Raw genomic sequence first — 72,089 nt, 5'->3', positions numbered from 1 at the left:
CTCTCACTCTCTCATTTGAAACCGTTCTCCGTACCATAACAACCCAGAGCGCCTCTCGTGTCATACGCTGTGTTCACTTTATTATAGCAATTACAGTCTGCGTGACAGACGTGTTTGTTTTCTGTCATTTATTCCATCTTAAAGTCATATTCTAATTCGTTTAAAGATGCCAATTCGTATCAGCACTGGTCACCCACTGGTTTCTCCCCCAAATTAGCAGAAAAACACAGACAACGAATTGACCATGTTCCCTTCCCTATAAAGCTAATTTACACGTAGAGCAAAACAGACATAAACCCCACAAAAATATAAGTGTATGATCTTGGAGACATAGTTCAATTGGAAAATGTGCAGCCAATGTGGTGCTGTTTATAGTCAGTCCAGTTTGACCTCCGTATTTTAATCCATAAACTGAACTATTGCAGCTTGTAGGCCTACTTACCATTTGTTTGATCAAAAGGCTAAATGGATGTTTGCGCCTGTAATGTTTGCGCCATTAAAACTCGCAAAGGGCGCGCGCGGCTCGCCTTCCCGCGCTCTGTCTGGAGGTTCGAGGCGTTTGTCCGCAGATGAAAGTAGAAGTTAAACCCACTGGTGACTCACCCGCCTGGAGATCAAACTCGATAATTATTGTCACAAGATAAGGGATTAACATATTTCTGAAATAGCTGCCTGTTTACCCGGCATAAACCCACCATAACAAAAACTTTCTAATTGAATCCTAATCACTGTTATATAGGCACCACCCAGACGGCAGGCATTCATAATTCTTAAACGTTGGACCCGAAATCTTTACCAAAAGGACGCATGCAGTGTATGATTACTCTGCAATTATTAGTCCGTTTAGTCACGAGATTTACAACCACAAATAAACTTTCACATATAAAGTAGACGTACGCTTATTGTCACCATATACAAGGATAGGGCAATACAATTATGTTAATTATAAAGTAAATATCTAAGCATAATTTGCTCAATAATGGGAATGTTGTATCAAAACGAATAACCTGCTACAGTGTTATGGACGATCAAGTCTGTGGTTATACAGTACCAGAATTATAATTCGTTTGGAAATTTCACCCTTAGCCCTTAGGCAACTGCTCACATTCTAGATGATAATGCGTTTTTTTTTTTGTATCTCAGTTTGCTGAGAGCTGTATTTAGAGACTGACGATTGATATGATGATGGAGGTTGATATGGTGGTTGGGGCTTTTCAACTCCAATAGGCTATTTCAGATGTTTGTAATTAAGTTTTATCTATAGACCTACACTTATATGAATAGATGTACCTATCGGTCAAGTTCACCTTTGAATCGAACGTGAACAGGTGTAGGCCCTACAGCCAATTTTTGGGGAAACATTGCAGAAGAGCGCACTATTCAAATCAAATCAAATTGTATTGGTCACATACACATGGTTAGCATATGTTATTGGGAGTGTAACGAAAAGGGTCATCCACGCGTCACCAAGGCAGCTGATGATACTAGATACATATTACTTTGCTAACTAACTTTGCTCAATCACATTATGTTTTTGTGTGACTTGTTATTAACATGGCTTTTCATTTGTGGTAAAATTAGCGAATGTGGAAATTTTGATTGGAAGTTCTCTGAGGCATCACGTGGTTTTGCAGAAGAGCATACTGAGCCGGGTGCGCACGTGGGTGACGCTAGGGCCAGCCCTCTCCGGGGTCCCTTTTGTTTAACTATCAAACATAAGCACCTTCCGAGATCCCGAGGGCTTCAGATGACAAAACGGCCAACATCTTGTGCAAGGATCAATACTGACCGCGTATCGTTCTGCAGCCATGTCTAGGTCATTTTATGTCGACTCTTTGATTATCAAGGACACGGTGCGACCCATACCTCTTAACGAGCATCCACGGCAAGACTTTCTCTTCCCCATCAGTATGCACTCGCCCACCATGATGACGGTCACCGCGCCAGTGTGCCCGTCCAGGAAAAGCGGCACTTTCTGCGTCTGCCCGCTTTGCGTCACGTCCCACCTCCACTCTCCCCGCAGCGGCATTTCGATGCTGAAGAGTCAGTTCCCGAGAGCGGAGCCCCAATATTGTCAGAGGATATCACACCACCAACAGTCTCCGCCACTTGCGCACCCTTCTGCACGCCCAGTCTGCACGCCTGTCTACAAGCCCATGTACAGCGTCACAGACCCCATGAGTTACCACTGTCTCTCCATAGGTAAGACTATGTGCTCTCTGACCACCTGTATCTGCAATATAACAACCAACCTTTGAAATTATAGCGACACATTTGAATTGAACCACTACATCATGTCTGTTAGTTATTTAGTATATCCAATTACGCACAGTAAAACCAATGCAATGTATTGCATAAGACATGTACTGCAGTGTTAGAAATTTGGAATAGAACTATAATGGTTGGCTAAATTGTTGTCCTCTCTCCATCAGGCGCCTCTGAGAGCAGTCACATCCAGAATGGCAAGAGAATGCGCACGGCTTTCACCAGCACACAACTATTGGAACTGGAGAGGGAGTTCTCCTCCAACATGTATCTTTCCAGGCTCAGAAGAATTGAAATAGCAACTTATCTGAACCTCTCGGAGAAACAGGTGAAAATCTGGTTCCAGAACCGGAGGGTGAAACACAAGAAGGAGGGCAAGGGCACACAGAGGAGCGCGCACAACGGTTGTAAGTGCGCAAGCGGTCACATGGATTACCCAAGGTCTGAGGACGAGGAATCTTTATCGCCTGCATCAGCGTCAGAGGAGAAACATATCTCCCCAATCTGAGGGCATCTCAGACTGTCACTGCACAGACTTCCATTACACTACTGGCACTTAGTCTACCATGGTTCATCACGAATTCTGCAACACCAGACGACCTCCGGGCCATGAGATGCTACTTTCAGTCTGAGAAGAAGTACTGGAAATATCCTTGGTTTCCCCTGGTTAAATTATGTAGGCCTATTCGTACGTTCATTTTATGTTAACTGTGAATACATGTTTTATTTGTTGAAATATTTTTTTTTTAAACAGTGACGCTAAATCCTTCAGGGTTCAACCCAACGTCAAAGTTGTACCTCCTCAGTGGTTGTCATACGATGCTTGATATCATTCTTATCACTGTAAATATGATGGCCGTTGATCCATTCTGTTTCAGTTCTTATTTTTCCACGTGAAATTGTATGTACATAGTAGACTAGTATGTGTATATAATATGTATATTTGTATTTATTCTAATAAAACATTGGTGAGTTGTATCTCAGACAAAACATTTTTATTTTAAGGGTTGGCATGGTGGATCTTTGATGCAATCCTTACAGGCTATCGTCATAGCATATTAGTAGAGCTTTTCTGTTTGATATATTTGTCAAGAAATGTATGTTTAGTCTGTATTTTGACTAAAATTTTAATGTAATATAATAATTACACACATTTTATCATGAGACCATTTCCAAAGAGCATATTGGACGTCATCACAGGCAGGTGACCAGAGACGCTAAGATAAACAGTATCAGATTTCCATCCACGTTAACCTTAACTTACATCCTGAGGAAGATACTCTAGTACAGGGATCATCAACTATTCAGTCGCGGGCTGATTTGTTTTCTTGTGTGGATGGTCGTGGTAACATAATTACAAATGCGTAGATTGCAAATTGACCGCAAGAAACGCAAACAGAATGTTTGATTAAAACATAACCATTGCTTACATTTGTATGTGATCACGTCTGTCTATTAAGCGTGGGAATACTTGGGAACAGATTCCCCAAATTAAAATCGATTGGAGCTGAATTTTAATCTTTATGTTCTATTTCTTTGCTCAGAAAACTTGTGAAGCCAAATGAAACTACCCACGGGCTGCCAGTTGGGAAACCCTCCTCCATTATGTACACTGAGTTTACAAAACATTATGAACACCTGCTCTTTCCATCTCATAGACTGACCAGGTGAATCCAGGTGAAAGCTATGATCCCTTATTGATGTCACTTTTTAAATCCACTTTAATCAGTGTAGGTGAAAGGGAGGAGCCAGGTTAAATACGGATTTTTAAGCCTTGAACAGGTATGGTTGTAGGTGCCAGGTGCACCGGCTTGTGTCAAGAACTGTTTTGTACATCATGCTTAGGGTCATGTATAAAAATGCTGAGCAGGCCATTATTTTGGCTACCATGGCAATATGCCCCTATCGGATGACAATGCCCCCATCCACGGGGCATGAGTGGTCACTGATTGGTTTGATGAGAATGAAAATCATATGCCATGGCTGTCTCAGTCATCAGCTCTCAACCCAATTGAACACTTTTCGGAGATTTTGGAGCGCGCTTGAGACAGATTTTTCCACCATCATCAACAAAACCTACCAGCTCTCACAGTCTCACGTCAGAATTAGACGTTCATCCATGTTTCTGAAACATCAATATTCAAAGTGTTTAACTTTAAGGTTAGTAATCTATACTCATGTTAATAAGATCAAGAATCGATGGTTTAAAATTCTTAAAATGTCAGTATGTTCCTTGGACTAGGGTATGCAGTGTCCAACCCACAGGGGGGTGCTCCTACTCGGGTTAACCACGTTGTTGTGTCCCTCTCTGAGGAGGTTGATAAAGAGTTAATTCACTGTTCATGAACTATACTGGCACTTAATGGGAGTTCACTTGTTTTCTATACTTAACAACTCTCACTCACTCACTCACTCACTCACTCACTCACTCACACACATTCTCATCAACCCCTTCCCATTATAAAAATATAAGACACATTTTAAAAATGTAAAATGATGATATAAAGCATTAGAGAAAACTAACATGTAACCTAAACTGACCTATTTCAACTCAGACTCAAATGCATAGGCAGGCCTAAGCCTAATATAATTTAAAATTGGTCATCTGAAATTGAACAAAAGTCTAAATAAATATGTTTGTTATATTTCCATTTAAGTAGACCTACATTCGTTATTAATTATTTTTAAATTATTATTATTATTAACACCACCATTATTATTACGTTATTATTGAACATTATAACATTATTTGAACAGTAGCTACATAAAGTACTAGGCCTATAATTGATCCTGCCCACAACGCCATGTCCTGCTAATCCCCGGGATAATAGACATTTCCATTTTTGTCATTTAAGAGACACTCTTATCCAGAGCGATGTAGAGTTAGTGCATTCATTTTAAACTAGCTAGGCCTCTATCGTCCATGTTATGTTGCTTGACCAAACGGAGTTTAATTGCTGTTTCAGTCCCACGTTGGCTGATTGTGCTGCAATTCCTTCGAAACCGCAGAACAAGGATACATAGAACTGGGCAAAGGCTTTGACAGGTTAGATTGTTCTGCCTTGGGACTCGCATTTAGCAGTGGACCCCCGACGGCTGCAGACTCTGGGGGCTTTGAAGAGACAGCTACAGGGTTCCTCGGAGGGAGAGAGAACGATTTGGTCACTGTTTCATTAAGCACTATTTGAACCTTTCAGTTTATGGTAAATTGAAGGGGCACGCTGTAAATGGAAGGATTACGTAGGAAAGGCGATAGGAAATTATCTAACGGTTAATTTAACTCGTTTGAGTCGACGTTTGGGATACATTCCTAATTGAGAAGGGAAGCAGGTGAAGTTTTGGTCCCACGCAGGTCCATTCAGACCAGGAATAAATGGTCTCTTTTCACATCCCGCTGGTGATCATATATTATCGAGGGAAAGCCACCTAATGAATATATATTGAAGTTCATATTAATCGAATTAGAGTTCACCCCTTGCAGGTGTGAGACTGAAAGACCACCGGCCCATTAAAACTGGTTAACAAAGGAACTGCAGTTTTGGGAAAGTCTCCCCCTTTTCAGACTCACGGCCCTGACCTCGAACTGTCAGTCCACTATAATAGCCTGAAGCTCATGTTTATTATACCTTCAGGCCATGGCAAGACTATCTGGGGAGACAAACGAAACTCTCAAAAACACCATCACAGTCGTGTAAGCCAGTCAAGTTATTGACTACAGTCAAAGAAAAGGAATAGTATGAAGCAATTGTGTAAATTCCTGTGGCATGACTTTAAACAAATCATAAACCGTGATAAACCGTTTTCTCTTTGCCCGTGGAAACCTCTGCAAGTAAACTTTGAATTAATTTGGATTTTTGATTTGAAGTACAATTCTGGAACTCGATAAATGTGACAACCTTCTCTTCTGAGTCCAAGGCCTTCGAGTGACTAGCCGTTTCACATCCGTTACACTCACCCCCGTTACACTCACCCCCCTTTTGACCTCCTCCTTTTCCGCAGCAACCAGTGATCCGGGTCAACAGCATCAACGTAACAGTATAACCGTCGCCTCGCCCATACCCGGGCTCGAACCAAAGACCCTCTGCACACATCAACAACAGTCACCCACGAAGCATCGTTTACCTATCGCTCCACAAAAGCCGCGGCCCCTGCAGAGCAAGGGGAACCACTACTTCAAGGTCTCAATCGGTGACGTCACCGACTGAAACGCTATTTAGCGTGCACCGCTAACTAAGCTAGCCGTTTCACATCCGTTACACCTGCGTAGCCTATAGGGGCCAGGAGTGTCCGGTGAGGAGCTTGCTTGTTTCAAGTGGTGATGAAACTGTGAATTCTGGACACGTGTCCCATCAATGCTGTCATTGATGACTTAGTCCAGTGGTATCCTGGTCACCACACAATATGTGCCAGTAACTTTAGCCATGCTCTTCATAATGTGCCTTTTCTAAAGTGTCCATTCATTTGTTGGATTAGAGTTGCTTCTTATCATTTAGTGGCTGAATAAATTAATATAGCTCTACAAAACAGAGGACAATGAACTGAATATGATGATATCGATTAAATACATTTCAGAAAGACCAAATTGCAGACCACTGCAACATAATAATGATAACACCTTATTTTGATGCAGAGTGATGTACTTTAGCTCAAGTGACTTATGAATAACTTTACCACCAGAATAGAGATGTTATAGGCCAATTGTTATATTCAGTTGTATAATGGCACATTTCTTTGTGTGTGTGTGTGTGTATGACATTATTACTAATCACTACCCTACACGGACAAAAGTAAAAGTTCTTCAATTGTTTTTCCTTGACTGATAAAGAACCTTTGAGTTAAGTGTGGGGTTCTTGACATGGCATCTGAGGTTCTTATGAATTCTAAAAGGTTCTTGAAATGTATGGACGCCTGCAGATGTGTCCCTTTCATAGCACACAGCAAATTGGCCAGTGTTAACTTGATTTTTCAGTTGAACATTTCTAGTGATGAATCAGTAGTTACATTAACACTGTAAAGAGTTCAATTAACACACAGTGGTGTAAAATAACCCCAGTGTTGGTGTTAATAACCAGAGTTGAACCAAAATCGCATCCATCATTACCATACAGGTAACTGCCAAAATAATGGAATCACTTGAAAATAACGGATACAAAGTATAATAAAAGCAGGTGCTTCCAAGTTAATGAAACAATTAATATCCCATCATGCTTAGGGTCATGTATAAAAATGCTGAGCAGGCCATTATTTTGGCTACCATGGCTATGCCCCTATCGGATGACAATGCCCCCATCCACAGGGCATGAGTGGTCACTGATTGGTTTAATGAGAATGAAAACGATGTAAATCATATGCCATGGCTGTCATAGTCATCAGCTCTCAACCCAATTCAACACTTATAAGAGATTTTGGAGTGCGCTTGAGACAGATTTTCCCACCATCATCAACAAAACCTACCAGCTCTCACAGTCTCACGTCAGAATTAGACGTTCATCCATGTTTCTCAAACATCAATATTCAAAGTGTTTAAGGTTAGGCATTAACTCTGAATGGTTAAGGTAAGGGTTAAGGTTTGGGATAGACTTAAAAACATATAGAAAAAACACGTTTCTATCGCTGGACTCAAACTTTGGAATGCTTATTGTTATCTGCCATCCCTGTCAACTCCCTAGCAAAACCAAAACTTACTTGAAGTTAACAGCGCTCACTGTTGCCCCTAGTGGCCAGTTTCCACGCCCTCTCCCGACATTCTCCGACAGGGATGGACGTGACCTGGCTGAACAAAACACCAAATTATGGAATTCCTCATGGAATAATGATGTCGCGTCCCTCCGATAGAGTTCCATACACTTGTAGAATCTATGCCAAGGTGCAAGTGAAGCTGTTCTGGCTCGTGGTGGCTTTCGCTACACTCGCATTAACATCTGCTAACCATGTGTATGTGACAAATAACATTTGATTTGATTTGATTTATGTTGGTGTTTCCTTTTTTTGGCAATTACCTGTATTTCTCAGCATGCAGCTTGATATTTAGAATTCTTTGTTTCAATATCTTTGTTTTTTCATGCACATTGATTGATTACTTAATCCTATGCTACTGAAATATAAATAACAGTATAAAAAAAATATTCCAATTTGTTACATGGATTTATTGCACCCGCTACTGAAATGGTTGCTCCAGTTTAGATTTTTAAGGTAGTCTCATGTCTCCGTTTTCTCAACCCTGGCAGTCATTAAGGTGAAGAAATATTCCCGAACGCGGGATGTCCCCACTCTGGCTGGATCCCAATAGGATAACAGACATCACATTACAACAGAGCGTAATGCGATTTGCAGGAATGATATGGCCTGTGAAATGAGATTCAGCCCACTGTATTTGGGTAAAACTAGATTCCTCAAAATAAAGCCTTATGAAATATGTATTCTCGTGAAGAACTTAATTTTCATGGCAACATCATCACTTCGGACCATTAATTTCCTTTATTTAACATTGATTTAACAAGAAAACATATCCTTTAGTGATAGCCACTGAATTAAAAATGAATGAATTCAACGCTCATCTCTCTGTAACTAGCAAACAACAGTCATGGGTGGTACTTGTAACTCAAATATCCTCTTGTAAGGCACCCTGGGAAATATGCAAACAAGGCCTAAAACCCTAAAGCAGGCAGATTTACCAAGGTTTGCGCTGATGCTAAATGTAACCTATATTTCCAGAGGGGAATGAATCACAAACTTAAAAGTCCCAACATGAAACTTACCGGCCTTACAGCCATGTTAATTTACTTGTTTGTTTTAACCTGAAACACGAAACTTTTTTCTACCTTTTAGCCTATTTGTTTGGTAAAAATGTGCACATTTTGAACAACTACAAAATATTATACCTAAATCAGACATGCTTGATATTTACTAAATTGAATAATATATTCCCATTATAAAAATTAATTCGACAAGAACAGATTCTTGGAGGCCTATATGTAGTCTTACAGAACCGTATTCAATTGCATAAGTTCACTATGACTTGTTGCATGAAATGTAGGGCTACTTCATCCACCTTTAGTACTCAAAGTGGTGTTTAATTTATTTCCTTTGTAAATACGTATGTAAAGCTGTCATTCACCATGACTGGCTTAGCTGATAAAATAACACCAGCGCCATTTATGGAACAACTGGGAACATATGTAAGTACACTCTTAAAAATAAAGTTGCAAGTTGGAACCAAATAAGGTTATTGAGAGTGAGAACCATTTTAGGATCTCTGAAGAACCATAAATGGGATGGCTCTTTTAAGAACTATACAACAATCCCAACCCAGAAATGTTTTGGACCTCCAAACACCGTCATTTAATAGCCCCTACTGGCCGATAGCCCAGTTATTCGTTTAGTGTCAGTCACGTGACTAGGGTCAGGTATGCACTCATAAGTGCACTCCAGGTTGTGGCCTCACTTGAAGGATATATAGCAGGGACATACATAAACGTCCTAAACATTATCGCTGGGGAAATTTGCTCAGTAATGGATACCTCGGGTATTTATGATGGTGGGCGCTTCCAACTGCCGTTACGGGAGGAGTATGACTATAACCCGCCCTCCTGCCGCTACAGCGGCGACACCGAGCAGGTACGGATCCCCATTCCCGCTTGTGCCTCTCTCGAACACGAGAGTAAGGAAACTTTACTGCCCTACGATCTACCTCCCTGTCAGCACTCGAGCCCTGGTCAGACCCAGGACCAGGAATACCTGACAGGCCAGGGTCGTGTACCGGACGACTACCATCCAGGAGACAGCCCAGTAGTGGGGGGAGAGTCCCTGGGACACTTGTCATTCTCCTGGATGAGGAGCTCCAGAGTTCACTCGTATCAATCACTCCCAGGTGAGCAGGCTACTTTGGGGCTACTTCATTACAATATTTGTTTTATCTGCATGTCATAATTGTGAAATTGTTCTCTATTGATTTTTATTAGGCCTACACTTATGTTTTGAATCGATTTTGTGTCTGACAGGTGAAATTAAATGAGTGATGAGGGAGCAAAGGTTTCACAAGGCATCAAATCTAGGCCTAACCTAGAATAAATAGGGTTAAAGTATAAGAGTAAAAAAAATGCATACAAATCAAGATAAATTAACTGAAAAAAATAGCCACACTCCTTGTAACCTTGTATAGTCTTTTTTTAAGGTGGTCATTCCGAGAACACAGACCAACACAAGCGGAGCCGCACCGCGTACAGCCGGGCTCAGTTATTGGAGCTGGAGAAGGAGTTCCTCTTTAACAAGTATATCTCCAGGCCTCGCAGATATGAACTGGCCACCACACTCAACCTGACGGAGAGACATATTAAAATCTGGTTCCAGAACCGGCGGATGAAGTGGAAAAAAGAAGAAATGAAAAAATTATAATCTGACCACCACGAACCGGAGAGGTCCAATAACAAATGCTAAAACGTTTAGAGCATCATATGACTCTGGGTTTGAAAACTATGCCGGATCATTTGTTGCACTCGTCTATTAAATCATATACTGTATGTCCTTAAACTTTATAGCCTACGTTAGGCCTATTCCGAGGTTCAATGAACAGTTTACAATTTGAAGTTGCGAGCTATTAAGTTATTTATACAGTTCATGTGCATATCTAAGTAATATGTTAAGTAGTTGCCACATTGATTTATAATATCTAACATTTTAATTGAAATGGATAAGATCACCCATTTGTTTCACTCGGAATCTATTGTCTAATTTATTTTAGACATACAACAGTTTACATAAATTAATCACTTGTTTACTGGGTTCTAAACCTGCTTGTTATGACAAAAGCATGATAGGCCTACATTAATTCATTATCCATGTATGAATCAATGAATGATTGTGTTGAATAGATTGAAGTCGAAATAGGAAGAATATTCATATGAATATTGAGGCAACCTGGTCTCAGAGCATTTCGTATTATTCTGTACATAAATCAGAGACACCCCATTTAGTATATGTTATGTTTTATATGGTATGCATTAATTTGTGGATGTCCATCACTCATTTCATATGATATGTTATGAATTGCAATTCCTATTAAATGTTACGAATTTTCACAACATACGAAATGTTATGAATTTTCAAAATGTATGATATGTTAAGAATTCTAGCTAGGTGGCTAACATTAGCTCGCTGGCTAATATTAGCTAGGCTAGGGGTTAGGGTTAAAGTTAGGGTTGTTTAGGAGTTAGATTAAAGGGTTAAGTGTAGGGTTAGGGGAAGGGTTAGCTAAAATGGTTAAGGTTAGGGATAGGGTTAGCTAACAGGCTAAGTAGTTGCAAAGTAGATAAAAAAGTAGTAAGTATTTGAAAAGTTGCTAATTAGAGAATTTTTTAAAAGTTGTCCTGAGATTCGAATTACCAACCTTTCGGGTTGCTAGATGTTTGCGTTATATGTTGGGAAATGCCTTCAAAACTAGCCACTAGGGGCAGCAAATGAGCAAACCATAAAGTGGGCAGGGGTGGTGGAAGGGTGCTATCCCATGACTCTGGTTCAGAAGTTTGCGTTATTGATCCCCAGGCAGGTTACTCATAATACTCAGTATTTGATGTCCATCCATGTTTAAAGGACATTGTGAGATGAAATGGAAACTAGACACTAGGGTCAAGTAGGTATGGTGCATGCAAGCATCTGCCTCTGGTTACATATTTGAATCCAGAAATAGACAGTTGTTTTTTATATTTTTTGTTTTAAGCCTATCCCAAACCCTTACCATGGTCATTCAGAGTTAATGCCTGAATGTAACCCTGGAACGATTCAGAGAAGAAGCCAAACACTTCGACATTTGACATTTAGAATTTGATGTTTGAGAAACATGGATGAATGTCCAAATCTGACATGAGACTGTGAGAGCTTGTTGCACTCCTAGTCGTGGACACTGGTTTGTTATTTTTTACCTTTGTTATTTTCACCTTAATAACCCGTACATGCTGACCAGACTGCCCAAGTTGTGTGTGCGAGCTTTGCAAAATAAATGTACACATATGTAACGGATGTGAAACGGCTAGCTTAGTTAGCTTAGTTAGGCGAGGGGGCCGTCTAAAGTTATACTGTTACACATACATGTTATTCAGTCATTTAATCCGTGTCAACGGGCGTCTTCGTAGCCAGGTGCTAAAATAGAATTCGGAATAGAACTTGGTTCTATTCTAGACACTTGACACGCTCCAAGTCCCGTCTCTCACATCTACTCCCTGATTTTTACGAGTATGGGTGATTGAAAGAGGCGCGGTAGCCTAGTGGTTAGCGCATTCAACTAGTAACTCAAAGGTTGGAAGATCAAATCCCCGAGCTGACAAGGTAAAAATCTGTTGCTCTACCCCTGAACAAGGCAGTAAACCCGCTGTTATTGAAATTAAGAATTTGTTCTTAACTGACTTGCCTAGTTAAAAAATATGATGGAGGTCCAGTTGGTGGCCAAACTGTATCTTTAAATTGGTTAACAAGGTAAAATAACCCAATGTTTATCTGCCATGACAAATTAGCTAAAAACATCTCGCTTGCTAAATATCCTTAAATGTTTCATATGTGTTTTGACCTCTTCCCATATTAATATAGTTGTTTAGTTATTTTAACCTAGGTGTTATGAACGCGTCTGCAGGGAATAGACTAAATCGACCTGTGCAAGATGGCACACTCACACTTAACCATTTGGAAAGAGTGCCTAAACCTAATGTTTTAACCCTTACCTTAACCATTCGGAATGAGTGCCTAAACTTAACCTTAACCTCGAAATTTTACATTTGGAGAAATGGAACAATATAGAGCATCAGGAGCAACAAAAACACATCGAAATTTGCCGTTTGGAGAACGTGTGGATGAACGTCTAATTCTGCACTGATACTGAGAGCTTCTTGTTCCACATAGCCTTTGCCAGCAGAATGGTTGGTCTCATAAATCTTAAAGGCATCTGCAAAGGGTTTACCTTAAGGGTGTCAAGACCTGTAATTTGAGTACAAATTATTTTATGAGCGGTTTAAGATATGATTTCCGTTTTCGATTGTAGGCCAATTTTTATAAACCTGCGGCTAAAGATAACAAAATACCTTTTCAAAATGAAGAACAATGCATATTGCAACATGTTCTCTTTCAGGGCCCTGTCATAGCCTAACTCAGAGAAAGTGAAAAGAAGAAAAAGGGACCAGCAGGATTATGGCAAATACCCAGAACAAGGATGACTCCCCCGAGTTTGAACAAACAATTAAGTCACTGTGTCACTTCCACTGTTTGTGCAAATGCAGGTTGCTCAGCAACACTCATCAACACAAATCAACACAACCGAGCGACTTTACTTTCAGCCAATAGGGGTTGGATTAAATACATGGTATTTTTGTGAAATCCTGGGTTATTTGTAAAACATCCATGTTGGCTGATATGAAAATGTAATTCTTTGAAGTTTTGAGGTCGATTTTTGCATCAGGACTATATTCGTTTTCAGCAGGTTCCCTTATAAATTGAAGTTCACTTATTCAAATATCTATTGGACTCATTCATTGTGTACTCTGAGGTCATCTGGACCAACCTTTTAAGCTAAATATGACGTATGCACAAGTCATTTTCATATTGTTAGAATACTAAGATAAGGATATTTGTGTTTGAATGGGAGTGGAATGGAATGGACTGCACCTTTTGGGTGCGGACCTCTGTGTGAAACGATGAGAAAGCCCCTACAGTCCCAACAAGGGCGCGTTTCAGCAAGCTAGACGTCGCTCGAGGGGACAGATAACCCTATACCATGCAATGGCCACTGAATATGCTCTTGAGACAGTAGACTATGCCTAATCTTACGTAAAAGCCATGTGTTTGAATGTCTGAAAGTTAAGTTACATTGCTGATTGAAACAGCCTAAGATTAGACGAGTTTTGTTAGTCTATCTACGAATTACCTTACAAAAAGCTTAAAGCGGCAATCAGCTGTCAAAACAATAACAAATAGAGGTCCCCCCTGTATCGGTAAAAATCTGAGGGACAGGGTCGAAGAAATGTTTACAACTCTCAAATTCATAGACAGAGCTATGGATGCAAGGACTGACCAACCATGATATCAAAATTATAGTTTAAACCATGTTTTTAAGTTATGTAGTATCTGTTTAAATGTAAAACAAGCTTATATTTTGGTATCTGTTGGGGTGCGACAGTTGAACTAAGCTAATGAGGAATTTATAAGTTATATTCTTCAATAATCAATGAGTAGGCAACTACATATCATTCATTTCTAAGTCCAAGAATGGATGTATCAACTGCAGATTGTTCCTCTAACATTACGTTTCACGACGGCAATATCGATTTCAACAGGCTATGTATCTTCACATTTCTGTGGTGATTATATTTTTGGCCTATTCTAATTCAAAATATGCAGATTTATGCCTTCATTGACATGTATTTTGCCCAGAGGCAACACAAATATCCATATGACCTTATATATCACTGATTAGGACCTTTCATATAGCTTATATAACAATGTTTTTGTCTTCATATAGCCTAAGTAGTGCAATCTCTTTGGAACTTAGAGGGCTCTCCCAAGCTGCTGTTTAGAAGTCTCACATGGCACATCCATAGATAGCATATTCCTATTCATTTGTATGGGTTTACAGTATTATAGGCTATTGAAACTGTCATTTTGACTGATGCTGGGTTCAGACACTAAAACAGGTCTGGAAAAACAGTTTGGGGTCAATTATTGACCAAAAAGCCTCCAGTTGAAACCAAAAACAATTGAATGCCCCCTTGTGGATGCTTGCTTCTCAGTGGAAGTAGGCTACAGGTAACTGCCAAAACAAAGGAAACACGATTAAATGAGGGGTACAAAGTATACTGAAAGCAGCTGCTTCCACACTGGTGTGGTTCCTGAGTTACATAAGCAATTTACATTCCATCATTCTTAGGGTCATGTATGAAAATGCCCAGTTGCCCATTGTTTTGGCTACCATGGCTAGAAGAGAGCTCAGTGACTTTGAAAGTGGGGTCTCAAAGGAGCATTGGGGGTTTAAAGGGTGCATGTGTGTGTTTCTGTGTGTCAGTCACCAGATCTCAAGAGATTCTGGAGCAGTGCCTGAGACAGCATTTTCCATCACCATAAAAAACCAAATCAAATGATGGAATTTCTCATGGAAGAATGGTGTCGTATCCATCCACAAGATTTCCAGACCCTTAAGGCACATTGAAGCTGTTCTGGCTCGTGGTGGCCCAACACCCTATAAAGACACTTTATGTTGGTGTTTCCTTTATATCAAAGTATGCAATATTTTCTTGTTGTGGCAGTCAATAAATGTTATCATCCTGATCCCCAGTTGGTTATTGGGCTACACAATTCATGAATTATATTTCCAAATTATTACTATAGACCAGGGGTTCACAAACTTTTTCACTTTGGCCCCATCATTGGGGAACATCTGTAATTTTTCAGGTTTAATAAAGCTTATATCATCTAATTCCACAGGCCTACATTTTGCCATAGCATGGCTTTTTTCCCGTCAGTTTAAAGCTCATTCCCTGCAATTCTACACACTTTGCCATGGGTTGGAGAGAATATTTTGCAGTTTTTAAAGGTTATTTCCTGCAATTGTACACTCATTCAATGTCTTATGTGTTCGGTGTGATATCTGAGTAACTCAAACATTACAACAAAATCAATGGGCTAAAACACCTAGCCAGTTGATCTGGACATTTCTGAAAAGTTATAAATAGCTCTCGAAGGTCTGCAATGACTGACATGACAAGAGGAACGCTGCTGATGCACTACCCATTTTCGAAAATGAACCTCATGCATTGTACTATTACAGCTGTCCAGAGTAAGTTGAATGTCCTTACATTTGTTGAAAGTCCTTACAAAATTACGTACTTTTTATAGTCCTTACATTTTCCCTGACACCCAAAAGTACTTGTTACATTTTGAATGCTTAGCAGGACAGGAAAAGGGTCCAATTCACAATCTTATCAAGAGAACATCCCTGGTCTTCCCTACTGCCTCTGATCTGGCGGACTCACTAAACACATGCTTTATTTGTAAATGATGTCTAAGTGTTGGAGCATGCCCCTGGCTATCCTTAAATGTAAAAAAAAACTAGAAAAAAATGTTAATGTCTGGTTTGCTTAATAAAATGAATTTGAAATTATTCATACTTTTGATTCTTAAGTATATTTGACCAATTACATTTACTTTTGATATTTAAGTATATTGAAAACCAAATACTTTAAGACTTTTACTCAAGTAGGATTTTACTGGGTGACTTTTACTTTTGAGAATTTCAACAAGCATTTTTCTACGGCTGGCCATGCTTTCCACCTGGCTACCCCTATCCCGGCCAACAGCCCTGCACCCCCCACAGCAACTTGCCCAAGCTTCCCCATTTCTCTTTCACCCAAATCCAGATGGCTGATGTTCTGAAAGAGCTACAAAATCTGGAACCCTACAAATCAGCTGGGATGGACATTCTGGAACCTCTCTAGAATTATCTGCCGAAATTGTTGCAACCCCTGTTCAACCTCTCTTCCGTTTCGTCTGAGATCCCCAAAAATTGGAAAGCTGCCGTGGTCATCCCCCTCTTCAAAGGGGGAGACAATCTAGACCCAAACTGCTACAGACCTATATATATCCTACCCTGCCTTTCTAAGGTCTTCGAAAGCCAAGTTAACAAACAGATCATCAACCATTTCGAATCCCACCGTACCTCCTCCACTACGCAATCTGGTTTCTGAGCTGGTCATGGGTGCACCTAAGCCACGCTCAAGGTCCTAAACGATATCATAACCGCCATCGAAAAGAGACAATACTGTGCAGCTGTATTCATCGACCTGGCCAAGGCTTTCGAATCTGTCAATCACCACATTCTTATCGGCAGACTCAACAGCCTTGGTTTCTCAAATGACTGCCTTGCCTGGTTCACCAACTACTTCTCAGACAGAGTTCAATGTGTCAAATCGGAGGGACTGTTGTCCGGAACTCTGGCAGTCTCTATGGGGGTACCACAGGGTTCAATTCTCGGGCTGACTCTTTTCTCAGTATACATCAATGATGTCGCTCTTGCTGCTGGTGATTCTCTGATCCACCTCTACGCAGACGACACCATTTTCTATACATCTGGCCCTTATTTGGACACTCTGGCCCTTCTTTGGACACTAATTAACCTCCAGACGAGCTTCAATACCATACAACTCTCCTCCCGTGGCCTCCAACTGCTCTTATTATATATTATTAAATGCAAGTAAAACTAAATGCATGCTCTTCAACCGATCGCTGCCCACACCTGCCCGCCCGTCCAACATCACTACTCTGGACGGTTCTGACTTAAAATATGTGGACAACTACAAATACCTAGGTGTCTAGTTAGACTCTAAACTCTCCTTCCAGACTCACATTTAAGCATCTCCAATCCAAAATTAAATCTAGAACTGGCTTCCTATTTCGCAACAAAGCATCCTTTACTCATGCTGCCAAACATACCCTCGTAAAACTGACTATCCTACCGGTCCTTGACTTCGGCGATGTCATTTACAAAATAGCCTCCAACACTCTACTCAGCAAATTGGATGCAGTCTATCACAGTGCCATTAGTTTTGTCACCAAAGCCCCACCACTGCGACCTGTATGCTCTCGTTGGCTGGCCCTCGCTTCATATTCGTCGCCAAACCCACTGGCTCCAGGTCATCTATAAGTCTTTGCTAGGTAAAGTCCCGTCTTATCTCAGCTGACTGGTCACCATAGCAGCACCCACCCGTAGCACGTGCTCGAGCAGGTATATCTCACTGGTCACCCCCAAAGCCAATTCCTCCTTTGGCCGCCTTTCCTTCCAGTTCTCTGCTGCCAATGACTGCAACGAACTGCAAAAATCATGAAGCTGGAGACTCATATCTCCCTCACTAACTTTAAGCACCAGCTGTCAAAGCAGTTTACAGATCACTGCACCTGTACATAGCCCATCTGTAGATAGCCTATCCAAGTACCTCATCCCCCATAATGTTATTTATGTAATTTATGTAGCAGGGATCGGACCAAAACGCAGCGTGGTAAGTGTCCATATCGTTCATTATAAAACATAAACTGAACACTAAGAAATACAAAACAATAAATGTGAAAATGAATGAAAACCAAACCGAAACAGTCCCGTGTGGTGACAACTACAGAAACAGAAACAAACACCCACAAACCAACAGTGAAACCCAGGCTACTTAAGTATGATTCTCAATCAGAGACAACTAACGACACCTGTCTCTGATTGAGAACCATACTAGGCCCGAAACAAAAACCTAAACATAGAAACACAAAACATAGACTGCCCACCCCAACTCACGCCCTGACCATACTAAATAAAGACAAAACAAAGTAAAATAAAGGTCAGAACGTGACAATTTATTTTGCTCCTTTGCACCCCAGTATCTCTATTTGCACACTCATCTTCTGCAGATCTATCACTCCAGTGTTTAATTGCTATATGGTAATTATTTTGCCACTGTGGCCTATTTATTCCCTTACCTCCCTTATCCTACCTCATTTGCACTCACTGTATATATACTTTTTCTACGGCTAAGGTATTATTGACTGTATGTTTGTTTATTCCATGTGTAACTCTGTATTGTTGTTTGTGACGAACTGCTTTGCTTTATCCTGGCCAGGTCGCAGTTGTAAATGAGAACTTGTTCTCAACTAGCCTACCTGGTTAAATAAAGGTGTTCTCAATTAGCCTACCTGGTTAAATAAAGGTGTTCTCAACTAGCCTACCTGGTTAAATAAAGGTGTTCTCAACTAGCCTACCTGGTTAAATAAAGGTGAGAAAAAACTTGATTAAGGTATTACTTTTTTTAAGGTATTACTTTTACTGAAGTATAACAATTGTGTACTTTTTCCACCACTGTATGGTAGTAGGTGCCAGGTGCACCAGAACTGCAACACTGCTGTTTTTCACACTCAACCATTTCCTGTGTGTATCGAGAATGGTCCACCACCCAAAGGACATCCAGACAATTTGAGACAACTGTGGATTGCATTGGAGTCAACATGGGCCAGCATCACTGTGGAACGCTTTCGACACCTTGTAGAGTCCATGACCCAACAAATTGAGACTGTTCTGAGAGCAAAAGGGGATGGGGGTGCAACTCAATATTAGGAAGGTGTTCCTAATGTTTGGTATACAAAGTGTAGACTGTAATGATTATGTATTAGGTAATGCTGGGAAGTGAGTGAGTGTGTGTGAGTGTGAGTGTGAGTGTGAGTGTGTGTGTGTGTGTGTGTGTGTGTGTGTGTGTGTGTGTGTGTGTGTGTGTGTGTGTGTGTGTGTGTGTGTGTGTGTGTGTGACGTGACGAACTATACTGGGTTGCGCATTAGTGCCATACATGTCATTCCACTCCTGTTTAAAAATGTGGAATGTTGAATCAACATCCAAATGTAATCATATCATATCCATAGAGCACCCTTATACTTGTTTACAAACACAACGTGATAGATGTGAGTTGATGCAAGAAACAGTTATCACAAACTGCATCCTCAAGGGCCAGCTGACCTTTTACAGAGTTGGAAATAGTAACACTGGTTATAGCCACGGTGCGGTCTCTGAATCTTGATCAGAGAAATGAATAACTTAGACCAGAGATTGTCAGAAAGTGAGCTCTAGCTGGCCCATATAGGCTACACATGAACATGTCTGAATGCAGTTGGCTACACATGAAAATGTCTGAATGCAGTTGGCTACACATGAAAATGTCTGAATGCAGTTGGCTACACATGAAAATGTCTGAATGCAGTTGGCTACACATGAAAATGTCTGAATGCAGTTGGCTACACATGAGCCCTAATTACGTGTAGGTATCCAACTGATTTGTGCAGCAATGCATTGGTTCATTTTTTTTTGTATAGCCAATTTGCTTACAACAAATCACTATTCCGAAAATTCCAATTAACTTACTATTTTAACGGACTGACGTTTTGAATGTGTTGTAGAGTCGCTACACGTTTTAGGCACAAAATGTTGACTTCTTTGTCTGGAGAAAAAGGTACACTGTTTTTGTTGTTGTTGCAATTCTTCGTCTGAGCCAGGAACATGTGGAAGTCATCGTGCTGAGAGGCTGGAGAGATGTGTTTCTCTGCTAGGGAAGCGCTGCGGTGCGGGCCGGGCACCGCTGGAAGTGCCGCTGAGAGAGAAGCCAGGTCAACCGGCCTGGTCCTCTGACCTGGCTCCGTATCGCTGAGTGCAGTGAGATATAACTTCATAATGACCCTTTATCCTGTGTGTCTGTTAGGATAGCTTCATATCTGGGGGTGAGGCAGGGAGTCACATATCACCTTCACAGAGTCCGTAAACAGGGGTAATGGTGTGCCAAATCTGCCAAAAAAGCAAATATAATTTTGTTGTTTTTCTCTATAAGCTTTTGCCCAAAAAACAAGAATGACTGGAAGTTATTCTATCTGAGAGTTAAATGAAGCAAATATGTGGTTGAGAGAGGGAGAGAGGGAGATTTGAGTTGTGTAGTTCATGGTGTTGGAGCGCCCCCTATGCGCTATGGAGGCTTGGACGCTCATGTTTCCAAGTTTCGGGTTTTGAAAAGTGTCGATGATCTCTAGGCTATACTAGTGTTAGACCAAAACTCTCCAAATACAACCTATTAGCATACTATTGTTACTATTTAATTACATGTGTACGACAATCACATTTATTTGACTTATTTTAAACAATGAATAATTAATAAAACAACCCTGGTCATATTTGTACATTTGAAAGTGTGTTCCGTTTGCGTCTTTGCGCAAACATCCTTAAATGTCGCTTGATAACTCAAATGTATATTGCGTGCTTTCCTTCTACAATAGTCTCTATACCGGATTCTTATTTCTCTCCCTTTTCCTACATCACTACATAGCAGAGAAATCTGACTCCCGTTCCAGTCTCACTGAGAAAACAGCTAGGACTCTTACTTTGAAAGGAACCACATGCTGGAGCGGAGTAGAGGGGGTCATTTCCTGAGAGTTATTTACTTTGAGCCAGATGATTAGTTTTTTTTGGGAAGGATGGACTGTAACGTTGAATCAATTACAGGTCGCTGTAGCTCAAGCGCATTTGTGAGCGCGGTCGTGGACGCAGACGGAGGGGTGCACATATGCTAGCTCTCAGAGTGAAGGACCGTGGCCATAGGATTACTACTACTACACTTGAGGAGAGGAGCCTTCACTGAGAGGAGCCTTCACAGGAGTGATTTTTATGCTCCTGATTGAATTCTACTGGGATTTATCATCGAGACGCAAAATCCAAGGGAATTTAAAAGGTTCGTATTTTAGACAAATTAGCTAATCTTTTTCAATTTTGCAAACTTAAATTTTCTCAAGAATCCTATTAATTGAGATCATTTTTATCTGACCATTTTTTAAAAAGTTACTAAACCACTTTTAGGCCAGTTGAATATGTCATTTGTGAAAATTCACAAAATAGCCTAGCTTTTTATTATGGCACAACATTGTGATTTTTTCCCCTGATAAGAAATTATTCATCAGACCGGATCCATCCATCACACTTTGGGGGCTTTTTATTATCCTAATTTCGCTACGAGGAAACATTTCACAAAACGTGTTTAAACTTTGAAGATGCATTAGCTTGCAGGCTATGTGTTACTTCTTTCTGCATTGAACGGGATTCACTTTTCCATGCAACATATGGTCTCACCCCGGGATGCCGAGCGGAGAAATGTTGCTACCTCGACTGGATATAAGCGCTCGATTTCGGCCTTACTGCTGGAGGTGTCACCTCGAGAACTGAGCCTCCATTGTGGGATAGCGCTGCCTTGCCCTCTCATCTAATGGGAAACACATTGGAAATTGGATTTCAAGTTATTTTCGTTTCTGCGCTTGGAATGTGTGGAATTAAATGGAATAATGTGCATTGGGATTTGCTTTCTGAGATGGGAAACAGGCTGTAGCCGATCGGATTTGAAGTTAGACACAAGAGTCATTTTGAGACCCACGACAAAAAAAAGTAGGGTAAGGGGGACCCCATTCCTGGTTGGATGTAATTTCAGTGCGCCAGACAACAAAATGCAAAAAGCCTACACGCATATTGTCACCAAGAAAAGTATTAATAATTAGATCACAATTGAATGATGCACTATATTTCTTAAGATTTAAATAATTGAGTTGAGCGCTGCACGAAAGTCAAATTTCGAACAGATAGAACAGTTAAAGTTTTTCATCAGTGAAACTCACTGCCTTGCTTGCCTCAATGACCCTCTTCATTTCGAAATGCTATCTTTATAAATCTCTCTGCTATATTCCCATGGAAATCAATTCTGCACACGTGGGATTGCATTTAACAGTTTAAGTGTCTGTGGAGGACAGTGAGCTGAACATCCCTCCCCCAGCTGTTGCTCCAAAGTGTCAAGCCCAGAACGGCGCGTTTGGTAGGCTGCACATTTGTTGGGACTGTACTGTTGGGTGGGGGCGAGGAAAATAGGGGAGAGGAGAACCAGCGGACAAGCGATACATTTGCACAACAGGCTGGATAGGAAATGTCCGGCACCAACGATGTGCGCAAAAGTGTCGAAGTATATTAGTCAGGATTCTCACGCTAATGTTTGTCTTACAGACTTCTCTTCAGGGAGGGCTCTTAATTACAGGCTCTCTAACCCTGGGTTTGATTTTCCAGTCATAATTAGCCAGCCCGGGATGAAACAGAGCGGATTCGCACAAACAACTCTCTTACAGTCAAAGTAGCAGCAAACTGTTATAAGACAAAAGGGATTTTGATAATGGATACAAAAATAATGTAGACTACTTTAATCGCCCCAATGGGAGAATAGAACAATTAGTAGATCATTTAAAATAATTATCCTATAGTCACAAATATGTTTAAAACAAAGAATAGATTAGAGTAAAACTGGTAGACTGCATTCATGTTTCCAATGTTTTCAGCGTTGAGCGCGCGCCTCTGCTTGGAGTTGCGTCTGTCTCTGATCATTTGCTGATGGAATTCAGGGTCCGAAATATCACAGACAGACAGACAGATAACACACAGACCAGGAAAATGTCTGTTGACCAGAACATGACCAAACGGCAAACTAGATTAAACCTAGATTAGTTATTTAACAGCTCAAAAACCTATATTGGTCGAGTTGCTTGGTTTTACAAGCCAACACTGAAAAACATAAAGGTTCTTAAATGGTTCTTCCTCAGCTCTTAAGGTTCCTTGGATAACTCTTGCACGATAAATAACCTTTGAGTTAAGTGTGGGGTTCTTGACGTGGCATCTACAGTTCTTTGGAATTTTAAAATGTTATTTAAATGTACTTAAGCCTGCAGATGTGTCCCTTTCATAGCACACAGACACTTGGCCAGTGTTAGTGTTGATTTGTTAGTGTAACATTCCTAGTGTTGATTCACGAGTTACATTAACACTGTAAAGGGTTAACGTAACATTCAGTGGCGTAAAAGAATACAGAGTTGAACCAAAACCACACGCATCATTATCATATTTCCCAGCATACTATATTGCAGGTTAATTTTTCAAATGGTTTGCTTCAGTATCTATGTTTTTGCATGTACATTGATTGATTTATTAATCTTATTCTACTCAAATATGAATAACATACATTTTTCTAAACGATTCTAATCTGTTACTTGGATTTATTACGCCCGTTACTGAAATGGTTGTTCCAGTTTAGATGTAGTAGTCTATCCAACCCTAGCAGTCATAAAATCAAAAAAGTGAGATATTCCAGTTCTGTCTTGTATTCTAATAGGAATTACACATCTCTTTGCAAGGCATCATGATGTAACATGCAGGCCTGATGCAGCCTCTAAACTAAGAGCTTTAGACTACTGTGTTAGGGCAAAACTAGGCCCTCTAAAGAAGGCCTTATGAATATTAATTATCTTAACTATTACAATTGTAATGATAACATAGTCACTTAGGATCTCAATTCGTAAAATCCACAGTACTGAACATGAATGAATTCAACAACCATGTCTCTGTCACTAGCAAACACATTCATGGGTGGTACTGGTAACTCTAAAATTCACTTGAAAGGCTAGGGTGCTAGATTAGGCAGGTAAATCAATCAAATTGAAAATAGAGAAGGCCAGATTTAAACATTTCAAAGCAATAAGAAGAGAAGGAGCACACCATTTCTGTAGTTCTATATAGCCTAATGCACATCCAACTCATGTTGCTGCTACTAATGTGCATTGTATGGAGAAGACAAATACAGTTTGCAAGTTTGTAGCCTACCTAGCCACAGAAATATAATATTCCTTTTGAGGGGACTAGATGACATGGAACAAAGGAACTTTCCTGCTGGAGAAAGAATTTACAGCCAGAAGTTGCCTGATGCAAGCAAAACATGTACTATGTCGCCCCCTAGCGAATTCAGTGCCTGCATTTATTTTTTAACCTTGGCCTCTAATGCTATTCAACCATATCCAACGTTTTATGAAACATCTCCCAAGAACAAACCAGCGTAACCAGCGACTCATTGTGCCCTTTACAAGACCTGGCATTCCACAGTTACAACTGGAGAAAGGAGAAGGACAGCCAGTCTAAATGCTGTGCTGGAGCAATAAAAGTCCACCCATTGATTTGAATTGAGCAAATTGCAATGTTTTCCAAAAAGACATAGGTATCTTCTACCAGTATATATATATATGTATATATGCCATTTAGCAGACGCTTTTATCCAAAGCGACTTACAGTCATGTGTGCATACATTCTACGTATGGGTGGTCCCGGGAATCGAACCCACTACCCTGGCGTTACAAGCGCCATGCTCTACCAACTGAGCTACAGAAGGACCACATACCATGAGTCAAATGTATTTTCTCTTCGCTTAGGCTGATAGTTTTGTTTTTGCAACATCTGGTGGAACCATGTTTGACCTGCCTGTGTTTCTACTCTTCCAGCTGAATGAACCATCCGTGACCATGGATGAAATGAAGACATGTCTCATCATTGGGGTGGTCTTGTTTGGATTGTTATCGGGTAAGAGGCTCATTTAAATAAGTCAAAAACTTTCTATCACCTGGGGGTGTATTCATTAAAACATTTACTCCAAAAGGAAAATGTTTTGCAACGAAAACTAGAGTTTATATTGGACATATTCGGGTAGATCCCTCCTCATTTTGTTTTCCGTTTGATCTGTATGGTTCTTAAACAGTAAATGGTTTCTGTTCCAAGATGTAATGGATACACCTCTGGGTGTGTTCATTAGTCAGATTCCGTTGCGAAACAAAACAATCTGCCTTTTAGTTTGAGTTTTATCACTGTTCAAAACCTGTATGTTTTTGTATTGATTACCCTATGGACGCTCAGTGAACTGTTGCGCTTTCCTTTAGTTACCTGCGGACTGACGCCACCGACCATTGTGTCAACTGAAGATGAGTTTGTTCTCGAGCCACTCTCCGTCTTCAACATCAGCTGCACTAGTAAAAGGAACGTTGCTTGGGTCGAGCCCTTACCGGTCGACACATTCGTTTTGCCTGGCTATTACACGGCCACGCTCTTCATCTACAACGCTTCCGTGACACACACCGGATATTACATCTGCAAATACCAAGACGAAGAGGGCGATGAAGAGGATGATGAAGACAATGAGGCAGTCATATACGTTTTTGTCCCAGGTAAAATTTGGTGGAAATGGTTGTCATTTCCATGCACCATCACTTTATTCCATTCTATTCTAATTCCCATAGATTGCAGTTTTTTTGACCGAACAAACTTGTTTTGCCTTGTGCAGATCCCAAGGTTCCGTTCGTGCCCGAGGAGCCAGGTAGCATGGTAGTTCTAGTCTATCCTGGTGAAACCATCATCCCATGCAGGGTGTCAGACCCTCGATCCCCGGTGGTCCTAAAGAGTGCTCCCAGTGGAGTAGAGGTGGACGCTGCTTATGACAACAAGATCGGCTTCATTGGCAACCTGGACGCTGGACTCTACGTCTGTGAGACCATCGTGAACGGCGTGGCAACGACCAGTGACATCTACACCGTGAAGGACAACAAACGTACGTCCAGATGTGGATGATTTGGCTGCGCTGCTTAGTTTTCATATCACATTGGTTGTAATGTAGACATGGCTATAAGCCGCTTTGGATAAAAACATATACTTTATTATTTAAAAAACTGTCTTTGTTTGAGAGAGAGAGAGAGAGAGAGAGAGAGAGAGAGAGAGAGAGAGAGAGAGAGAGAGAGAGAGAGAGAGAGAGAGAGAGAGAGAGAGAGAGAGAGAGAGAGAGAGAGAGAGAGAGAGAGAGAGAGAGAGAGAGAGAGAGAGAGAGAGAGAGAGAGAGAGAGAGAGAGAGAGAGAGAGAGAGAGAGAGAGAGAGAGAGAGAGAGAGAGAGAGAGAGAGAGAGGCAGTGGATTCATGAACCGAGAGAGATCTGACTGCATTGAATAAATGACATCATGTCATTAGTACCAGGGGAGATGACTTCACATGGTTGTTGTCAGACGGAGAGAGTGTGATTGGCATCAGCCTGCAGTGAACTCTGAGAGGGGGATGACCTCATGGCTGTCAGGGGGAGCAGTTGACCATGCAGGGACCTGTAGATGACCATATTGTCCCTGTTGACTGTATTGTTCCTCCCTCCCGTGGTGGTCTGTACAGTGATGGACGACTTCCATGTGGAGGTGAAGGCCAGCGAGGAGGCAGTGAGACTGGGGGAACCCTTCAACATCACCTGTGTGGCACCTCCAGGACTGCCCTACCAGCAGCAGTGGATTCACCCCATGAAACAGGCAAGGGCCTTATCCCTCTCTCCGTCTCACTCTGTCTCTCTGTCTGTCGGTGTTTGTCACTCCTCCCACACCCTCCGTCTTTCCTCTACTTCCTCTCCCGTGTTGGCCTCCTCTCTTGCCTCCCTTTTAATAATATCTATATCTCCTCGTCGTCCGTTCTCCATAGCCCACTTCTCTTCCCTCCTTAGTATGTCTCCTTCTGTCTCTCGATCCAGCTCTCCTTCTCTCTTTCCATCCTTTATCCCTCTTGGTGTCACTACGTCTGATTCATCTCCCCAGTCTTCTTGTAGTGATGAATGGCTTGGGCTCAGGCACAGTGTGGGTCTGCGTAACATAACTCTGAGGATGGATGGGCCTTAGTTGTTAAAGGTTTGTGTCACTAAGTACAGCTGTATCTCAGCGCCGTGTCCATTGCCAGGGCTGGAGCCAAATAGTGCATCATGGTACTATAACCCCAGTGAGACAGTTGTTTGTTCAAAAACAGGGCAAATGGGTAGAAGCAAGAAGGAAGTTCAAAGGAGAGGGGAAACAGTGAATCACGTGACCTCTGTGACCTCTGGATGTGTAGAGCAGATATGCGGCCCCACCTCCTCGTAACCCCAGTGAACGTAGGATGTGTGTGAATGTGTTTGAGCATTGAGTGTGTGTTAGGTCAATGGCATGTTTATATGAGGTAATGAGAGAGTGTGTCCATTCGTGTGTATAGTCGTGCGTCATTCAGTTCATTTAAGTTTGTGTGCCAGTGTGTGTGATAGTAGTATGGGGTAGTGGGATAGAGACTTTGTCTGAAGTGTCTATGTTGATTAAAATGTACGTTGTGTCACCCTGGTCTTTGTGTGCGCTGTTCGGTAATCCCTGCATGGCGTTGTGACAGAGCGTCTGTTTTAGTGGTGGGATCACTCCAAGCCCTTTTCCAGAGACAGTTAAGGTAACTAAGAACTCAGGACTTCTGACTCTTGGCTTTAGTCTCAGTTGCAATTACAGGCTTTTAAAAGCCTTGGGTCCTGATTTATCTCCTGTGGACCAGCACGTGTTTTAACCATCAGCTCACAGACAGACAGAGAGACCTGCTGCTCTGACATACAGATTTAAACACTACACCTGTAAAAAGGCGGAGAAGAGTATAGAGACAAGATATTTTATTTCCTAAAGACGGGGATAGACGGTGTGTGTGTGTGTGTATGCATGTGTGCGTGTGTGTGTGTGTGTGTGTTTGTGTCTACAGTGGTTTTAATCTCCTGTCCTCTTGTTCCTCTATCTAGGCTGTGGATGCAGTCCAGTTGAAGCAGGCTCTGCCTGATAGAGTGGTCTACACCCTCAGTATCCCAGCAGCCTCCTCTCAGGACAGTGGGGTGTATGAGTGCTCTATCACCAACAACTTCAGTGGAGAGATCAGAGCCAACATGGTGGCTGTCACTGTCTTCGGTACGCTTGCTCGTCCTTGTGGCCAATTCAAATTGTTATTGGAAAAATAGGAGAGATGTTTATCGCCAGTCAAAGCATGCATTGTAGACATTTTGTCTTAAGACATTGCCTATCCTTCAAAAACATGTATATTTATTACCAATACCACTTAGTTGTAGATGCATTAAACAGAAGCGACTTGGGATTTTTTTCAAGATGTATTCGAATCCAGCTGATATTTGGTCGGAGTCTTTAAAAGTAGTCTCATTGAATTCACATGAATGCGTAGAGTTAATTCATCAAGCCGGTCAGTGTCAGTATGAGGCGCTAGAGGGAAGGGGTTCTGCAGTCTCCCTACAGTAGAGTCGAGGCACACCTCTGCTTTCATCATCAGCCCCGATGCTTTATGGGATGGCTTCAACAGATGTGTGCCAGACTTTCATTTCTCTTTTTCGGTTTCTCTTGTCCTTCCTTTGGGGTGTCCCCCCTCTATTCCTCTCTCTTTCTTCTACTTCCTCTCTTTTGCACCCCTCTCTGTAGAGGAGAACTCCTTTGTGATGTTGGACCACAGTGGGATTGGAGCGGTGGAGTTTGTCAGTATGATGGAGGAGACAGAGTTCACCATCGGTATTGAAGCCTTCCCTGCTCCTAAAGTCACCTGGCTGAAAGACGGTATCGCCATCACTGAGAACAGCTACTTCCTCACCGAGACCAGACGTCTGGCGGGCAACCAGTAAGATCATAACATTTGTATATAGCAACGCCGGTGTCTGTGTGGTGTGTGCAGCACTGAGCTATGTGGTTCTCTGCCCATCTCTCAGCTATCAGAGCACTCTGACTCTTCGGCAGCCACTAGAGGAGGACAGTGGGAATTACACCGTCGTGGTCCTCAGCAGCGCTCACACTGCCCGGTTCTCCTTCACCCTCAAAGTGAAAGGTGAGAATAACCTCAAGCCAAATGAAAATGCACTTCTACATGTGTGTGAACGTGCATTTATGTTTCTGTGTCTTCAAATGTGTTAGCAACGGAATACGTCTGTGTGTGTGTGTGTGTGTGTGTGTGTGTGTGTGTGTGTGTGTGTGTGTGTGTGTGTGTGTGTGTGTGTGTGTGTGTGTGTGTGTGTGTGTGTGTGTGTGTGTGTGTTATCTCAGTATCGTCCTAAATATGACAATATGTCTGCCTGTGTGTGTCTTCCAGAATCAGGCCCAGTACTGTTCCAGCCAGCCTCAGCGCCAGTGCTGTTCCCCCAGAGAGAGGAGTGGATTGTTCCTCTCCACACCCCCTTCACCCTGACCTGCAGGGGCGAGGCCGAGCTGGCCTGGGACACGCCCGTCTACCTATCAGAGCAGACCGAGGAGGACAACAGCGGCCTGTTCATCACCACGGTTACCGTAGAGAACGCGACAGCAGGGCACACTGGCTTCTACACCTGCTTCTACAAAGGAGGGAACTCCACTGAGGAAGGAGAGGACAGCAGCATCTACATATATGTGCCAGGTATAGGGAAGACAGCACTGTGGTGCTGGATTTACATGTGTGCTAGCAATTTGTATTATAGGAAACTTACCATGCCCTCTTCTCTCTTCCTCAGATCCAGAGGTGCCCTTCGTACCCTCGCTGGTGCCCTTTGGCAACCACGTCCTGAATGGTCATGATGAGATGGAGATTCAGTGTCGCGTGTCAGACCCCGGTGCCAATGTGACCCTGGTCAACGCTGATACCCAGCAGGCCGTGCCCATGGTGGTCTACGACAGCAAGAGGGGTGCCGTGGGCTTCTTCAGCGCAGGAACCTACGTCTGTAAGGCCCTCGTCAATGGAGAGGAGCACCTCAGTGAGGAGTACATCGTCCACGGCTGGGCAGGGGGGTCAGAGCTGCGTGTGGAGCTGAAGGCCCAGAAGACAGCCCTCTTGGTGGGAGACACCATCACTGTCATTTGTGTGGCCCGGGGGTCTGAGATACTGGAAGACCACTGGAAGTACCCTGGAAAACTGGTAAACAAAAGCACATACATAATTATTATTCTCTTATTGGAGAGGAAATTCATTGACTCAATTCATTTGTTTGTTTGATTATAAATGGGTCTAACTTGTGTGTGTCTGTGTGTGTGTCAGGCGGACCGGGGCTTGAAGTCGGTGCGTGAGAATAAGAGGGACCAGGAGATCCAGTACACATTGACTGTCCCCAAGGCCTCAGCCAAAGACAGCGGCATCTATGTCTGCTCCATCACTGACATCATCAGCAACGAGAACCAGACCAAGAAGCTGGCCATCACTGTCTATGGTACGTTTGTGTCACTGTTTATTTACCTAATAACAAGGCAATAATCTTGGTTTATCATCTTGCTATAAGTACCTGTAACCTTTACATAATGTATTAATGGTTCTATCTCCATTCCCTGTCCTGGTAGAGAGGCCATTCGTGTCGCTGCGCCCGGCGTTCAGTTCACAGGAGTCAGCAGATTTGGATGAGGTCAGACAGTTCCAGGCTGACATTGACTCCTTTCCCAGCGCTCAGGTCACATGGCTCAAAGATGGCCTCCCTCTCAACGACGTGGCGGCTGAGATAACCACCAGCCTCCGGCAGGTCAGCGAGACCAGGTGAGAAAGACTGCCACTCAACAACACCTAAATACTCGCACACTACACTCATTGGCTAATACCATGTTCAGGTCAGCAAGATCAAGATCATGGCTATTAATAAAGTCTGGTGTTGTTGTGAGATGTTAGTGGAACGAGTCTCTCGTGACAGACTTAACAGCGTGCTCATGGTTGCCATGATTAGAGTGTAATCATACATGTTGTTTGGACTCTGTAGGTACCAGAGTGTTCTGACCCTGATTCGGGCCAAAGAGGAGGACAGTGGGAACTACACCATCAGAGTGCAGAACGGGAACCAGACCCACAGCCACAACTTCAGCCTGCAGGTCAAAGGTGAGGCAGAGGAATGCTCCAACCACTTAATTTGGATTGACCTTTATTTTACTGACGAACAGGGCTCCCATACTCCCTGACACTCTTTCTTTTACCCACCTCTCTCTCTCGCTCCCCCTCTCTCTGTGTCTGTATGGTGGTCTGACCCCCTGTTCCCTCTCTCTGTGTCTGTATGGTGGTCTGACCCCCTGTTCCCTCTCTCTGTGTCTGTATGGTGGTCTGACCCCCTGTTCCCTCTGTCTGTGTCTGTATGGTGGTCTGACCCCCTGTTCCCTCTGTCTGTGTCTGTATGGTGGTCTGACTCTCTGTGTCTGTATGGTGGTCTGACCCCCTGTTCCCTCTCTCTGTGTCTGTATGGTGGTCTGACCCCCTGTTCCCTCTCTCTGTGTCTGTATGGTGGTCTGACCCCTGTTCCCTCTCTCTGTGTCTGTATGGTGGTCTGACCCCCTGTTCCCTCTCTCTGTGTCTGTATGGTGGTCTGACCCCCTGTTCCCTCTCTCTGTGTCTGTATGGTGGTCTGACCCCCTGTTCCCTCTGTCTTTGTCCAGTGCCTGCAGTCATTGTGGACCTGATGGACCTCCACCATGGCTCAGCCTCAGGCCAGTCTGTAGTGTGTATCGCTGGAGGCATGCCCACTCCTAAGGTGGAGTGGTTCATCTGCAAGAACATCAAACAGTAAGGGCACACTCTCACGACCCTGCCTTCTTCCTCTTTATCTCTCCATTCCATCTCTTTCAGTCCAACAATAGCCCGTTTTCTTTCTTAGAATCCACATACACCTACTGTACATTGTTCACCTCTACCTGGCCACTTCATATGCTACTATGCCCAATGTGACAATGTCATGGTATCATTTGGTCTCATGTCTTTACCCTTCCTTCCTTCCTTCCTTCCTTCCTTCCTTCCTTCCTTCCTTCCTTCCTTCCTTCCTTCCTTCCTTCCTTCCTTCCTTCCTTCCTTCCTTCCTTCCTTCCTTCCTTCCCTGTCCAGCTGTGCCAACGACTCGTCTGAGTGGGTGCCCCTGCCTACCAACAACACAGAGATCACTGTGGAAGCGCACATCGACCAGGACAACCAGCTGGAGAGTCAGGTGATCTTTGGGCATCTGGAGAACACCTTGGCTGTTCGCTGCCTGGCCAGGAACGAGATGGCCACCGTCAGCAGGGAGGTCAAACTGGTGTCACAAGGTGAGACATGCACTCACTAAGTCACACTTACCTCCTCCTTCAGGTGAACAACAAACATGGTTGGCAGAGTGTGGTGAGTCGATTTACAGTATCTTAGATTGCCATTTTGCCTGCGGTATATTTTCGTCCTCCTGTGGTCTCGTCTTTTACTCGCTGGTTTCTTCCTGTAGTTGCTTCTCTTTGTGACACTTGAAATGTGATAGGCGTTGAAGAGGCTTTGCTGGGCTGTCAGTGTTGAGGCAGCTGTCTGGTAAAGCTACTGTATCTGTGGTGGGGCAGCGTGTCCCACACTGTCATTGTGCAGCTGTGTGTTAGCCTGGGAGACTTTTACTGTGAAAAGTGAATCCCCAGTAGTTTAAGCCATTTGGCCCCTCCAGCTGTGCCCCCGTCCCCCACACCCTGCCCATCTCCTTAATCCCTTCAGCACACCGTTTGAGGCCCCACTGGCTTGGCTGATTGGGTGTGAGACTGCATGCTGAACTATACCATTTAAATAGGGTATTTGGATTGCCATGTTGAAGTTCTTCATATTTGACCTCGTTTGATGTTTTTCAATTCATCAAACTAACATTCCCACATTGACTTAACATGGAGAAATCGATGTAAGTCAATATGGGAATGTTAGTTTGATGAATTGAAAAACATCAAATGAGGTCAAATATGAAGAACTTTTGTTCTCTGTGGCATTCTCCATGTTGTGCTCTCCATCTCATGTGTGTGTGTGTGGTGGTTCTCTTCCTGAACAGACCCTCACTCAGAGCTGACTGTAGCTGCTGCTGCCCTGGTGCTGCTGGTCTTTGTCATCATCTCACTCATTGTTCTGGTCATTATCTGGAAACAGGTACAGCAGATGATCAATGCCCCTCACACACAAGCACAAACCCACCCACCCACCCACCCACCCACTCACTCACTCACTCACTCACTCACTCACTCACTCACTCACTCACTCACTCACTCACTCACTCACTCACTCACTCACTCATCTACACTTTAAGTGTCCTAGAGCCTTAGGTACTGATCTGTTTTGCTACGTCCTCTGTCCTCCAGAAGCCTCGCTATGAGATCCGCTGGAGGGTGATAGAGTCAGTGAGCCCTGATGGTCATGAGTACATCTACGTGGACCCCATGCAGCTGCCCTATGACTCCAGATGGGAGTTCTCTCGCGATGGGCTCGTACTGGGTGAGAGCCGGCTGCACTGCTTCCTCTGTGGTCCTGCTGTGGTCATGTTCTGGTCAGAGTGTCACATCACCACGTTCGGGTGGTCAGAGGTTCACAGCACCATGGTCTGATGGTCGTGTTCTGGTCAGGCTGTGGTCTGGATGTCTCCCTCTGGTCTTTGAAGTGAAGATGTGATAAGGCCATCTGGCCTGGCAGACAGGGGTGGCTGGGACGTGCTGCCTAGGGTTTGGGTGGTGACTCACTGATCAAAGGGAATCTCAACCACTGGGGACCTGGGGAAGTCACTGATGAGAGGGCAGAGGCAGACGTGTGTACGTGTGTTTTTGTCTGTCTGTGTGTGTGTGTGTGTGTGTGTGTTTGCTTGCCTGTCTTGGTTTGTGTATTTGTTTACACTCCATGTTAACTGATCGTATGCCATGACCGCAGGACGTATCCTGGGCTCTGGGGCGTTTGGGAAGGTGGTGGAGGGAACTGCATATGGACTCAGCCGCTCCCAGCCCGTCATGAAGGTGGCCGTGAAGATGCTGAAACGTGAGTTGACCACAGACAGCTATACAGAGAGCTATAGAGAGGATCATTAAGGCCTGTGGAGATTGCCTGGAGAGAGCTGTGTCCTTGAGCACCATCAGAGTCACAACAATACCTTTAGGCTCAGACACACCGGTAGCCTTTGCCGGCCGAGAGTACTTAGCACCTCTGAACGGAGTGCCGGCCGTAATTTGTAAACTGAGTGCAAACCGATTCTACACGTAGAATCACATGAAAATGTTATCAGTTAGACGTCCATCAGCGGGTGATCCATAAAACACACACATCTGCACGGCAGATCCACATTCGGTGCGGTGTGTGTGCTCCCTTACGTTGTGATTGATGAAACAATTGCAGGCATTGATGGGTGTTGTTGATGACTTGATTGATTTGTGTGTGATGGACTGATAGTTGTGGTGTGATTGATTTGTTTCTCGTTGCAGCCACGGCCCGCTCCAGTGAGAAACAGGCCCTGATGTCAGAGCTGAAGATTATGACTCACCTGGGCCCTCACCTCAACATCGTCAACCTGCTTGGGGCCTGTACCAAGTCAGGTGACTACACACGCACAAATGAACACACACACATATGAGTATAGACACACGCGCAGACACACACACACACACACACACACACACACACACAGTTTTGATAGCCAAGAAGGGAAGTTGCCATTTCTCTCTGAGCCGATGGTGGATGTGGTATTTTAATAGGATTTTTACGAGTGTAAAAGCTTGCCCTCTCGACGTTGCTTTTAGCCTTTACGAGCCTCTGATAAGACTAGCCAGCAGACTGACGCCTGTGTCTCTATCTCTTTGTTCTGTTCCCATGCAGGCCCCACCTACATCATCACTGAGTACTGCTTCTATGGAGACCTTGTCAACTACCTGCACAAGAACAGAGAAAACTTTGTCAGCGTGCACCCAGAGAAGACCAAGAAAGACCTGGACATCTTTGGCATCAACCCTGCAGACGAGAGCAGCAGGAGGTAAAGAGACATCCCAGCTAGCACATTTGATTCCTTGGAAGTTGTGACAAACTACTTTTTTGGTTTCGCATTGTTTCTGGGAACGAACCCATACGTTTCCTGACTGGTAAAACTGAATGTTTTTTTAAATGTTCTGAGAAAGGAAAGTGAACATTTAGCCAGTTCTGGGAATGTAGATTTTCAAGTTGCAGGGAGGTTCTGAGAACATTTTACTGTGATTCCCTGAAAGTTTTCCAGGGAGATTTTATTAACGTTCTGAGAACGTAAATTAGAGGTTATTTGAAGGTAATTAAATCATGTTCTGAGAACATGTTTCAATAAGAATGAATAGCCTTGCTAGCTTAGGTTAACGGTTTTGAACAGATAAGACACATGGAAATTAATTTGCTTAGGTATTAATCATGGAAACACATAAAAAATGTTCATTGTGGCACGGCGTCAGTGAGATTCAAACCTATGATCTTGTGTGTTTTGTCCATGGAATTAGTCACTGCGCCACTAGGAAGGAGCAAACCGATCCCATTTCAAAGGAAACAAGCACTCATTAAGATTAGGTGTGGCCAATTAGTTGGCGGGCCAACACTCCTGAGCACAGAGGACAGAGAGAGTCTTGTTGACGCTAAGATTAGAATGTCTATGTTTTAAATAACACTCTTAGAATGTTCTTTGAACGTTACTAATGTTTTCTTGTGTTTTTTTTATGGAACATTTTCTTAATGTTCAGAGAACATGACTTTAAATATAATCATGAGGAAACCTGCAGAAAACATTATATTGGGGCGGCAGGGTAGCCGCCCCAATATAACGTTAGAGCGTTGGACTGGTAACCGAAAGGTTGCAAGTTCAAATCCCCGGGCTGACAAGGTACAAATCTGTCGTTCTGCCCCTGAACAGGCAGTTAACCCACTGTTCCTAGGCCGTCATTGAAAATAAGAATTTGTTCTTAACTGACTTGCCTAGTAAAATAAAGGTAAAAAATTGAGTAACTGAAATTCTCACAGAAGAACATTGTTTATTAACATTCTCTGAACAATTTCAGAACATCACTTTAAATAGAACCGTGATGAAACCTGTAGGAAATGTTACGATGAAGTACTGAAATTCCCACTTAAGAAACATATGGTTCTCAGAATGTTATGTGCTAGCTGGGTATCCTGCACCATTCCCAGAAGGTTGTATGCAACTTAATGATAGGACAACCACGCTCTCAACCAAGCTCTAAAAATCATATGGTTCTCAGAACATTGTGTGCTAGCTGGGCTATAGGATCAGCTCCGAAAACATACATAGGAGCTCACACACAGGCCAGGAAACACAGACACACACCCCCACCCCTCTGTCGTGTGTCCCCCTCTTCAGTTGCTCCTCCTTTACCCCACTCAGTCATTCTGTCTCATTGACGCAGCACTTTACTGCACTCACTCAGTAACATAACGTAACCCTACCCCAGGCTTCCTCATGGCTGAGGGGGTTGTCTGGCGTCTTCCACTAATCAAATCTGTGTCTGAAGTGGTACTCGGCTTTCAGGCTAATCACATTACTCTTGTTTGGTACCTGTTAATGGTCTCTGTCCAGCTCCTCTCTGTTTGCTGATCTGTGTTGACGGATGACTCACAATGACCACATTTCAGAGTGTGACCACACCACTATTTAATCTCAACCACCCTGACCATCAACCACACCCTCTATGTAGGGAACCTCACAACATACAGTAAACTGGGCCTTCTTAGAGAACCAATGGCGACTCTAACATGTCTGTTGTTGGTCTCCTCCCGACCTCCCCTTCTCCCTCTCTCCCTCCCTGTCGCCATGCAGCTATGTGATCCTGTCCTTTGAGAGTGGTAAAGGGGACTACATGGACATGAAGCAGGCAGACACCACGCAGTACGTGCCCATGCTGGAGATGAGTGACGCCTCCAAGTACTCCGACATCCAGAGGTCCGAATACAACCACCCGCCATCACAGAAGGGTGGTGAGTACACAGTCTGACTGCCTCCTTCTCTTCCCTTTTGCTCTTCCTCTCTTAATCTAACTCTCCTTGCCCTCTCGCTGTGTGGCTTGGCTGCGTTGGCTGAAGTGCAGGGTTTAAGTCAGTGCTGGTTGTGTTGAGGGGTCCACCCTTCTCAGTATGTAGGCCTGCCTGGGCCGGCCTGTAATCATACAGAGCGGGTAATTGTAGCACACATAATAATGCCTCGTTCTCCCTGCCATTAGGAATAAACAGGTTACAGCAACCAGTTCTATATTTACATGCACATAAACATACAAACACTTTATTCACTCACTCATAGACCGACTGAAGCTAAATGGGTTTGTGTGTCTTGTGTGTTTTCCTGATCCAGATAGTGAGATGGACAACATGCTGTCAGGGGATGGTAACGAGGGCCTCAGCACCACAGACCTGCTCAGCTTCACCTACCAGGTGGCCAGAGGCATGGAGTTCCTATCCTCTAAGAACGTGAGTGACCAAGGGCTGGGAATGATTGTAGATCAGAGGGACTGGTAAACATGATGTTAGTTCAGTGCGGTGGGCTGGGGAGGATGTCATACAATGGAATAGCTACCCAACAGACAGGTGGACGATATCAACTAGAGACACAGAGGTGAGCCTAGGAAACCATATCCATCTTTTAACGGTCTGACTTAGCAACTAAAGAAGGAAGTGGTGGCGACATGATTCCATTGGCTTAGGAGAAGCTGGTGCCACTGGCAAGCTGGTTCTGTCCTCTCTGTTGGTACACAGCAGGGAGTGGGTCGGTTGCCACGTCAACCCTGTACATTTCAGGGGTAACCACGGTAATGATGGCAGGCAGGTTGTGGGCTGCTGTTGTGCTTGATGACAGCTGTGAAAGCCAAGAGGTTGGCTAAATCAGGGGTTGTGTGATAAGCGGCCCTATGAAGGCTGAGCTCACTGCTCAGGAGACAGGCCAGGTCTTTATATAGAACACCCAGTAGGCTGGAATTACACTGAGTACAAAGCAGTTATAAGCTCCTCCTAACAGCCTCCTAGTTATTATCCTTGAATATACTCTGGGCCGGAGTGGTCAGTCAAGGCCGTGTCTTAGGCTGGCTTGTTGACATAAAGCCACCCTGTAAAACACAAGGAGGTAAGAGAGAATAAAAGGAAAGAATGTGTGTTCTGATTGAATTGAGATTAATGAACTGCTGAATTTCTTGCGGTGTAGTGTGTGCATCGGGACCTGGCTGCCAGGAATGTCCTGCTCTCTCAGGGGAAGATAGTGAAGATCTGTGACTTTGGCCTGGCCAGAGACATCATGCACGACAACAACTACGTCTCCAAAGGCAGCGTGAGTTTTCCTCTAGGACGATACTGGCTGTTTGTGTACCCTGATGAACTTAGACGTGTATCTGTGAAGGTGGTTTGTCCCCTGCTTGTTCATGTTATCACTCCATTATGGTCCACTATTGTAGTGTCCGTTATACGCGTGCTGTGTGTTTGATCCATCTGCGCTCTGCGTTGACCACAGACCTTCCTGCCAGTGAAGTGGATGGCTCCGGAGAGTATCTTTGACAACATGTACACCACCCTCAGTGACGTCTGGTCCTACGGCATCCTCCTCTGGGAGATCTTCTCTCTAGGTGAAACTCTGCTGACCCCTGACCTTTTTCAGTGACACATTAACAACAGCGTGTTAGGGAGACGGCTGACTCCAGATCAGTGTGTAGATACAGTGTGTTTGACAGTGGTACGGGTGTTTGCTGGTGTACTGATGGCAGTGTGTTTGTGTTAAAGGTGGCACCCCATACCCAGGGATGGTAGTGGACTCCAGCTTCTACAACAAGATCAAGAGTGGCTACAGAATGGCCAAACCTGAGCATGCCCCCACTGATGTGTATGTACATATATTTTTATATATAATAATTACATGTTGTGTTGTGTACATTATTATGCCAAAACACTATTTGAAACCACTACGGAAGGTTATGTACTACTGCTGTAAAAGTCGAACGCACAGTACTAAACTGTGATGTACAATGCCATGGCTGTTCCTCCCTGCACTGTTTGTCCTGTTCTATCTGTTCAACTAGTGTGTTTTACCTCCTTCAGGTATGAGATGATGATGAAGTGTTGGAATAGTGAGCCTGAGAAGAGGCCTTCCTTCTTCAGCCTGAGTGAGAGCGTGGCCTCACTGCTGCCTTCCGGCTACAAGAGGGTGGGTGTCTCTACTGTATGACCTCTGACCTAACGGCCTCTGACAGGGTTCCTCACACCTGCTTTCTAATCTCCCTCTCCTTTTCATTTCTGACCCTGACCGATGACGTTTGCACCTACTCTTCACTCCTATAATTTATTTTCCTTTCTATCAGTCTCATCCCTCTTTTACCTTACCTGATCGATCCTATTTTTCACCAGTAGCGGAGTAAGTGTGTCAACCATCCTCTTTCTCCTCCCCCTAGCATTGGGTCATGTTATAGTTCTACATTACTAATAAAGTGTAGAAGTTAATCTAAAGCCAGGCTCACAAACTCCAACCACTTCCCCCCAACTCTGCCAGTTGAGTGTGTTTCTGTGGGCTCTGCCAGTTGAGTGTGTTTCTGTGGGCTCTGCCAGTTGAGTGTGTTTCTGTGGGCTCTGCCAGTTGAGTGTGTTTCTGTGGGATCTGCCAGTTGAGTGTGTTTCTGTGGGCTCTGCCAGTTGAGTGTGTTTCTGTGGGATCTGCCAGTTGAGTGTGTTTCTGTGGGATCTGCCAGTTGAGTGTGTTTCTCTGGGATCTGCCAGTTGAGTGTGTTTCTGTGGGATCTGCCAGTTGAGTGTGTTTCTGTGGGCTCTGCCTGTTGAGTGTGTTTCTGTGGGCTCTGCCAGTTGAGTGTGTTTCTGTGGGCTCTGACAGTTGTGTGTTTCTGTGGGCTCTGCCTGTTGAGTGTGTTTCTGTGGGTTCTGCAGTCGAGTGTGTTTCTGAGTGTTTTTCTGTGGGCTCTGCCTGTTGAGTGTGTTTCTGTGGGCTCTGACAGTTGTGTTTTTCTGTGGGCGCTGTGCATTTCCGCTGTGTTAAAGCCCAGCCCTGGCGGTGATTAGAATGCTAATGCTCCAGCTGGCGGTCAGTGGCCAGCCCCAACCACTGTAGTGACGCAGCAACAGCAGCCCCAGCTCCTAGGTCTCGCCTCCGTCCACCGGCTCGGCTAACCGTAACGAGCCAATTAAACAGCACGCCACACATGGCACATCAAACCTCCTCCTCTCCCCACTACTCTACTTTAATGGCCCAGGAGAGTGTGGCCCATTTTAGCACCTCGGATTGGGGTTGGCTGGGCTAGGGTGGGGTGGGAAATGTGGTTCACTGTATGGGTCTCACCACCAGGCTAACAGACGGACTGAGTGAGAACAGACATACCAATGACAGCTGGTTGAACTGGTTCACGCGTTATATCAGTTTTGGGATTCATCAGATTTCTGAGTTTTGTGATTTCTGAAGCCGATGCAGCTGTTTTGGATGTACTGTATGGGAGTTACCAGAGCACTAAATAACTCTGACTAGTACAGGCCAAAAGTATTGCCTTTATATGCACAGTGCTCTTGGCTTTAGAAACAGCTAGCCGTATAGCAACGTTTTCTGCACGGTACTGTAGGCATTCTGCTCCAATGCCACTAGATAGGTTGATGTTCATTGTGCCCTCTCTTTCTCTGATTGTGCAGTGTTTCGAGAGGGTGAACCATGAGTTCCTGAAGAGTGACCACCCGGCAGTGACCAGGGTCCAGGTGGAGAATGACGACACCTACGTTGGGATCACCTATAAGAACCAGGGCAAGTCGAAAGACAGGGAGAGTGGCTTTGACGAGCAGCGCCTCAGCTCTGACAGTGGTTACATCATCCCCCTTCCTGACCTGGACCCCCTGTCTGATGACGAGTACTGCAAGAGGAATCGCCACAGGTAGGCTACCACCTCAGTGTCAGACATGTCTATCTTCATTTCAGACCCTTACAAGTGGTACAGATTGATAACACTGTTTTACACCAAAACATGTGCTAGTCCTGTCTCGCAAATCCAGGAAGTGAGATGCCCGTCTTATTTAACTCATGGTCACTCCTGTATACTATACTCCATCTACTCCCATTAGCTGTTTAGTAACACTAACCTGCTCCTCTCTGTCCTGTGTAGCTCTCAGACGTCTGAGGAGAGTGCCATAGAGTCGGGCTCCAGCTCCACGCTGGCCAAGAGAGAAGGAGAGACCCTGGAGGACATCACCCTATTGGATGAGATGTGTCTGGACTCAGAGCTGGTGGAGGACAGCTTTCTGTGAGAGGCCTGGAGAAACCTAAAGCCTGCCAAAGAGAGGGGGATATTGGTGGGAAAGACACCTGAACATAGACCCTTAAACCACCCACTCGTCCTCGCCACCCCCTATCTCAAACCCACCTCATCCCACGCCCCACACACCTTTCAGTCCTCTTAGGAGGACAGAGAAAAACCACTTCACTTCTTGGATGAGTCTGTGGCCAGATCATGGTATGCCTTCTGTTCCCTCCTCAGAAAGCGCCCCCTGTGGGGCTGGAGGGACGTGCATAGATAGATGGATAGATGGGACACTGAGGACTCGCCACTATCATGTGGTTACTGAGTCTCTATAGAAGGTCAGTTTTGGATGGGACGAAGTGCACATGAGGAGAACATGGAGGAAGATAGATTTTTATCGAAATGTATAGAACCTTATTGTAATGGGCATTCCGAACAGCAACATAAGCAAGGATGGATGGAGGGATCAGAATGGATCAGGCGTGAAAATCAAAGAGCCAGAATGAACAGCAATTTATCTCAGCCATGCAGAACCACTACAGACAGACCCACTATTTAAACCACATCACACCAGTGCCAGCAAACAGACCAGTACGAGGCCAGCTACACAACAGACAGCTTTACTTCACAACTCACCTACCTGCAGCATATGATCTATAACTCCAATGTATCTGATGCTGGCACAATCAGTAGTAATACTTTGATTAAAAAGCACAACATCTGGACTATGTATATGTTTTTATATGCAATTATATGGCATATGTTGTCAATAGCTAAATAAGTGCAGCAGGTCAACAACAAAAAATGTAAACTTCTTATCACGCATATATATATATATAAATATGTATATTTTTTAATACTGCGTCGAGGAAGGTGATGATATGGGTTTTAAATTAAGAATTACAACTAACTTCCAAAACTAGACTCCATAGTACATAAACCATTACATTATGTAAATTATGAAATGGGAATTTGTTTATTCAAATTGTAAAATGAACTCATGCTAAGTATGAGTGACATTGAACCTGGACCAAAGTACATTTATGTGCATTAGTACAGCATGCAATAATATGTGTTGTTTTCAAGCTTTTGAGCTTATGCCATTGTAATAATAGTAATGAATTGATGTTAATAATAAACACAGAGCGTTATTCACTGCAGATAAAGGAAGGGAACAAGTGAGAAAAGCACCATAGTCATCTGATTTGACAGTTGGACAGATCTCATGCTTCTCAAAGCCAAGGAGCTGGTACATCTTCCCAATCAGAGAGGACGTTATGCATGCGTTGTTCTGATTGGTAGAAGTGATTTAGCTGATGTCGTATGTACAGCCATTTTGCTGTCCTGTACAGAGACAGAAGTACAGGTGTTGTACCAATGTTAAATACACTCGTTTTCTACACATAACGTGATGTCAGCAACATACATCACTATGTGTACGTGTTGTCAGCAACATACATCACTATGTGTACGTGTTGTCAGCAACATACATCACTATGTGTACGTGTTGTCAGCAACATACATCACTATGTGTACGTGTTGTCAGCAACATACATCATTAGTGTACGTGAAGTCAGCAACATACATCATTAGTGTACGTGAAGTCAGCAACATACATCATTATGTGTACGTTTTAATGTTCAGTCCTGCAGTATTTCCTACCAGCTGTCCCAACTGCTTTCGTCTGTCTCTACCGTCGACTGTGATGTTCTCTGTGATCACATTAAAACTGTAGCACTTTTTTTGTATTTTCCTTGTATTTGATGTGTGAAATGATTGGACTTTTTTTTTGTTGAGAGAAGGGCTTGGTTTGGCTCTGGAAGGTTTCCTCTCTATGGCAACAGCGTTGTGAATGTAGAGTGGAAGAAGTGGTGGGGAAGAGACGTTATGAAGTATAATCCACGGTACAGTATCTATAATTATAGGTAGTTATCACCAATACCCGGAAGTTATCCTCATGTTTCAATGTTTCATTATGCATTATGTACATTCAGATGATTTATATTTCAATAAATGATTTAATAGTGTCTCTTGTTTGAAAATCTGTTTCCCTTTCTTTCTTTCTTTCTTTCTTTCTTTCTTTCTTTCTTTCTTTCTTTCTTTCTTTCTTTCTTTCTTTCTTTCTTTCTTTCTTTCTTTCTTTGTGTGTGTGTTTTAAAAACTGGTCAAACTAAACAATATCTTTTTATAGAGGCAGTTTATAATTATGGTTTGGTAGGTAAGATAAGGGGTCAAGGGTTAGTTTGCCAGGCTGACGTCATTTCCGATTTTCTAAAGGCTTGCCACTTGTTGTGCTTGTTCTTTCTAACTCAGAAACTGATAAGTGGTCAAGTGGTCGAGGAGAGGGTCAATTCGTTAGTAGGTGGAGGAGTATGCTTGCCTCATTACCTACTATGAGAGAGGATGCACAAGAGTACAGTGGGGCAAAAAAGTATTTAGTCAGCCACCAATTGTGCAAGTTCTCCCACTTAAAAAGATGAGAGAGGCCTGTAATTTTCATCATAGGTACACTTCTACTATGACAGACAAAATGAGAAAAAAAATCCAGAAAATCACATTGTAAATTACAGGCCTCTCTCATCTTTTTAAGTGGGAGAACTTGCACAATTGGTGGCTGACTAAATACTTTTTTGCCCCACTATGTTGTTTTCTCGATTGGAGAAAGCATGCACACATTTAAAAACAGTACGCTACTTATCCTTTTATCTATAAAATGTCTTGCACGACCTGCTACATTTGTTTTTATCACTTTACACATTTCATTGGGATTCCACCCCAGTAAACGTAATTTTCCTAATGATGCACGACTGGAAGAGTCTCATTTCATACAAACACATTTGTCTCCACGTTTCCTCTCCTTGCCTCCTATACAAAGACAAACTATAGACTACTAGGGCTACACAACACAACAACCAACACACAATTCTGGTGCAACTGACATTGATGATTAATTAGCCCTGTAGTGTTGTCGTCTCCACCCCATAATAAACCCCCATGACGCAATTTCATAAACAGAATACCTACACTGAATGCAGTCTCAGAGAAGGCTACTAATAATATATAATAATAATATATGCCATTTAGCAGACGCTTTTATCCAAAGCGACTTACAGTCATGTGTGCATACATTCTACGTATGGGTGGTCCCGGGGATCGAACCCACTACCCTGGCGTTACAAGCGCCATGCTCTACCAACTGAGCCACAGAAGGACTACTAGGTTGCATGATAATCCCAGCATAGAGTTCAGGGATAAAATCCATAGTTATAGTCATGCAGATGATGTATAGTCATAAATGCATGATTTGTGGGAGAAAAATGTTGTGTCATTTCTTATATTTTTTTATATAGTTTTTTTAATCAAAATAATATTTCCAACAATCGGTATTAATCACCAAAGTTTTTTTTCATAACTAACCAAATATATTCCAATGGGAGCAAATGAATCATAGTGGGCAGAACAAGCGAAGAGTTGGGCAGAGCCAAGCACCAGCTAGTGAGATCCTATTGGCGCATTCTAATTTATATTTGCATTTCTTTGATGTGCATGTGTGCATTAACTCAACTCTTTGCACTCCTAAACAACACACTTAAAAAAAAAAAACTTTCCTAAAGGGTAAAGTCTACAAAACGTAGTCCACTCTGTTCGTAACATATTCTAGTTTTGGGAACAGAAAACTGTATTGAGATCAAATATTCAATCGTTGAGACAATTTGCAGAATGTAGGCCAAAATCCGTCTATCCCCATCTTCTCCCACTGCCGGCCACTGGGCTTCCTCACATCACCATATTTGGTGGTGAGTGGAAATGCCAACCAGGTGGCTTCAGATTTATACATCCGGTAAAACATCTGGCTTATTGTTCTATCTATGTTAATACTATATGGAATGTGTGAATGTCAAGTAACTCCACCAGAGGGAGATATTCCATAAGTCATTCTTACATACAGAAAGCATCTCCAGTTTTATGCTTGAGAACCAGCGGTCTCATTTAAAAATATGTTTTTAAATTAACTGTCAGTGAATGGTCAGTTCTTGGAAAGGAGAAACCTAATTCAGAAAATGGATGTTGTGTGTCTGATGTGTGTGTGTGGTATATATTGTTTTGGCCACCCCCCTCCCCCAGGCAGTTGCATCGAAACTCTAAGCACATTTTCAACTGACTAAGTACAACACATAAAATCATCAAATGTAAGGGGTCAAGGGTTAGAGTTTTGATGCAACTGCCTTTTTGATGATCTGTTTAGGGTTTTGTACTAAGTGTTTGGAAAATGAAACACATACTTATGAAAATTGCACCAAAGCGATACCATGTTTTTTTATTGCTCCAAGCAAATCAGCTTTTTCACCAAACTTAATCCGTGTTTCATCTAGACATACATGTTTCAATTTACAATACATGTTTATATAAAGTCATTGTTAATCACAATGCATTGCTCACATTCTTTTTTGATATGATTGTCTTCCCACTTGTTAAAATACATTTTACTATTACTTAAAGATGCACTATGCAGAAATCGCTCCGCCATTTCCTGGTTGCAAAAATTTGAATAGCAAGTATCGTGAAGAGAATCCGTGTAGAATCTAAACCCGCTGTGAAATATATTTTCTATTACCAAAAATATTGTATTTTTAGCTGTTTGTAGCCGGTTTACAAAACCAAAAGTAATAGACAAACGTAAACATGGAAAACATAGAAATAGCACATATATAAACAGATCTACAGCTTCTTAGACTGAGAATGACAGATCTGTAACACATATTTCTACGTGAATTTGGTAAACCTATATATTTTAAATTAGTTTGTCTACTACAGATTTTGAGAACTTCATGACAATGTATGTTTGTAAAGTATAAATATATAAAGTATGGTATTTATTGTAACGGACTATTATGATGATGACTATTATGATTTTACAGTAAATAAAAATACAAATCTGATAGTGACAAGATCAGAGATGTACTGTATGTAACAAATGCATCCCCTATACAGTAAACATTTCTACAAAAATAACTGATGGGGTCTTTTTTCACACAGCGTTATTAAAATTGCATTGGCCAATACAGTAATATATGCCATTTACGTAGCAGGCGCTTTTATCCAGTGACACCAGAGAGTCCACATATTTTCACAGGTTACCCCAGTGGGAAACGAACCCACAATTCCTGTGTGGGGCCAATACAGCACTGTAATACAGTAATATATGCCATTTACGTAGCAGGCGCTTTTATCCAAAGTGACAAGTGAGTGCACATATATTTTCGTATGGGACCACAGTGGGAATCAAACCCACAAACTGTGTGGGCCACACAGGATGACTACAATACATAAGTGTAGTACTGTATTGTGAATATAATTCATGATTACAATACAGGTGGAAGGTGCATGATTGCCATCCCCATGGATGTGCCTTCCTCCTTCAGACCATGGATGAGGACAAATGCTCAAGACAGGCTTGATGTAACCTAGTGCCTACTAAACGTTATGTTTCTTTCTTTCATCCATTTCATTTGTTTCATTTGATTACAGTACATCTATGTGGTAATTATATCTGAACAATACATTTATTTTTTTGCATCAATGATTGTGAAAGATGTCTTCAGGGATCAAACCTTCAATTAATCACACATGGTACCAAAATGATGGAAATGAGATTCTCAAGTCAATTTTGATGCGTAGTGCAAGTGTATTGCCAAATGTTTTTCAAAACCTGTGTAACGTACTGTAATTTGCAGTACTGTAGCATATAGCATATTCAAAGGGCAATTTTTAAAAATGTATCTTGCATTTGTTTACTATTGGATTAACTGGTTGTTAAAATAACTACATTGAGAAGTGTAGGTGATTTAATCAATGTTCTCATGCAGTGATGATTTTAGCATTTCAATCTTGGTGGGGCAAAAAAATATATAATATGGGATGCATGCCAGCAAAGCCACTACACAACACAACACTAAACAATCCATTAATTGCACTATAGCACCACAACACCTGGCTATCAGCAGAGCCTTGTATGGCAGCGAAACAGTTCACTCAGCCTCATTTACTGCCTTTAAGAAAAACATAGCTGATATGGCTGACTTGCTCAAATGTGGTTTCTACTGACAATTGAGATGTACTATAACTATGGCATAAGGGGACGACGAGGGGATAAGAGGCAATCCGTCATTTCGATTAAGACATCAATGAGCGAGCTTGGACGGGCGTAGTTGAAATGTACAGCGACAGAATTCAGAACATGGGCCGTCCTTACAGTGTTCTCCCTGCCCAACAAGTCAGAACCGTAGGATAAAAGGGGGCATATAAGCAGACAATGAAAGCTCTTACAATATTGGATGATTACATTTCTCAAAAACAGGTTATAGGCTACATGTGCACCATCAAGTCAGAACAGTTAGGCAAAACTAAGAGATGAAAATAGACCAAATTATTAGGGTGAGGCACATACCAACAGCTTACTACACAACATACACTTAGTATTACTTTCTTAGCTACAGCATACACATCTCCCTGACATATTACGGAATTTATGCAGCATCATACAAAACAAGTTTGGACTCAGCTTGTTGTGCTGTGTTGACTTGAACGGGAAGGTGGCGCGAGGATCCATTGGGGGAAAATCTTGTCATCAAACTTCAGCTCGTAGTTCTAGAAGAGGCCAGAGTTCCCAATTTTACAATTCCCAGTTGTAGCTCGTTTCCCTGAGTTCCCAGTTGTCTTGAACTCACTAAAGTCAGATTTGGCAGTTCCGAGTCAATAGCTGTTTTGAGCGCCGCACAAATCATGCTTCATTGACAGCATGGCCAATGTTGAACTTTTTAAATTTTAAACTGGGAAAAGAGACCCTTCATCTTAGATTTGAGAGCACACAGCCACTTCACTGAATAGCAGGCTAATGATTGCTTGCAGTTAGCCGCTGATTCCTTCCAAACCACTCATTGTTGAATTTGCGATTTCCAATGGCCGATGAGCACCGATACGTTTTATCTATAATTTCTCTTCATATGACAAGGATTAAAAAGGATTTGCCAATAGATTGTCGACTTGATTCATAATGATGACTGCTGGCTAAGATTTGGTCAAATCAAAGCTACTGTAGATATAACATGATTTGATGTCATTTTATCTGTGGCCAATGACCTTGAGCCTTCTTGGATGGACACTTCTAATGAAACTCTATGGCAGCACCCAAGGGGCTAGAATTTTGAGCTTTTACCCTTAGACTCGGTGGTGACGTAGTGTTCTCATGAGTGATAGAACACTGAGCCAATCACGGCGCAATACTCGATACTCATAGTTTCTGCTGGTTTGCTCCACCACCACAGAAAGCACTGAGCTAGGCTGAAACACCGGCATTTTGGAGATGCCTTACTCAAGAAAACAAAAATGAGACCATGTTTGTATGCCGCTTTATTAACCCAATGACATATGTTTATATATGAACTGATATGTCTATTACGTATTAATGCCAAAATAACACGCAAAACAGGCAAGCCTAAAACATGTATTTTTTGGGGGGTTGCTAAAAATGTGGTGCTCAAAACAGGTGGGGCAGCCCTGAATGACGGGTCACCACTGTTCTCATGGTATTTCACAGTAAACTTATATTCTGGATCAATGGTTGTTTGGTGAAAGGTGTGTGTGTGTGTGTGTGTGTGTGTGTGTGTGTGTGTGTGTGTGTGTGTGTGTGTGTGTGTGTGTGTGTGTGTGTGTGTGTGTGTGTGTGTGTGTGTGTGTGTGTGTGTGTGTGTGTGTGTGTGTGTGTGTGTGTGTGTGTGTGTGTGTGTGTGTGTGTGTGTGTGCAGGTGTGATGGAGTGAGTGACTGCATGTTTGCTAAGATACCGAGAGTCAGTGCCGGTGGTCAGTCCAGTTCAAGTGTTAAGCAGTCTGAGGGCTTGTGGATAGAAACTGTCTTTGAGCCTGTTGGTCCCGAGACTGGATGCTCCGATCCCGTCTGTGGGATAGTAAGGGAGGAAACAGTCCATGGCTGGGGTGTGTTGGGTCCTGCGATGCATCCTCAGGCATCGTTTTGGGAGTTGGGAGCATGGCGCCAGTGTTGAACTGGGCCGTCTTCACCACCCGCTGGAGGGATTTGCGGTCGTTGGCAGAGAACCTCCCTTACCAGGCCCTGATGCAGCATGTCAAGACACTCTCGATAGTGGAGCGGTAGTATTTGGAGAGGACCAGGGGGCATGACAAATTTCTTCAGCCGCCTTAGGAAGTAGAGGTGCTGTTGCGCCCTCTTGACATATTGGTCCATGACAAGTTCTCGAGGAACTTAAAACAGCTGATTCTCTCCACTGCACTCCCTTCGATGTGGATCGTGACGTGTCCTATCCTCTGCTTCCTGAAGTCGACGATTAACTAATTTGTTTTGCGGACTTTGAGGGAGAGGTTGTTTGTTGTCCTGGCACCACAATGCCATTTCAGTTACCTCCTCCCTTTAGGCGGACTCGTCATTGTTCAGTGATCAGGCCTACAACCGTGGTGTCATCAGCAAGTTGATGTCATGCTTAGCCCCGCAGTCATGGGTGAACAGGGAGTACAGCAGAGAGCCGAGGACTCATCCCTGGGGGGCCCCTGTTTTAAGAGGAGATGTTGTTGCCAATCCTCACATCCTGTGGTCTGCCTGTCAGGAATTCTGTTATCCAGTTGCAGAGGGTGGTGTCCAGGCCCAGGACCCTGAGCTCGGTGATGTGCTTGGACGGAACAAAAGCATTGAATGCTGAACTGTTGTCAATGAACAGCATTCTGGATTTTGTTTGGTAGGCCTATAAAGTAATTTGGCAGTTCTCATACATTTCTGTCAATGAAACAAAACCAAAGGCAAACTAACCAGAAGATACCAACGTCATCCATCTAATGTATATTATTGAATTGGTATTGGATCTGATTTAAAATGAGAAATATGGATCTGTTTTAACAGTAAGCAATGCTTGGTGAGACACCTTACAGACCATAACTCAGCTGGCCAAGTGGGTGAAAGAGGGAAAGAAATAGAAGGAAATTTGATTGTAATAATGTTTAACTTTATGAGAGTGAGAGGGAATCAGATTTTTATGTATTTGGCCATATGAGCGAGTGCCAGACAATTAGATTACTAATCTCTTTGGCTTGTTTGATATGTAACATCAGTCTCTCTTGTGAAACTTGAAGCCAGGCGGCTGAGTAAACTACTGTGGCCGGCCTCCACTGTCCTGCACTTTTCTTCTCCGTGAGGAGAGCCTACTTACTGTTTGGACTGCTCTGCTGTAAAATGGATTCGTCTCTTGGCCCCGGCAGGTCCCTCAAGGCGCCTATCCTGTTACAGATGCGTCTCCGTGGACCGGTGCTTTGCCAGGCTTTTGTTTAACAGAGGTATCATTTCCAGATTAAAACACCATCTCTGTAAGTGATACTTCCATTGATTTATCACTTAGATCAAAACCTCTGCCACAACAAAATAAAAAACCACTCACAACTGGAGGATGGAGTGTCCATGGGCCTATCACTTTCTTAAGTCATTTGGCAATATCAAAATATCAATTTAAGGATTTATACACTATTATATTAGCTCATTTAATGAATAATGCACTTTTAGGCACAAAAGGGGATTGGAACATACACAGTAGGCCTAAAGCAATAACCTGTTGCCCGATGGAAAGAAAATGATAGGCTAGTCTTAAACAGAAAAGTATTTTAAGACCATATCCAGTTTAATCATATCTGTTATAGTTTAGATAACGATAATTGTATAGGATTGACTTTGAGTTAATATATGATGTAAAATCATTTTGAGATTCTATTTAAGGATTTGTGGTAAATGTAACTAAAGTGGTCTCTCGTCTCTCTTAGAGGCACACACACAACTATACAGAGGGAGAGGAAGAGGGAGAGAAGGAGAGGAGAGAACTGCTGATTTAGGACAGTGATATGTTTGTCATCATATTGCTGCGAGGTAGAACCTAATATAAACAGATGAGAAAGAGTGCTTATCTTATGACTGGTGTAAAACCCTATCTGGGTTTTATCATGTGAGACCCTGCTTCTGGGCAGTACAATTCAGGCACTAGACAAAGTACAGTTTTGTACTTATTTAGGCTATATTTGCCATACACCTCTTTCTATCCTTAAACTCATGCCTAAACATATTTTCCCTTTGTACAAGGCACACATTTCCAGGTATCAACTCCATTTTTGGCTGTATGGAGTGCCAGCAGCAAGAGAATTAGCACTGTATTCAGATCAGATGATAACACTTTCCAGTTGTGAAACGTACACTTCCCTTTATCATTTACAGTTTATATTTCTCATTTGTGAATACAGTCAGATATTTTCTTTCTCTAGGATCAGTTACTGTATATCCATTGTTTTTGGCTGCAAATCCCATTTACTAGTTATTTACCACAGCACAATGTAATTTCCATGTTATACGAAGAATATGTCTGACCTCACCTATAGATAATGTTCTCATTATGATGCCACAAACAGTGATGAGTAGCTGTTCCCTCAGAAATAACATGTTCTTCCTTGATGGACCGACACGAGTCAGTCAACAGCTATTTGTTGGTGGAATTAAAGGTCAGAGGTCAAGTGCCAAATTATGCCTCACAAATCAGGTGAGCATTTGATCATCTGAAGTTCACCTGAGAACACAGTTCCTCTATTCATCAGATGTGTTATTCCATGAATTCCATGTAACAGAGGTCAAAGTTCACACAATCAGACATTACACTAAGTACACAAAACATTAGCACCTTGCACCCCCTTTTGCTCTCAGAACAGAACAAAGACATTGTCTGGAACAAAGGCATATTGTTTGGAACAATATACTCTACAAGTACATCAAATTTCCAGAGCGGGCTCCGCTTATTTTGAAGTTGTAATACATTTTATTTGCATTTACATTACATTTAAGTCATTTAGCAGACGCTCTTATCCAGAGCGACTTACAAATTGGTGCATTCACCTTATGACATCCAGTGGAACAGCCACTTTACAATAGTGCATCTAAATCTTTTAAGGGGGTGAGAAGGATTACTTTATCCTATCCTAGGTATTCCTTAAAGAGGTGGGGTTTCAGGTGTCTCCGGAAGGTGGTGATTGACTCCGCTGTCCTGGCGTCGTGGGGAGTTTGTTCCACCATTGGGGGCCAGAGCAGCGAACAGTTTTGACTGGGCTGAGCGGGAACTGTACTTCCTCAGTGGTAGGGAGGCGAGCAGGCCAGAGGTGGATGAACGCAGTGCCCTTGTTTGGGTGTAGGGCCTGATCAGAGCCTGGAGGTACTGAGGTGCCGTTCCCCTCACAGCTCCGTAGGCAAGCACCATGGTCTTGTAGCGGATGCGAGCTTCAACTGGAAGCCAGTGGAGAGAGCGGAGGAGCGGGGTGACGTGAGAGAACTTGGGAAGGTTGAACACCAGACGGGCTGCGGCGTTCTGGATGAGTTGTAGGGGTTTAATGGCACAGGCAGGGAGCCCAGCCAACAGCGAGTTGCAGTAATCCAGACGGGAGATGACAAGTGCCTGGATTAGGACCTGCGCCGCTTCCTGTGTGAGGCAGGGTCGTACTCTACGGATGTTGTAGAGCATGAACCTACAGGAACGGGCCACCGCCTTGATGTTAGTTGAGAACGACAGGGTGTTGTCCAGGATCACGCCAAGGTTCTTAGCGCTCTGGAAGGAGGACACAATGGAGTTGTCAACCGTGATGGCGAGATCATGGAACGGGCAGTCCTTCCCCGGACTTGAAAATGGTCCTTTGACCACCAACACAGTAATCTCCGTGGACAGATATACATAAACATAGCTGGTACCGTAGAATCTGTTGGGAAGAAATGGGACGTGTGTAATAACGAGCAGCATTAGGTCCGATGTTTGGGTTTTAAGTCACTGGTTATTTGGGCAAATTGAGCATCTTTCCAATTTCGGAAGGGGGGTATTCGGTCCATAACTTGAAAAGAGAGAGGGTGGAGCTCCTCGTTCGGGTTCTGCTCTTCGTTCTAGCATCTCTTAATCCCTTCTCTTAACACATCTGAACCCTGAACTTAATTGAGCAGCTGACCAATTACTTGAACCTTTAGTTCTTGGTCAACCGAGATTATCAACACAGTGAATGGGAAAATGGAATCAAAGAGAACTCCCTCAGCTGGTGATTTGCTGAATATGCAATCCTAAAGGAGGGCTGATCAGTTAATGACATGTAATGTCAATTTCTGCGTATAAAACGGTACCACAGAGCACACTCTCGAAATTCAACGTGTTTGAAGAGTATATTGTTTCAAACAACATGCCTGAAAATAAGCGATCAAAAAGGGTACTTCTGAGATGTTCTATGTTAAATAAATATGTGTGGCAGAATCAAGGCGTACTTTAGAGCTCACTATGAGGAGCGTAATGACACCAAGATGTTGTCTACATCATGTTCACGAATCATAGGGTCTTACTGGAGGCCTGTGTAGGTCTAAGGCGCCTAAAATGGTCACTTTCATAAGTATTTACTCAAAATAAAAGTGTGATATAAATGTCAAAAGTATGTCAAACAACTTTTCTCTCAATGAAGTTTCTATGCGAGAATTGCCAGAACAATCTGAGATACCAAAAATATTTCCGGTCACTCTGGCGTGAATCGCCCCAATGTTTCTTTCTTTCCTCCAGGCCTTCCAGCACAGTTCACTAATGATGCTAAACTGCTCAAATACAAGTCAGTGAGTTTATCTAACTGACACAAATGGACAAATACAGTCAGATGTTCGCTCATCAGTCACTGACACACATATGTGGAGCTCTATATTACAGTTTTTTTTCGATTGCTAAACGACAGTGGGCACAACTGGAGTCACATGTGCAAAACTCTAACTACAGTCTGCACTACCAACAGTCACCTGAGCTAAACAGTTCACATCACCTGCAATACTCATTCCAAGCAACACAACTCTTAACACATGGCTCAAAACACGCTCAGTGCAGCCAACCACTATGCACAACCCTCACTGAGATAACACACACTGTCACTCAGAACACACTGAGAGTAAAAACACTAGCATCAAACACCAATACAGAAAATACAAACTTTTCATCTTTACAGTTTGAACAATTTCAGTGACTTCATACAAAGTAATATTTTCTTCAAAGAAAATAGTGACATTCTTTCACATGATTTATTACCATTTTTAGAACATAACAATTCTTTAAGGTAAATGAAAATTAGCAGTTTGCTTCAATAGTCTGTAGTAATTTAAGGAATTACAGTAATGAGAAAAAAAAGGTAGAAACTAAAAGTACATACTGTAATTCGAACAAATAATTGAGGGGCTAATCCTGCCTGTCTCTAGCATCAGGCCACAGGTTTTCTTCAACATCACATCTAATGTTTTCTCTTGCCATGCACCTGGGGAAGAACCTTCTGGAGTGCCTTATCCATCCCTGGCAGTCCTCTGGACTCGTGTCCTCACATCCGGCACGCATGGCTTCCAAAAGAGACATTTGGTCATGTGGGTGGTGACCAAACACGTTCCACCTCCAGGCAGAGAAAAACTCCTCTATTGGGTTGAGGAAGGGTGAATATGCAGGCAGGTTCAAAGCCATAAATCTGTGATGTGCTGCAAACCAATCTGTGACAGCTGCAGAGTGGTGAAAAGCAACGTTATCGCAAACTATGACAAAAACTTGGGGGTTTCTTACTGGCTCCCCCTGTTCTGCTGGCACTAGCTGAGCATAGAGCTGTTCTAGGAAAGCTATAAGCCTTTCTGTGTTGTATGGGCCAATGAGTGGTGTGTTGAGAAGCAAACCATCATTGGCCATTGCAGCACACATGGTGATATTTCCCCCCCTTTGGCCTGGAACGTCCACAGTGGCCCTTTGACCTATAACATTCCTTCCTCTGCGCCGTGTTTTGGCAAGGTTAAATCCAGCTTCATTGATAAATACAAATGAATGTGGTCTTTCCAGTGCTTCCACGTCCATTACTCTCTGAAAAACAGTAAGTGCACAGTTTTACTGTAGAAATGCTAGTGTTTTTTTTTTACTGTAAATATTTGTATAGCTGTGTACGTAACCTCAGACGTCTTACCTGGACATATTGGTATCTTTGCTCTTTTACCCGTTCACTGTTTCTCTCGAACGGTAGTGTATAACTGTTTCATTGTAACTTGGTGTTTCTTTAGGACTCGAGCAATAGTTGTTGTGCTGACGGAATTAACATTTTCAAATATATCATTATCAGCCAGCACTCTATCTTGAATCTCCCACAGTTGTATTGCATTGTTGACAACAACCATGTCAACAATAGCATTTTCCTGCGCATCTGAAAATATTTTTCCTCTTCCCCCTGTTGGGGGCAGCCTTTGGGTCCTGTTGTAAAAAATATATTTTACAGTCAAACTTACTGTAATATATATCTGTGTAAATATTCTATAATTGCAATACAAAATTGATTCCTGTAATGTTTTCATTTACTGTAAGGATGTAACTCTCACCTGTTTGCATGATGGAAAATTTGCATTACAGATGCCACTGTGGATCTTTGCAGATTGGGTTGCACCCTCAACCCTGCCTCTCTCAATGAGAGAGCATGGTTCACGACATGGTCTATAAGTGTAGCCCTTATTTCATCTGAAATAACAGCTCTTTGTCTTCTTTGTCTTCCTCCACGCATCCGCCCTCTCCCTGCCACCCTTCGCCCTCCACAAACCCATCTTCCTTGTTCCATTTCCAAAATGAGTCTTTCTGAGCTCTACCTATATATACTGTAATATGTGTGTGTGTTCACTAACAAGTCTAAAACAAGACACCTGCTTAGCCTTTCAGCTGAAATTGCAATCAGCAGTGTTTGAAAGGCACAAGGCTGAAATCTATTCCGTTTTGAATGTGTGGTTCACAGTTTTGACAGCAGTGTGTTGGCATTTGAACAAAGTGCTGTACATCCACAGTGTTGTGCAGGTTGTGGTTAAAGTCATGGGATAAGTGTGTAGAGTTTTGAAAACTGTGTTCAAGCAATGAAAAACGAACTAGAGTTTGGTCCACATGAACTGCTGCTGTGCAGACTGTAGTTAGAGTTTTGCACATGTGACTCCAGTTGTGTCCACTGTCGTTTAGCAATCGAAAAAAACTGTAAAAGACTTGCACTTAAACCATTTTCCATTTTTAACTGGGGCTGGGACCCCAGAGGGCATAACTGGCAAACTGCTCGCCCCAGCAGGGGTGTAGGCATCCTGGGAGCTTCTCGACAGAGTCTAGCCTGTTCCTTTCAGCTGTGTCATTGTTGGCCATATTGCTCTTTGTTAAAGAACAGTATCTTATTGTTGAATACTAGAAGATCCTTGACCTGTTTCCCTCCCATGTTTGCTGGGAGCATGACAGATTTTTTTCCCAGGGTGTGTGTGTGTGTGTGTGTGTGTGTGTGTGTGTGTGTGTGTGTGTGTGTGTGTGTGTGTGTGTGCGTGTGTGCGTGCGTGCGTGCGTGCGTGCGTGCGTGCGTGCGTGTGAGTGTGTGTGTGTGTGCGTGTGCGTGTGTGTGCGTGCGTGCGCGCGCGCGCGCGTGTGTGTGTGTGTGCTGTATGCACCATAGTCATGTGCTCTCTCTGTGTTGAGCTGTAGCCTGGAGATGCCACCCCTTTGCTCATGTGATTAGTGATGGTGGGGTTGGCCCAAGGGTTCAAGGTTGAGGGTAGATGCTTAATCTTCTTGCAACTCAAACACTGAAATAAACGTTCTATCTACAACATGATGCTAAGATGTCTGCTCAAACATATTCTAAATATTTTCTTTCCAGGGAATCTATTTTTATCTCTATGAAATGTATTGACGTGTACCAGAGACAACCCCAAACTCATGCATTTTGTGTCTTTCTAGCTCAGGGTTTGGTTATGAGGGAAAATGGATTGTTAACACAAACAAAAATTTGTCCTGAAGATCAAGTTTAATCATTTGGACTGACCTGGGACCTTGGTCTGGGCAGCAGTGCCGGTGTTGCAGCACCTTTAGTGATTTAGCACTGGGCCAGCCATGGGCTGAGAAGACACTCCAGGCGCTCCTTTCATCCACATGCGCTTTCTTCTCATCCACAAGGAATGCAAAACTATCCCCCTTTCCAATTCCTTCCAGGTCCACTGCCTTCTTACATTTACATTTACATTTAAGTCATTTAGCAGACGCTCTTATCCAGAGCGACTTACAAATTGGTGCATTCACCTTATGACATCCAGTGGAACAGTCACTTTACAATAGTGCATCTAAATCTTAAGGGGGGGGGGGGTGAGAAGGATTACTTATCCTATCCTAGGTATTCCTTAAAGAGGTGGGGTTTCAGGTGTCTCCGGAAGGTGGTGATTGACTCCGCTGTCCTGGCGTCGTGAGGGAGTTTGTTCCACCATTGGGGGGCCAGAGCAGCGAACAGTTTAGACTGGGCTGAGCGGGAACTGTACTTCCTCAGTGGTAGGGAGGCGAGCAGGCCAGAGGTGGATGAACGCAGTGCCCTTGTTTGGGTGTAGGGCCTGATCAGAGCCTGGAGGTACTGAGGTGCCGTTCCCCTCACAGCTCCGTAGGCAAGCACCATGGTCTTGTAGCGGATGCGAGCTTCAACTGGAAGCCAGTGGAGAGAGCGGAGGAGCGGGGTGACGTGAGAGAACTTGGGAAGGTTGAACACCAGACGGGCTGCGGCGTTCTGGATGAGTTGTAGGGGTTTAATGGCACAGGCAGGGAGCCCAGCCAACAGTGAGTTGCAGTAATCCAGACGGGAGATGACAAGTGCCTGGATTAGGACCTGCGCCGCTTCCTGTGTGAGGCAGGGTCGTACTCTGCGGATGTTGTAGAGCATGAACCTACAGGAACGGGCCACCGCCTTGATGTTAGTTGAGAATGACAGGGTGTTGTCCAGGATCACGCCAAGGTTCTGAGCGCTCTGGGAGGAGGACACAATGGAGTTGTCAACCGTGATGGTGAGATCATGGAACGGGCAGTCCTTCCCCGGGAGGAAGAGCAGCTCCGTCTTGCCGAGGTTCAGCTTGAGGTGGTGATCCGTCATCCACACTGATATGTCTGCCAGACATGCAGAGATGCGATTCGCCACCTGGTCATCAGAAGGGGGAAAGGAGAAGATTAATTGTGTGTCGTCTGCATAGCAATGATAGGAGAGACCATGTGAGGTTATGACAGAGCCAAGTGACTTGGTGTATAGCGAGAATAGGAGAGGGCCTAGAACAGAGCCCTGGGGGACACCAGTGGTGAGAGCGCGTGGTGAGGAGACAGATTCTCGCCACGCCACCTGGTAGGAGCGACCTGTCAGGTAGGACGCAATCCAAGTGTGGGCCGCGCCGGAGATGCCCAACTCGGAGAGGGTGGAGAGGAGGATCTGATGGTTCACAGTATCGAAGGCAGCCGATAGGTCTAGAAGGATGAGAGCAGAGGAGAGAGAGTTAGCTTTAGCGGTGCGGAGCGCCTCCGTGATACAGAGAAGAGCAGTCTCAGTTGAATGACTAGTCTTGAAACCTGACTGATTTGGATCAAGAAGGTCATTCTGAGAGAGATAGCGGGAGAGCTGGCCAAGGACGGCACGTTCAAGAGTTTTGGAGAGAAAAGAAAGAAGGGATACTGGTCTGTAGTTGTTGACATCGGAGGGATCGAGTGTAGGCTTTTTCAGAAGGGGTGCAACTCTCGCTCTCTTGAAGACGGAAGGGACGTAGCCAGCGGTCAGGGATGAGTTGATGAGCGAGGTGAGGTAAGGGAGAAGGTCTCCGGAAATGGTCTGGAGAAGAGAGGAGGGGATAGGGTCAAGCGGGCAGGTTGTTGGGCGGCCGGCCGTCACAAGACACAAGATTTCATCTGGAGAGAGAGGGGAGAAAGAGGTCAGAGCACAGGGTAGGGCAGTGTGAGCAGAACCAGCGGTGTCGTTTGACTTAGCAAACGAGGATCGGATGTCGTCGACCTTCTTTTCAAAATGGTTGACGAAGTCATCTGCAGAGAGGGAGGAGGGGGGGGGGGGATTCAGGAGGGAGGAGAAGGTGGCAAAGAGCTTACTAGGGTTAGAGGCAGAAGCTTGGAATTTAGAGTGGTAGAAAGTGGCTTTAGCAGCAGAGACAGAAGAGGAAAATGTAGAGAGGAGGGAGCGAAAGGATGCCAGGTCCGCAGGGAGGCGAGTTTTCCTCCATTTCCGCTCGGCTGCCCGGAGCCCTGTTCTCAGCCCTCAGAGAAACAACATGGCTACTGTTTACTGATAGTAAAACTCATTGGTCCTGGTAGTTCTATCAGGCCTGCCACTTTTCTTCATTTTTTTCTCTGTCTTTCACACTGTGGAGCAGAACAGTACTGTTTGTATATCAAACACTGTGTTGCACAGTCATCGTACAAAAACATTCAGACACACGCATCAACCTGATCTTCCTTACTGTCATGCTTAACAAAAGAAAACGTTACTAAACCTAGCTTTGACTTGTTTGCTAACAAATACCGAAAATAGGAAAGTCATTGTATGTGATGAATGGGAACTATTTAGAGTAATTATTCTTATACACTAATTAAGGAGGAAAGAGTTGGGTAGCACTTCATAGTAGTTTATCCATCATTATTCCCACATTTGTAAATGTTAGTGAGGTAGTTATTCACACAGTTATAAACAACTTTTAAAGTATGTAAAAAATGATTAATAATTTCCTTCATGAGATGTTTAACATAGGTCCTTATAAACCATTAACTAATCAATAGTAAAGTAATCTAAAGTGAGGGCTATGTATAATTTATAAATACTTTATAAATGTTTTGAGTGACCAGTGTAATTTCTCACAAAAAGATGGACATGCCTTTGGTAGAAATTCCAACAGTACCTGATGCTCCTTAAAGGAAAAATAAAACATACAAAAAACGCTACACTCAAAAATGATATTTTTGTATTTTTTTCATCCAAAATATTTTGCATGTCAGCAGTCAAGTTTTCAAGATATTGGACTTTCAAGAAGCAAAGTGTCACTTGCCAAATGCATCATCATGTCTCAAAATAGCCGAGACCATATCAATTGTAAAACACAGGAAAAATATTGAACACTTTATTCACAAAAACTGTTATAAAACAACTGTTTCAAGGACGTGAGGAAGAGTTGTAAACACAAATGTCTTGCTAGTGTTGTCAACGAATCATAAAACAGGGAGACAGTATCTTACACAACAACTGGCCGGACCGGAGAGTTTTTCTCAGTCCTTCATTACTTTATTACTATTGAGATCTGATTGAGGTAGAAATGTTACATGTCTGATTTGCAGGTGGAAATGTGACATGAAAAACCTTTAAATTCATCCAATGCTTCAGTCTTTTAATGTCAATAGGTTTGTTTGATGTCTCTTGCACAAGGGTAGACTTAGTGTATGTTAGCTTTGCTGAATAGTCAGAAGTGTAGAACTTATCAGGGTATTGGGACATGGCCACAAGTCTACAGCTGGTTTGTATGGGTATTTTGGCTGAGATGCGGTTGTATATCTGGTTAATAATAGTATTGGGAAGTATACGTATTTTTATTACCATTGCGGATTCATGGTTTCATGTTTGTTTATATATTGGGTTAGTTGTACACCTGGTCTGTACGAATATTGGGGTTAAAGGACAAGTGTAGACCTGGTCTGAAGCTTGGGTACTGGGGTAGACCTGTTTTATATGAGTATGCCCATGGATTTACCTGGTTTATATGAGTATGCCCATGGATTTACCTGGCTTATATGAGTATGCCCATGGATTTACCTGGTTTAGTTGAGTATGCCCATGGATTTACCTGGTTTATATGAGTATGCCCATGGATTTACCTGGTTTATATGAGTATGCCCATGGATTTACCTGGCTTATATGAGTATGCCCATGGATTTACCTGGTTTAGTTGAGTATGCCCATGGATTTACCTGGTTTATATGAGTATGCCCATGAATTTACCTGGTTTATATGAGTAATGGTATGTAAGGATACAACTAGCTCTCACAGTCTTACGTCAGAATTAGACGTTCATCCATGTTTCGCAAATGACAAATTCTTAAGTTGTTGCCAACGTCAAATTTGGAAGAGTTTAAGGTTACGTTTAGGCATAAAACTACGGAATTTTAAGGTTAGGGTGAAGTTTAAGCATTAACACTGAACTATTAAGGTTAGGCATTCATTCTGAATGGTTAAGGTTAGGGTTAAGGTTTGGGATAGGCTTAAAACAAACATCTCAAACAACTTTCTATCACTGGATTCGAAATTGTAACCAGAGCCAGATAGAAATAGATGGTGCTGCTTTTAAACTTTTTAAACCAATCAACCAGAGCTTAAATATTCAACATGTAAAATGAAGTGAAAGATAGAATGTGAGTCATTGTAATCTCTATGGATTGTGTCCCTTCCCTTTACAGAGCACAATGACAGTTTTACTACTGCTGTGTGTGTTTGTTGTACTGTGGGAACTGTGGCATTACTGTACAGAGAGGTATTAATGTGAAATGAGACGTGTTATTGTGCAGGGACGTATATACTGCAGGGAAATAGCGCTTGCTATTTAAACTTCATGCATACTTTCACTCTATCTTCTATTTTTAATGCCTCTCCTATTAGGCCTACTCCCCCAAAGCCAGTACAACACTGCTCTGGAGTAAAATCACATTTTGTAATTGACATCCGAAAGGCTGGTGAAATAATGTGACCCAGTGAAAAGATGAGCTTAGTCTTTCACAATCACAGACACACATGGGTGGAAAACCACTGTGAATAAATTGATGAAATGTATTTGTTTGAGACAAATCCATTTTCATCACTTTGAGGCAGTAAGTAAACACTAGCACAGACTCCGCAGCTGTCAACAAGCTAAGATATGGTTCTTGGGTAAGATAAAGCCTATTCTACCTCCAAAGTCTAAGTTTGGGAGATAGTTTCAATTTGGAAGAGAGAGAGAGAGAGAGATAGATAAAGTATATGCAGAGAGAGGTTACAAGTGGATTTGAACTTGCAACCTTTGAAATCCTAGGCAGATGCTCACAGGTGCAGACTTTGTAGGTATGTAAATTCAGGGTGAAGTACAGGTTTTGACCTGGTTTGTTTGAATATATGGACTGAAATGTGGAAGTATACCTATTTTTAGACAATTGCGGTTTCAAGGAATAGACATGTTTATATATATATATATATTGGGTGAGTTGTACACCTGGTCTGTAATTAAAGTACAAGTGTAGACCTGCTTTGAATTAATGTTGAGGCTTAGACCTGTTTTATATGAGTATGCCCATGGATTTACCTGGTTTATATGAGTAATGGTGTGTAAGGATACAACTAGCTCTCACAGTCTCACGTCAGAATTAGACGTTCATCCATGTTTCGCAAATGACAAATTCTTAAGTTGTTGCCAACGTCAAATTTGGAAGTGTTTAAGGTTACGTTTAGGCATAAAACTACGGAATTTTAAGGTTAGGGTGAAGTTTAAGCATTAACACTGAACTATTAAGGTTAGGCATTAATTCTGAATGGTTAAGGTAAGGGTTAAGGTTTGGGATAGGCCTAAAACAAAAATCTCAAACAACTTTCTATCACTGGATTTGAAATTGTAACCAGAGCCAGATAGAAATAGATGGTGCTGCTTTTAATTTTTTTTTTTACTAATCAACCAGAGCTTAAATATTCAACATGTAAAATGAAATGAAAGATAGAATGTGAGTCATTGTAATCTCTAATGGATTTTGTCCCTTCCCTTTACAGAGCACAATGACAGTTTTACTACTGCAAAACCGCTGTGTGTGTTTGTTGTACTGTGGGAACTGTGGCATTACTGTACAGAGAGGTATTAATGTGAAATGAGACGTGTTATTGTGCAGGGACGTATATAATGCAGGGAAATAGCGCTTGCTATTTAAACTTCATGCATACTTTCACTCTATCTTCTATTTTTAAAGCCTCAACTATTAGGCCTACTCCCCCAAAGCCAGTACAACGCTGCTCTTGAGTAAAATCACATTTAAGCTCCTCACACGATAAGCTCACTTGTCTTGCCCACGTTAAGGGAGAGTTTGTTGTCCTGGCACCACACTGCCAGGTCTCTGACTTCCTCCCTAAAGGCTGTCTCATTGTCGTCGGTGATCAGGCCTACCGCCGTCGTGTCTTCGACAAACTTAATGATGGTGTTGGAGTCGTGCGCTTCCACGCAGTCGTGGGTGAACAGAGAGTACAGGAGGGGACCGAGCATGCACCACTGAGGGGCCCTCGTGTTGAGGGTCAGCGTGGCGGATGTGTTGTTGCCTACCGTCCCCAACTGGGGGCGGCCTGCCAGGAAGTCCTGGATCCAGTTGCAGAGGGAGGTGTTCTGTCCCAGGGCCCTTAGCTTAGTGAAGAACTTAGAGGGCACTATGGACAACACACAATTAATCTTCTCCTTTCCTCCTTCTGATGACCAGGTGGTGAATCGCATCTCTGCATGTCTGGCAGACATATCAGTGTGGATGACGGATCACCACCTCAAGCTGAACCTCGGCAAGACGGAGCTGCTCTTCCTCCCGGGAAGGACTGCCCGTTCCATGATCTCGCCATCACGGTTGACAACTCCATTGTGTCCTCCTCCCAGAGCGCTAAGAACCTTGGCGTGATCCTGGACAACACCCTGTCGTTCTCAACTAACATCAAGGCGGTGGCCCGTTCCTGTAGGTTCATGCTCTACAACATCCGCAGAGTACGACCCTGCCTCACACAGGAAGCGGCGCAGGTCCTAATCCAGGCACTTGTCATCTCCCGTCTGGATTACTGCAACTCGCTGTTGGCTGGGCTCCCTGCCTGTGCCATTAAACCCCTACAACTCATCCAGAACGCCGCAGCCCGTCTGGTGTTCAACCTTCCCAAGTTCTCTCACGTCACCCCGCTCCTCCGCTCTCTCCACTGGCTTCCAGTTGAAGCTCGCATCCGCTACAAGACCATGGTGCTTGCCTACGGAGCTGTGAGGGGAACGGCACCTCAGTACCTCCAGGCTCTGATCAGGCCCTACACCCAAACAAGGGCACTGCGTTCATCCACCTCTGGCCTGCTCGCCTCCCTACCACTGAGGAAGTACAGTTCCCGCTCAGCCCAGTCAAAACTGTTCGCTGCTCTGGCTCCCCAATGGTGGAACACACTCCCTCACGACGCCAGGACAGCGGAGTCAATCACCACCTTCCGGAGACACCTGAAACCCCACCTCTTTAAGGAATACCTAGGATAGGATAAAGTAATCCTTCTCACCCCCTTAAAAGATTTAGATGCACTATTGTAAAGTGGCTGTTCCACTGGATGTCATAAGGTGAATGCACCAATTTGTAAGTCGCTCTGGATAAGAGCGTCTGCTAAATGACTTAAATGTGAATGTAAATGTAAATGTGTTGAACGCTGAGCTATGATTAATGAACAGCATTCCCCCTACGTGTTCCTTTTGTCCAGGTGGGAAAGGGCAGTGTGGAGTGTAATAGAGATTGTGTCATTTGTGTATCTGTTGGGGAATATTGCGAATTGGAGTGGGTCCACGTTTTTGGGATTGTGGTGTTGATTTGACCAGCCTTTCAAAGCATTTCATGGCTACAGATGTGAAAGTCCTTTAGACAGGTTACCTTGGCGTTCTTGTGCACAGGGACTATGGTGGTTTGCTTGAAACATGTAGGTATTACAGAATGGGTCAGGGAAAGGTTGAAAATGTAATCTAAGACACTTTGCCAGCTGGTTATTGCATGCTCTGAGTGTGCGTCCTGGTAATATGTCAGGCCCTGCGGCCTTGTGAAGTGATCATATAATTAATTTAGCCCGTCTGGTTGGTTCGCGTCACTGAGCAGCTCTCGGCCGGGTTTCCCTTTGTCATCCGTGAAAGTTTGCAAGCCCTGCCACATCCGAAGAGCGTCAACGCCAGTGTAGTAGGATTCGATCTTAGTCTTCTATTGACACTTTGCCAGTTTGATGGTTCGTCATAGGGTGAACCGGGATTTTTTATAAGTGTCCGGATTAGTGTCCCGCTCCTTGAAAGCACTAACTCTAGCCTTTAGCTCAGTGCGTATGTTGCCTGTAGTCCATGGTTTCTGGTTGTGATATGTACTTACGGTCACTGTGGGGACAACATCGTTGATGCATTTATTAATGAAGCCATGGCTGATGTGGTAAACTCCTCAATACCATCGGATAAATCTCAGAACTTATTCTAGTTTGTGCTAGCGAAACAGTCCTGTAGCTTAGCATCCGCCTCATCGGACCACTTCCGTATTAAAGTCTGTATTTTTGGATGAGCATTTTCTTGTTTGCTTATGGCTCTATACAGCTCATCGAGTGTGGTCTTAGTGCCAGCATAGGTTTGTGGTGGTAAATAAACAGCTACAAAAAATACAGATGAAAACTTTCTTGGTAAATACTACATTCCACATCTTATCATGAGGTATTCTAACTCAAACGAGCAGAACCTCGAGACGTCCTTCATTTTAGAGATTGTGCACCAGCTGTTGTTGACAAAGAGATCCCCCCCCCTGTTTTTACTGGACTCTGCCGTTCTGTCCTGCCGATGCAGAAAAAACAGCTACAGCTGAAGTCGTAAGTTTACATACACTTAGGTTGGAGTCATTAAAACTTGTTTTCAAACCACTCCACAAAACTTTTGATAAACAAACTATAGTTTTGGCAAGTCGGTTAGGACATCTGCTGTGGACATGACACAAGTCATTTTTCCAACAATTGTTTACAGACAGATTATTTCACTTATAATTCACTGTATCACAATTCCAGTGGGTCAGAAGTTTACATATACTAAGTTGACTGGGCCTTTAACCTGTTGGGGACGTGCTCCCGCTGTGGGGATCAAATCAGCGGAAATTTCAAGTGCGCCACGTATAGTTTTTGATAAAACTCAAACTTTCATTAATACACACATACAAGGTACTGAATTAAAGCTACACTCGTTGTGAATCTAGCTACCGAGTCAGATTTGTAAAATGCTTTTCGGCGAAAGCATGAGAAGCTATTATCTGATAGCATACACCCCCAAAGTACTGCCACGCTACATAAAACGAGAGATTTTGCGGGAGCCGTTAAACAGTTTGGAAAAATCCCAAAAATTATGTCACGGATTTAGAAGCTTCTGATAGGCTAATTCAAATCAAATCAAATTTTATTTGTCACATACACATGGTTAGCAGATGTTAATGTGAGTGTAGCGAAATGCTTGTGCTTCTAGTTCCGACAATGCAGTGATAACCAACAAGTAATCTAACTAACAATTCCAAAACTGCTGTCTTATACACAGTGTAAGGGGATAAGGAATATGTACATAAGGATATATGAATGAGTGATGGTACAGAGCAGCATACAGTAGATGGTATCGAGTACAGTATATACATATGAGATGAGTATGTAGACAAAGTAAACAAAGTGGCATAGTTAAAGTGGCTAGTGATACATGTATTACATAAGAATGCAGTCGATGATGTAGAGTACAGTATATACGTATGCATATGAGTCAATTGGGGGTGTACCTGTGGATGTATTTCAAGGCCTACCTTCAAACTCAGTGCCTCTTTGCTTGACATTATGGAAAATCAATAGAAATCCACCAAGACCTCAGAAAAAAATGGTAGACCTCCACAAGTCTGGTTCATCCTTGGGAGAAATTTCCAAACGCCTGAAAGTACCACGTTCATCTGTACAAACAATGGTACGCAAGTATAAACACCATGGGACCACGCAGCCATCATACTGCTCAGGAAGAAGACGCATTCTGTCTCCTAGAGATTGCAAAAGAGTGCAAATCAATCCCAGAACAAAGCAAAGGACCTTGTGAAGATGCTGGAGGAAACAAGTACAAAAGTATCTATATCCACAGTAAAATGAGTCCTATATCGACATAATCTGAAAGACCGATCAGCAAGGAAGAAGCCACTGCTCCAAAATCGCCATAAAAAGCCAGACTACAATTTACAACTGCACATGGGGACAAACATCATACTTTTTGGAGAAATGTCCTCTGGTCTGATGAAACAAAAATACAACTGTTCGGCCATAATGACCATCGTTATGTTTGGAGGAAAAAGGGGGAGGCTTGCGAGCCGAAGAACACCATTCCAACCATGAAGCACGGGGGTGGCAGCATCATGTTGTGAGGGTGCTTTTCTGCAGGAGGGACTGGTGCACTTCACAAAATAGATGGCATCATGACGTAGGAAAATGATGTGGTTATATTGAAGCAACATCTCAAGACATCAGTCAGGAAGTTAAAGCTTGGTCGCAAATGGATCTTCCCGTTCCCATTGTATTCTTTTTTTTTTTGGTACATTTTCGTTGAATAAGGCAGCTACAAAAATGCAGCTGTTTCAGCCGCACTCTGTGCTTTCTGTGGTGGAGAGCAGACAGAGAAAGTACAGAGCATAGGTGTCATTGATCTTCCCTGGTTGTGTGTGATTGGCTGAGGGTGCTGTCACTCATGGGGAAAATACGTCACTGCAGCACCTGCTGGGAGAGCTAGCCAGAAAAAGCCCCTATTCTGTGCTCCATTGATTTACAGTAGAAGTGCCCACCCATGAAGACCACAGATAAATCAATGTCTTATGCCTGGTAACTTTGATCGGACCGATGAACTTCATAGTTAGCGAGTTGTTTACCACGCACTGTTACCACTTCTTCAAGCTAGGTATCTTAGCTAGCTGAAACATGTCACTTAGCTTAGCTACCTTTTGGCAAATCATTTTAAAACTTTGCATTATGAAGGAAATGTAGAGATAAAACATCTCGGTGCTCATTAACCACCTAAACTTTAAAATATGTCAATCCATTCAAATAAAACAAGCTGGAAAATAAGGTTCAAGTGGAGTGGTTTGTGGTGGTACATGGAGCCGTGGCTAACATCTGTTTTGAGGTAGGCTAGCTACGATATCCTATAGGCTACATGTCTTATTGTTGATGTTTGATGGCAGCCTGTAATACCAATGTTAACCACATGTAGAAGTTCTAAATATATTCGAAACATATTTAATGGAACTGTACATGCAATAGATGAAGCAAGAGAACAGCACTATGAATGTTGCATATTGTTAACCGAGCCCATTTGGAACAGGCAGATTCACGCAGTATCGCAATATTGCAGAACGATTACTAGCTAGTTTACTCTATTAAAGTATGCTCGACTGTTGTAGTCTTCCATGCTATAAGAGCTAAAGATATCGTCGGTAGCCATCAACTGATCATAACCCAAATGTTATCATATTTGTGCGTGTGGCTCAAAACTCATTTCTGGGATTGGTTATTACTAGTGCATTCAATGTGTAGCCACTGTATGTTACTGGTTTCAATGCACATGAGCTTTGATTGATTGAGTTTGCCCCACCAATATTGTCATGTTAAAATTGCCACTGGTGCTTGGGGTAATTGTCTTGCTGGAAGATCCACTTGAGGCCAAATGTAAGCCTTCTGGAAGAGGCAACCAGGTTTTGGCTAAAATATCATGGTACTAGGTAAAGTTCATGATGCCGTTGACCTTAACAAGGGCCCCAGGATTTCATGCTTGCTTAGATTATTTTTTGTTTACACATTCTTATTTACGACAATGAGTAGGATTTAGTTCTTATTTTAATATTACAATTTTTAACCAGCTCATCCTTCACCAAATTCTGATATAAAAGCACCAACAAAATAAAAACGCTTCCTCTTTCATTGGTAACCTTTTTCAGTCACATCACCATAAATGCCTCTTCATCAGAGCTAAAAATGACATGCCTGGGAAACTTCAGATATGATCCCTGTATGATATAATATATCATATCATCTGTCAGAAGTCACATTCACTGGCCCAGAGTACAGTACTATGGAGGCAGACCTCACTCCCACTTACTTTCCCTCTCTCATGGCAGTTCGAAGTGTTAATTACTGCTCATTAGGCCCGTGATGACGGGTTTACGACAGATAACAAACACTTCATTCTGTTGTGCAGAGATAGGGACAGAATCATTTTTACAGTACTATGGAAGAAGTTTGCTCCCGTACACAAATAGTGTTTTAGTACTTCCTGCTATAGGTGTCTTTTTGTCACCTCAGATTAAAACGTATTTCAACACCAACCTCCCTGTCCTTCACCTGTCTGTTTCTACTCTTTTATCCATTGAGTTGTGGGAGGGTGTGAGGAACACAAATATCTCGAGTAGTGTTTGGACAAGTGAAAGGAACAAAGAGGAGTTGTTCCTGTGTCAGATTCACAGTGGATGTTCACTAAATCCCATACACAACACAATAAATATAACATGCCCCATCTCCCCCTCCTTTCCATTTCAACCATGTACAGCTTGCAGAATGCTGATATTATGTTAACCATGGCAGCCATGTCACAATGCAGTACATACTGTATTTGATGGTTTGATGTTACTGTGGCTATGACGCTGTTACTAATGATCAACGTGGGGTAAACAGAGAATGTGAAAAGTGTTCCATCATTCATGCCGGATTGCCATGGAATCGTTCATGCACCAGACTAGAGTAATGTATATTCCTTTTGTACGTGGCCACCCCTCATCACTGGTGTTCATCACTACAAGACGGACTACCATGTTGTCCAGTTACAACATCATTTTCATATGTCTCTCACCCTGTTTCTCTTTGTCTTTCATTTCTCCTCTCTCTCTAAGCAAACACTGCATATACATGCAGGCTGTGGGGATTTGGAGAGGGTCATGTGAGAGAAGCATGCGACATGAGGCACAGTAGAGGCTCTGTTTTAGGGGGGGATAGTGGGCGGCGTCAATGTCCCCTCAAACAAACGTCTTTCCTTGGTTTAAGTGTGCTTGCTGAAAGCAAAAACAACTTTAGAAGGCCGACGTACTTCTTATTATTATTTGCTGTGGCGCCAAAACCATAAAAGCTACTTTTCACACTACGACAATATTTGCATAATATCCCAATGCATTTTAATGGCCGTAGACTTGAATAGGAACATTTCCGGTCGTAACGAGTCTTCAACCATTTAAGCTAGAAACGCCATTCAAATGTTAAGACATGCGGACTGGTCTAGAATAGGTTGCTTGTATAAAGATTTTTTGATACCATTTATAAATGTGAACTATAACCTATTTATATCTGCATAAAAGCTCCATAGGCTTCAATGGGAAGTATTTGGATTAGCCACTGCTCTTGAACTTTTAAAGCTTGATGGATTTCCACCCCTAAGGTCTAAATGAGGAACTGGACCTCATGTTTTTTTCTAATAATGTGTCTACACTTTGGCTGTGTCTTCTTAAGTGCGTGTCTCCTCTAAATTTGTAGCCTACAGCACTGATGAAGTTGTATGACAGCGTCTCACTTGCGCAGGTGAAATATATTTTAAACCAACTAAAATAATTCTACAAGAAGCTGTTACAACTGTAGGAGAATAGCATCTAAAGTTTTTTCAAAAATACTGGTACAGAAGATTCAACAAAGAAAAAAATGGACGATTTGACCAGAGAGGTCCAGGACCTGATAAACAGTCTGTACTTCTCCCAGGGAGCGATTGATGGGTTGAAGACCTGGACAGAGTCTAAGGAGAAAGTGAGGAAAATAATTGATGATAAGCTGCAGATGGACCATAAGAAGATTGAGGTGGAGTGCGCCCACAGGACTGGTAAACCTACTGTATATCCAGCCCAGGAGACAGACTCTGTCGATAGTGGAACAATTCCTGAGGTACAAGGAAAAGGTGGCTGTTATGGAGAGCCCAGAATATGAGCGAAATCATTATCTTCCCCAACGAGAACTACTCTGAAGCTGTGATCCCAGCCAAGAAGACTACCAGCATGGGGACATACGCTACGACTGGCTCATCGTCCACCCTCCCTCCCTAAAGCCTGAAAGGGGTAAGAGAGCAATACAGGGATATAACACCTTTTGGAGGGACAGGAATACATAAGGGGGAGGTGTCACTGTATGTTCAGAGCCATATTCCTGTGAAGCTCAGAGAGGATCTCATGCGAAAGGTTGTTGAAGTGTTGTGGTTGCAGGTTCACCTTTCAGGCCCCTTCTTTTGGGGTGCTAATATCAGTCACCAAGTGCTAGCAGTCAGTATCTGGATAATATGTGTGTGTGAAATGCTTGATAGTGTATGTGATGTTAACAGAGAGGTCTATTTTATGGGTGATCATGATCTGAATATAGACTGGTTTTCATCAAGTCGTCCGCTCAAGAGGAATTTGCTCACTGTAACCATTGCCTTTAATCTGGTTCAGGTTATTATTCAACCTACCAAGGTGTTTACAACCAGTACAGAAACTATATCATCCATGTGTATTGGTCATATATTTACTAATGCTGCAGAATGTTGTTCCGAAGCTTCATCCGCAAAAATTGGATGTAGTGATCACAGAACATATTATCTAGAAAATTCCAAATTGTTAATCTTATGCTGAAACTGTAAAAACTATTTTGAAGTGTGTAATGAGAGGCATCCAAATGCTGCACTTCATTGTGACAATGGCACCGGAGGAGATGGCTGCCTTTTTATAGTCTCCTAACCAATTGTGCTATTGTGTGTTTTTTTGCGTTATTTATAACTCATTTTGTACATACTGTTTCTGCCACCGTCTCTTATGACCGAAAAGAGCTTCTAGATATCAGGACAGCGATTACTCACCTTGTACTGGAAGAAGATTTTTTCTTTAATGAGTCGAATGTGAAGGATTTACTTCAGACACCCGACAAGGCCCTCA

General features: G+C 43.0%; 3 protein-coding genes across 3 annotated transcripts; all 3 read left to right on the top strand.

Annotated features, from left to right (window-relative positions):
• The first annotated feature begins 1,676 nt into the window (after positions 1–1,676).
• gsx2 (GS homeobox 2) lies at positions 1,677–3,243 on the top strand. Its single transcript, XM_035736648.1, has 2 exons — positions 1,677–2,202; positions 2,433–3,243. The coding sequence occupies exons 1-2, from the start codon at positions 1,809–1,811 to the stop codon at positions 2,771–2,773; spliced, it is 735 nt and encodes a 244-aa protein (XP_035592541.1). The 5' UTR covers positions 1,677–1,808; the 3' UTR covers positions 2,774–3,243.
• Positions 3,244–9,709: 6,466 nt separating this feature from the next.
• Positions 9,710–11,455, top strand: LOC118358713 (pancreas/duodenum homeobox protein 1-like). Its single transcript, XM_035736647.2, has 2 exons — positions 9,710–10,135; positions 10,439–11,455. The coding sequence occupies exons 1-2, from the start codon at positions 9,778–9,780 to the stop codon at positions 10,657–10,659; spliced, it is 579 nt and encodes a 192-aa protein (XP_035592540.1). The 5' UTR covers positions 9,710–9,777; the 3' UTR covers positions 10,660–11,455.
• Positions 11,456–21,265: 9,810 nt separating this feature from the next.
• pdgfra (platelet-derived growth factor receptor, alpha polypeptide) lies at positions 21,266–43,489 on the top strand. Its single transcript, XM_052480302.1, has 28 exons — positions 21,266–21,534; positions 25,154–25,232; positions 25,586–25,870; positions 25,987–26,250; positions 26,854–26,984; positions 28,247–28,409; positions 28,929–29,121; positions 29,210–29,325; positions 29,587–29,886; positions 29,981–30,381; positions 30,502–30,670; positions 30,798–30,987; positions 31,205–31,320; positions 31,869–31,995; positions 32,311–32,507; positions 33,254–33,348; positions 33,558–33,690; positions 34,117–34,221; positions 34,662–34,772; positions 35,053–35,206; positions 37,022–37,179; positions 37,550–37,665; positions 38,393–38,515; positions 38,696–38,807; positions 38,962–39,061; positions 39,277–39,382; positions 40,864–41,099; positions 41,328–43,489. Exons 2-28 carry the CDS (start codon positions 25,175–25,177, stop codon positions 41,467–41,469), a joined length of 4,401 nt encoding a protein of 1,466 aa, XP_052336262.1. The 5' UTR covers positions 21,266–21,534; positions 25,154–25,174; the 3' UTR covers positions 41,470–43,489.
• Positions 43,490–72,089: the final 28,600 nt, after the last annotated feature.

Source organism: Oncorhynchus keta, chromosome 26 (assembly GCF_023373465.1).
Source record: "Oncorhynchus keta strain PuntledgeMale-10-30-2019 chromosome 26, Oket_V2, whole genome shotgun sequence".
Lineage (NCBI taxonomy): Eukaryota > Metazoa > Chordata > Actinopteri > Salmoniformes > Salmonidae > Oncorhynchus > Oncorhynchus keta.
This window is presented reverse-complemented; position numbering and strand designations above follow the sequence as displayed.

Bases quoted from the DNA above. Each gene is read 5' to 3' on its own strand.
- LOC118358713 (XM_035736647.2), top strand. From the start codon at position 9,778: ATGGATACCTCGGGTATTTATGATGGTGGGCGCTTCCAACTGCCGTTA. The intron at 10,136-10,438 runs GTGAGCAGGCTA...TCTTTTTTTAAG, and splicing joins CTCGTATCAATCACTCCCAG to GTGGTCATTCCGAGAACACA.
- gsx2 (XM_035736648.1), top strand. From the start codon at position 1,809: ATGTCTAGGTCATTTTATGTCGACTCTTTGATTATCAAGGACACGGTG. The intron at 2,203-2,432 runs GTAAGACTATGT...TCTCTCCATCAG, and splicing joins TTACCACTGTCTCTCCATAG to GCGCCTCTGAGAGCAGTCAC.
- pdgfra (XM_052480302.1), top strand. From the start codon at position 25,175: ATGGATGAAATGAAGACATGTCTCATCATTGGGGTGGTCTTGTTTGGA. The intron at 26,985-28,246 runs GCAAGGGCCTTA...TCCTCTATCTAG, and splicing joins GGATTCACCCCATGAAACAG to GCTGTGGATGCAGTCCAGTT. The intron at 38,516-38,695 runs GTGAGTTTTCCT...CGTTGACCACAG, and splicing joins ACTACGTCTCCAAAGGCAGC to ACCTTCCTGCCAGTGAAGTG.